We start from the raw sequence: 72,089 nt of genomic DNA, 5'->3' as shown, positions 1-72,089 counted from the left end.
ATTCTCACTGAATTATCCTAACTTGTTCAAAAAGCCATATGACTCTTCTTGATGAAAAAACAAAATGCATTGGTAGCAGCTTCTATTAATATAAAGATTTGATTCCTCCTCTGCCTTTTGTCTTATGACAAATCTGTTTATATCAGCTTAATTTCTGGATTAATTTATTATCCCCATTTTACAGATAAGAAAACTAAATCTGAGGGAGTTTAAGTCACTTGCCCAGGATTATACAGCTAGTATGTCTAAGGCAAGATTGCAATTCATGTCTGCTAACTCCAAATCTAATGCTCTAACTGCTTGACCTGGCTCCTATTAGACATCGTAAAAACTTGGGTTAAAAGAGGAAGAGGTAGTAAAATCCTGGGATCTATGGCATCACAAAATTCATACTTTGCAGTGGATCTCAGAGACTTTGTAATCTAACCTGTCTCTAGAAAGAATCACCTCCAAAATACCTCCTTGACACATACTGCCCACATATACCAAGGAAGGTCCTCTTGACAATATCTAGGAAAAGAGCATCCCAACCACTGCTCCCTACTTCTGTCCTTAGGGATCCAGGAGAACAATGCTCTCTCCTTCACACTACAGAACTAAATACACAACTGCACATAGAGAATCGTGGTATATAAAGCAATGGATGTAATTCTTATGCCCCTCACAAATCATGGAGGAAAATGATGTAACCACTTTGAATGGGTGTTTGGTGATGTTTTGGCATAAGTGGCAAACTTCAGTGCTCATTATGTCACTGAGCTGGCCACTACCAATCAATTTTTGACCAAAAACTTGTAATGCAAATTTAAGGGTGATGTTTTTCTTTTTAAGTCGCATCTACTTTTCCCATTAAAATCCTCAGGAAAACACCTCCCTTAACCAAACTGAGTTGCAATATTTATATATAACTAATAGAAGCTGCCAGCTTAAACAAAAAAATGCACTGAAGTCCAAATTCCTAAAGTTCAAGTTTTTCCATGCTACCAAGTAGATTATATTCACTTTGAGCAGGTGTTCATTTTATGGCCAAATTTGAAGGAGATGTAGCTTTTCTGCAAAAGCTTAATGTCCCACAAAGGGCTTTGGATGAAAAGCAACAAAGTCTTACAGAGTTAGGGGCTCAATTGGGAAGTTTCCATATCCGTTATTTAATTGTAGGAAACACCCAGTGTAGAAACACTCTCAAAATTGTATACAATTTATCTTGGAAATTAGCCTGGAAGGAAGGAAATGGGCTTTTATTGAGTACATGCTACATGCCAAGAACTATTCTAAACACTTTACAAATATCTCATTTGATGCTCACAACAAGGTGCTATAATTATCCTCATTTTAAAATTCAGGAAACTGAGGCAGGCAGCTGTTGAATGATTTGCCAGGACCATATACCTAGTAAGTTACAGATTTGAACTCGTCTTATGTACCACCTCATTATCAGGAGCCCTGAAAGGTTAATGGCTTGTCCATGCTCACACAGTCAGCATGGATCAGACCTTCCTGGCTGCAAGGCTGACCTGTTCATTAAAGCAATCTTTCCATCACTATTCTTTATGTAAATTATTTTCTAATTAAGTCTCCTTTATATTTCTTATAATTTTGAATGCCTTTCTGAAAAAGAAAGGCAGGAGTTGAGAGCCTGGAATTTGAAAGAGCTAATATTTTCTGGATTTCTTTTCTGTTTTTGTTCATTAATTATCCATTTCTGCTGCCTTAAGCTATTTACACACCCTATATATCTACATAAATTATAATAGTTAATGCCTTAATTTATATAATTATCATTGAGGGCATAGAGGGAAATATGAAAAGGGCTAGATGGATTTATTTAAATATGTACCCAAAGCAATACTGAAATATATAACAATGACATATGCTTGCTGAAAGGTAGAACTGAGAAAGATTCCTTAAATGTTCCCCCAAATATTTAGAATCACAAGGAGAATACTTACCAACATTGAATATGAATTCTTTCTTCAATCTGGTCTTTGTTTTCCTTGTGATATTTGCATCTGTTGCATTATTAATCATAATTATTATACAATTCACAAGACTTTTTATTGCATATGTCTATCCACAAGCAAACACACAGACTATGCATGGCTTTTTTATTTTCAGCCTCTTTCTTTCAAAGTCAGTAAAATATTTCTGTTTCCCTTTCCTCCGAATGCACACATCCTGACAAATTGATTTGTGACGATATGAGAGCAGGCAGTTTGCCCATAATTGAAGACACTTTGCCAACAAGTCCCAGACTGCCAAGAGAAGCAGTGACAAGCAGTCTCACTATAATCACATGAGCCCTATGTAAATAGCTGAGGTGTGTGCCCTTTTTGAAGAGATGGTTCAAGACCGCATGACTGGCAGATTCTTTAATTAATCATGGTGCTATATAATCACTATCTCTACAGACAACAGTCTTCTGCTCTGAGCAAATACTCCCTTCTCACCCCATTCTGGGATGTCTGACCCATTTCTTCTTGTCATGACCATACTGAAGAGAACTGGTACCTAAAGGAAATTTGTTTTAAATTACAACCCTTATCTTGTGGTGGGTTCTTTCAATGGGATTGATGTCAACACTGAATTTTTGCATTCTCGCTTGTTATTTATAGCACTCTGAGTGTGAAAACCTGTCTGAATTCTCTCCTTTTCATCTGGAGGTGGCATTAGGGCTTTGGAAAGTTGTGGTCCTTTTATTCCCACCAAATAGAAAATTATTAAAAACATAATTTCTGTGGCTCTGTGGCAGTAATTAAAGTCCCACATAAAGTACTTTAAGTGACAAAGAAACAGCAGATTAATGGAGAATTATTAATATATTGGGCTCGATCCCACTGCAAGGAAGGAAGGAAATTGTCCCTCTTTTGTAAATACATTCACTTCTTTCAGGCCATTAAAGAACCATTTCTTGTGCTAAAGTAGTAATTTGTTAAATGGTTTCCTAGTGGCCTAAAAGAGTTAATGCATCTTCTAAAGGAGGAGCAATTTGTTGCCTTTTCATTAACAATTCTTGCCCATTATAGAAGGTTCATAAAAGGCAGTGGTCCATCCCACAACTCCTGAGAGCCCAAATGCTATGCTCTTTGGTTAGGTTAATTATTAGATCTGGGATTTGTTTTATGACTTAAAAACTACAAGAGAAGGGCTCCAATTCTAATTTCATCACCCTTATGATCATGATTCTTTCCCCATTCCCTGTATCTCCTAGATAACTCCAAGGCTATAGATAAGATTTTCTTTGCTCCCATTGAATTTACCCATCCCTTTCAAAGTATCTTCCATTGGTCAACATAGCACTATATTTCCAATTTCCCACTTTTGTTTCAAGTTATTTTCATGCAATTTTAATTTCTAGAAGATACCTTGAAGACTTAGTCCAAATCTAACTCTGCTTATTTTATAAATGAGAACCAAAGTCACATCACCTAACTTTCTCAGGACCTCACTCAGTCTCTTTTCTGTATTAGAAGAGACAAAAATAGGATTAACTTCTGCCTCTTCTAGACTCTTTCTGTAAGACCACAGTTGTCACATATGAGTCTATAATAGCTGTACAAGCTATTGTATCACCTTCCCTTTTTGTACAGACAAGTACTCCATTGTTCTTTTCTTTGATACCTGCTAAATCAAGTGGTATGCTCTACTGGCAAATGTGCCAAGGGTGGTTTGTTAGATCATATTAAATTGTTTTCACTCTGATAGTCCAGTCAACAGCCAGGAAAGTTACAAAAGAAAAAAAATAATTGTGATTTACTCATCCCAAGAAAGTAGATGGCACTGTTGAAATAGAGGGATCATTTAAAGTGTTGACACTTTGATTTTATTCATTTGAGTCAAGAGTCTCATTCCTCTGCTTTTTCCCACCTATAGTGTGAGTGGGTGACAGCTTTAGGAGATGAATTGGGGGAGAAAATGCCACATTAAAATACACTCTTTTCCTGCCTGGAAAAGGCCCTGGATCTTTCTACAAACAACAAGCTAGGAACAGCCTAAATTGGAAGGAATGAGGCATAGTTATAGAAGGGTGTGAGGTGGGGATGAAGGGACCTTAGGAGCCACAGTTCCACCCAGGGCCACTGGATAATAGGGAAGAATCTATCATTATCATCTGCTTATCTAAACCTAGGGTAGGGCCACAATGAGGCATGGTGTGGTTTGGGACTAGCCTCACTTGAGGAGAGTCTTGGTCAGCCAGATAGGGACATGATAAAACACTACCAGGAAAATGCCAAGATAAGGATAATATCTGGATAGAAGGATAATCTTTTGTATTTATCAACTGTTTACATATATTACCTCTGATCAGAATCTTTCCTCTTTTACTCTGCATTGGATTAAGATGTGAGGCAGAACCGAAGTAATCCATGATTAGAGAATTAATACTTTTGTTGTGGGTCAAGATACTGGTAGAACTGGGGTAACTTGAGTTGATCTCATATATTTCCACCACACTAGCTGGGACTTCTCTGAGCAAAGAGCAGATCTTGGGGATTGAGTTAACTTTTCCTGCGGGTAGATTGATCTGAAAACCTATCTATGAGCCTTTTGGGCAAAGAAGGGTAGAAAGGCAGCTCTAAGACTAATTATGGGCGTATTACTTTTAACCTTCTGGCTGGAAACTTACTTGCTTTAATCATCTGGACCACTTTTACAAGCATGGGGATAGGAAAGGAATTAGAACATGTTTTTAGCAAAAAAGATTCTGTTTGAACCTTCACAATCTGCATGATCCATTATACCAGATATTGAGTATTGACCAGGACAATCTCAAACATACCTCACCCCTCAATATCCAACCAGGTCCCAAGATTCTAATGATTGCTTTCTTGATCATCAAATAGAATGAGAGACTCATCATCTTCCTGTCCCTGAAGTGTGCCTCCCAATCCTTTCTACTTTCTGATCAAGGATAAATAATCAAATCTAAATTAATATTGCTTTGATAAGCATGTTAATCTATTATCCTTTAGTTCTCCTTCAGATCCCTTGGATTCAGAATCTAAGGCTGGAGAAACTAAAGTTCCCTTCCCTAGTCACCACTCCATGCTCTTTCCCACTCATTCACAGAGGATCCATCCCTCCAATATCTGTCTCTCGCTCTACCCAACTTTTCCATTGAGCTCCCTGGACACCATTCCATTCCCATCGTATAATTAACAAACTATTCTTCATAGTAATTTAGTTATATACCCATGCCCTTAGATTGCTTTGTTCATATTTTGTATTTAATTCTCTAAGTAGTTTCTATTTCCTTCCTTTCATGTGTAGACTCATTGGGTCTTCATATCCCCATCTGGCAAATAATAAGCGCTTAATAAATTCTTGATGAATCTCATGCTCCTGTGTTCTCTACCCCACTTCTTCCTTCCCTCTCTTTATCTCTGTATGCCTTTCTTTTCTTTCCTTCCTATTTCTCATCTCTCTCCTTCTCCTTTGTCTCTTTTCTTCCTTTCCATATCTTCCTACTCTCCCTTTCTCTCACATATATCAGTTCCCTTCTCCACACTCACCTTGCCATCATCTTGATTAAAGCTTTTGAAACCTCACACCTGGAATACTTTATGGTCTCCTTACTAGTTTCTAGTTTCACTCCCTCTCCTTTCAGCTTCCCCAGAACTGCCAATTTTATCTTCCTAACTCATAGAATTGATCATACTTAACCTCATGCTAAAATTTTAAAAAATCTTCAATGGGTCCCCACTACCTTTTAGATGAAATACAAACTGCTTTCTCAAGCATTTAAAGCCCTCTACAAGCTGGCTTAAACCTACCTTTCTAGACTTAATTCACTCTTTTTAGAAACCTTATGTCCTAGAAGAAACAACAAGTGGCTGGGTAGATAGAACACTGGACTTTGGAATGGGAAGACCTGAAATCAAATTCAATCTCAGATGCTTACAAGCTGTGTGACCCTGGGCAAATTATTTGATCTGTTTCCTCAACTGTAAAATGAAGACAATAATAGCATCTACCTCACAAGACTGGTGTGAGGATCAAATTAGATTTGTAAAGAACATGAGTCATAGTAGGAGGTATATAAATGCTTATTCACTTCCTCCAGCCAAAGAAGACTATTGGCTATTTTCTGAAATGAGTATTCACTTCCCATCTTCATCTTCCCATTTGCAGAAGCTAATCCCCAAACCTGAAAGTTATTCCTTCCTTCCACATCTTCACATCTAAGAATAATAGCTTTTTTTTTTCAGTCTTAGGTGCTACCTGTCATGTAGTCTTTCAGGAATCCCCAGTTGTTAAAATATTTTTCTCTCTTTAAATGATCTATTTAATTACTTACATATATGTGCACCAAGTGAAATGTAACCAACTTCCTTGAAGGGAATACCTGATTCATTTTTGCCTTTTATTCCTATCTAGCACAAACTAAGTGCCCAAATAAATGTTTAATGAATTGAATTTGAGTTTGATCTCCATCATAATCCTCTGAGATAGGAGGTATACTTACTGATCCTCAAAGAAGTACTCTTCCCAGTGTCACTCAAACTCAAATCTTACAAATCCAGTGCTCTTTTATACTAAATATTTACATTTTTATTCTATCTTAAATGAAATTTCTAACGCATTTTAAAAACCTATTTTATATACAACAGTAATTTAGTTCTGTGGGGAAATTCATATGTTAAAACATGTTACTAATATGCAAACTTTGAGTTAGAGTGAATAACTGATTTGGTTCTATTCTTATTTTGTGACATGTTTAACAAACATGGGGAATAATCTCTTTCATTATTACCTTCATACATTCCCCATTAGAAACCTGATCAGGTCCCAGCTTTCCCAGAGATCCTTCTTATATCCGGTGTATAAAGAAGAAGCTTATATAGTTAACTCATCAAGTCATTAAGAATTGCTTACCAGAAGATTCCCTACCCTGATAAAAACATGATAAATACAAACATCTATCTGTATGAATATTGTAAACTATTAGTGAACATATATCACAGGGTTGTTTTGAGGAAAGTGCTTTGCAAACCTTAAAAAGATATATAGATGTGTTTTTTTATTATCAGGACTTCCTTATGAGCAGTCATATTTCTATATTGGTCTGAATCTTTGCAAAGAAAGAGAGAAAATACTTGATATATAATATATGTGTGTGTGTGTGTGTGTGTGTGTGTGTGTGAGAGAGAGAGAGAGAGAGAGAGAGAGAGAGAGAGAGAGAGAGAGAGAGAGAGAGAGAGAAACAGAGACAAAGACAGACAGAGAGAAGATGGATAGGAGGAAAGGAAGGAAGGAGGGAGGGAGGGAAAGAAGAAGGAAGGAAGGAAGGAAGGAAGGAAGGAAGGAAGGAAGGAAGGAAGGAAGGAAGGAAGGAAGGAAGGAAGGAAGGAAGGAAGGGAAGGAAGGAAGGGAAGGGAAGGTGGGATGGAGGGAGGAAGGGAAGGAAGGAAAGAGGGAGGGAGGGAAGGAGGGATGGAGGGCAGAGGGAAGGAAGGAAGGGAGGAAGGGAGGAAGGGAGGAAGGAAGGAAGGAAGGAAGGAAGGAAGGAAGGAAGGAAGGAAGGAAGGAAGGAAGGAAGGAAGGAAGGAAGGAAGGAAGGAAGGAAGGAAGGAACTAAATTAAAATGTGTGAAACTCAGAGGCATTGAAATTACATTTTCTCTTGTGTAGAAAGTAATCCAAATTTTCACATTGTTTCCATGCTGGGTGTTTAAGTTTTAGTTCACTGAGGCTTAGTGATTAGATCAGATACATCTTGTAGTGTATTTTTCAATATCTAGCTAACTGTGGTATTGAATTTAGCAACAATTCCCTTTGGAGGCCTGATGTGACATCTGGAGGAACATCTGCTCAGTTTCCCATTCAAGAAATATTCACATAATGAAATGCTTGTGTTTAAGATTGGTTATGGATTTTACACACCCTGTTTTTATTTAATGAAAGGGTACATTGCTTTTACAAAGCACTATGTATTTTCATGTTTATTTATATTTTCAATTTGCATAACAAGGTTTCCAAAGCTGCTGATACCACCCAAATCCTAGCATACCCCATGTGCCTGGGAGACTCTATGGTTGACAGCACCTGCAAAGATAACATCTCAGTTCCAGACAACAGTAGACAGAAACTCAGTATGCAAACAGGCTACATACCCAGGTGCTCTCCAAATGAACCCCTCCAATGCTAAGTAACCAAATTCTCATCACTAAGCACCAACGCCCTAACCCTCACCACCATCAACATCCACTGCCCAACCATCATACACAATAGATGTGCACCTTATATGTCCAAGGACAGGATTTCACAGATTTTTCATTAAAGCCATGCATTTGCTGAACTAACATTACAAAGGCAAAAAAAAAAAAATCAATTATTCTGTGTGCTGCATGTTTTTCATTTAAACTGAAGGATTACTTGCAAACCCACCAAATTTACTGCTTTTAAAACAACTTACTCTTTCAAAATCTAGCATATTGATGTTCAGAATAAATTGACCTTTCTCAACTCTGGTTCTACCTTTAAAAATTACAAAATGAAGTTGATCAGAAATATTTAATTGGAGAGATTTTTGATTCATTGTCACCATCATCCAGCTAACACTTAAGAAGTACTTTAAATTTTGCAAAGTGTTCAACATATGTTACTTCAGTTGGTTTTTACATCAACCATGTTATTATTTTCCTCTTTTTATGGATGGGTAAACTGGCTAGGTTGTACAGTGGATAGAGGCAGGGCTGGGACTACAGTTAGGAAGACTCATCTTTGTGAGTTCAAATCTGGCCTCAAACAGTTACTAGCTGTGTAAACTTGGGCAATTCATTTAGTCCTGTTTGTTTCAGTTTCCTCCTCTGTAAAATGAGCTGAAGAAGGAAATAGCAAGTCACTCCAGGATCTTTACCAAGAAAACCCTAAAGGAGTCACAAAGAGTTGGACATGACTAAAACTGACCAAACTACAAATAAACTAAAACTCAAAGAGGTCAAATTACTTCTCCAGGATCCAATAAGTAGCCAAGGTAGGATTCCTTTTTACTATAAGTCCAATGATTCTCTATCTGGTAATGTAAATGTTATAAGATCTTATATCTAGAATTGGGAGGGACTTCAGATGCTGTTCAGTCAATCTACCACCCATTTTGCAGATGAGTAAATTAAGGTCCAGAACAGTTAAACAACTTATTGCAGGTCACAAAGGTAATATTAGAAGTTACATTTGAATCCACTTCATATGATTCCAGAGAGTTCTCTTTGCACATACCTTAAAGCAAAGGAATTGAATCTTTTTTTTTTCTTTTAAGATCAAAAGTTGTACATGTATACTGATCATGCCAGACTCACAGAAACAAAAAAGACATTGGTGCTAACTTCCCCCACCGAAGACTCAATATTATCAATGCTTATCACTGGTGCTCTAATGGGAGAAGTAATACTAACTCCAATAATGGTTAATGTTTGGCTGTTATGTTATTCTGTTTACATTTGAGTAAAACTGACATTCTGGGAGTTTATGGGCAAAGAAGTGAAATCATGAGATGAAGATTCACTGTTTTCCCTGGCTTCTCTTCCTATGCAATAACAAGATGAGGGTTTTTGCTTGTTTGTTTTGTTTTGTTTGTTATCATTAGATACTTGAGAAAAAATGCAGTGGGATTAGGAGTGGGGGAGTTGGACACCCTAAAGATAGTCACTATTGCAAGAAACTCAGAGTACATTGCCTCACAAAGGTTGGGGACAGTAGCACTACAATCACATTGCACAACAAAGATCAGCTGAAGACTGAAATAGCCAGAATACTTTGGAGAAATAGCCTCATCACATTCCTTTAACCTGGATGACCACACCTTAGTTACCATTCAGGGAAGAACTAGAAATTTTCAAAGGAATTAATGGTGAATTTATGGAGGAAATTGGATATGAGTTGGTTTGAGGAGTTATGAAAGTTAGGATAATACTTAAATAAGTGTCATGAATTTATATGGTGCTCATAATTCACAAAATATTTTTTACTCATTTGGGCCTCAAAATAACTGTGAAAATAAGCTAGGCAGATACTTGTATTTCCGTTTGATAAAGAGATTGAGGTTTATGATTTCCCAAAAGTAAAACAGCTCATAAGTGGCAGGGCTAGGACTAGGGGACATTTGCTTCCCTGAAAAAAAAACACTTTAAAATTATATCTTAAAATTGTTTAATATTAATGTAATAAACTAAACTTGCTTAATAACTATAGATACATTTAAACTAATTAATTTCAATATATAATTTATGAGCATTCCTTTTCATTCATTCCCTTTTACATTCCCATAAGGATTCTCTGTTTGGTCCATTCATTCTCATTAACTTTTCCTTTTATATGGTTGCAGTTAGATTGTACTCTGTTCCTCTGCTTTGGCTTTTTTCAGCTTGTATTATTTCATAAAGATCTTTTGAGATTTATTTAAATTTCTCATAACCATCTCTTTTAGATGCCCTATAGCATTTCACTAAATTAATACACCACAATTTATTCAACCATGCCACTAGTCAGTCAATCAAGAAACATTCTTTAAGTTCAAGTACTATTCTAGCTCCTGTAGATACAAATACCTAAGTAAAACAATTCCTATCATCAAAGAGCTTGCATACAATTTTTGGACATTCATTTTTTGCAATTACATAGAATGATGCTTAGAAATTCTTTGAACCTATGGCCCTTTTTATTGTCTTTGATAATATTGTCGGGTTCTGTCTTAAAACTATTCTTCTTAGCCTTTAGTAGATTGAACCCCTTTGACAGTCTGATGTAGCCTATGGACCCCTTCTCAGAATAATTTTTCAAACTATTTTATAGAAAATACTAAGTTTCATTTAGAGGCTAGAAAACCAAGGTTTCTTTTTAACCTTTCCAAGTTCATAGATGCCTAGAAATATATGCCTGACCCCTCTTTAAGGGTTAGTGGACCTCAAATGAATAACGTTTGTTTTATTTTTTTTTTCGAAAATTCATCAGTTCCTATAGATTTAACTTATTTCTATTCAGATGTCTCTTAGATCTATATGTCTTGCCTGAGTTTCTCCCCAGAGCTTCAGTTCTATATCACCAGTTGCTCTTTGGGAATGTATTCTCAAACTCAAATATCCAAAATTAAATTTACTATCGTGCCCCCAATATCTACTTCTCTGTCAAACTACCCCATTTAATTAACCATCCAGTTTCATCATTATCCTTGATTCCTCACTACTCTTCACCCCCTTTATCTAATTTGTTACTAAATACCATTTCTTGCCATTTCTACACCATATCTAAGATCAAATAGCTTTTCTCTATTCACATGATTGCCACCTTAGTTCAAGTCCTCATCACCTCTTGCCTAGATTACTCCAACAGTTTTGTAATTGACCTCATTGCCTTTTTGTGTCCCCTCACTCCAATCCAGCCTATGTACTTCTGCCAAAATAATTTTTCTTAAGTGCAGATCTAACCATGTGACTCCACTCCTCTAAATCAATTCCAATGGCTTCCTATTGCTTCTGGGATAAAATAAAAACATGATTTAGCTTCTGAAACCATCATTATGTGGCCCCAAGCTATCTTTCTAACCTCAATAGACATTACTTTCTCTCCCATACTCTAATCCAGCCACACTAGCTTTCCATTTCTTCCTCTTGCATGCCTTTCCACAGCCCATCTCTATTGCATTACAATGGTTGTCTGCCATGCTTGGAATGTGTCCTCTCCTTCCCTGAGCTCACTAATGCTTACTCTAAGATGGAGCTCAAGTGCCATCTGCTACATGAGCCTTTCTTGGGAACTGCACCTTTCTCCAATGGCTAGGGACCTCCTAAACTATATGAAACTTCACAACTTTATTTATTCTATATTCACGCCTAGTGAACAACTAAGATGTGTTCTCATGTGGTTCAGGCATCAGGGTATAGTATCTTGTCCCTGAATTTAAGGAGTAGGTGGAGTTATCTTCAGATATAGTTTGGGACATGCAATGTCATGTTGTTAGAGTAAAATATTTCTTGTATTTTAAATATCTAACAGCATATGGAAGTATGAGTGGGATAACACAAGAAAGGATGTTGAAACCCAGGGTCATAGGCATGGTATTTGTGGGTAAAAAGGCCCCATGTCTCCTTAGTTTTAGTATGGTTACCCTAAGGGAAGCAAAAGTAACCCAAGGAGCTTTCTATTTAGGGGATAGTTTGTTGACAAGAGTCTAGTAGCATATTTACTACGTATGATTGCAATTATTGATTGAAGGGTATTTTTTTCCTCTCTAGAAAATGCTGTGGCATTTCCTTATCTTGTCTGTATAATGTGTCTGAGAGAGATTCAAAAACAATCTTCAACTTTCTAACCTTGGGGATAGGTGTAGCCAATATTGTGATTAATGGTCAGAACATATCACATTTGCCTCTATTTATATTCCCACCAAGAATAAATTAACAGGCAATCATGGCTCCCTTTTGAATATAGAAATACTTCTCTGGTCCAAGGGTTCCAGATGGAACAACAATCAGCTTCCTCATTGAAAGTGAACTGGTTTTAATAAAAAAAAAAAAAAGTTTGGGTTTTTCTAGCCAAATTATATGAGGCCATGAAGTCCTTCTGAAGCCTGAGAAGAGAAGGCAAGGCAATTCTTTGATTTCAGTCCCTTGTTTAATGATTCCTTCTCCAAATCCACCATTTTAGAGAGGACTTTGGCCACACCTGATCTTCCTCCCTCAGTGTGGATTCACTTCTCCTGGCTTTTCTTCCTCCATTGCTACTTTGAAGCTCCCCTATGTGTTGTCTGCCCTTATTCGATTATAATAGGAGAGGGATTTTCTTGTTTGCCTTTGTATACTTACCATTTAACACAGTGCCTGCTATTTAACCAATGCTGTATCTAGTTTACTAAAGAGAAATTTATTTTAATAATAACTATTTTTGGTCAATGACACGCTATAAAGGTCTCATTTCATCAGTTATGCCTCAGTCTTTACTGTGTCATTCCTTAATTCTATCAGTCTTCTTTTTAACCTTAACACTCAGTATTCCATCTCCTACTACCTTGGTTATCCCAGTACCTACAATGTATCTTTTCCTCACTCATTTTCCTCTAAGAACTTCTAGTTTTCTGCAAGCTCAATCAAAATACTGCATCCTATGTGACATCTTTCCTGATCTCCTCTGCCACTATGTCTCCCTGCCCAAATTCTTATTTTTATTTTATATATCCTTAAAAGAAAACAAGGTATCTCCCATTATAGAATATTAGTTTTTTAAGGGCAAGGAAGATTTCATTTAAGTTTTTGTTCCCCCAGTGTCTAGCATGGCATCTGGCAAGAGATAAATGCTTGAGAAATGATTTTTGATTGTTTATTGAATTTTGCAGTACGCAGTATGGTTCATTTATTACCAGAATGACTGCTGAATTCGAGTCATATTACCATACTAACCAGTTAGCTTTGCTTTTCATTTATTTAATCATTCTTCATCATGTTTTCTCTGAAATAAATTCAGGCACCCTTTAAAAATTTAACAAAGATCTAAAGCAATATATTTAACAACAGAAGTAAAGGATGAAATTTTAGTGATTAAACATATTGCTAATGAAGTAACTTTCCCTAAGACTCAGTAGAAATCTAAAGCTAATCAGGCAAGGTCCAAGAAACAGAAAACTGGGGAAAAAATGATTGCCCTGACAAGCAATAAACTAAATGTGCAATATTTCATTGTGGCTCCTTGAACTGGTTTGCTGTATATAATACTGCATAGTAGGCTCTGTAAATAACTGTATTTCAAAATTCTCTACATAATAAAAAGCTGTCAAAGGCTTAGCTCTGCTCCTAAAATTCCATCCATTTAATAGGTCTATTATTTTGATGGATTGGCCTTTTGTAATAATTTATTTAATGCAAGCATATAGCTTTCATGAGTTTATCCTCTCTCCATTATTGGTTGAGTTTACATTGTATTTCAATATTTTAAAAATACCATAATTTAAATATATGCATAGATATCACGATTTTCCTTTGCTCCAGTTTCAAAAGCACATGCAGACAGACTATTTTCCTTTAAGCTGAAATTTATGTGATTTTGGCTAATCTGTATTTGGAACTTTTAAACATACAGGTACCACTGGATTCCAAAACCACTCTTCTTCCCTCCAGGATGTCCTTTGCTCACTGCTACTCCCAAAAAAGGATGCCAAGATTTTCCAAGTTCAGTTGCTCATCAAATTTATTTGGAAAGAGATTATGGCATAAGATCAGAAGAGAGTCAATGAACCAGATTTTAGGCCAACAAAGATATATTTGATCACTGAGCCCATCTAGCTTCTAGCTCAGAAACAAAATGAAAGGAGATCACACAGGAGTTCAGGAACTTGGGTCCAATACTCCCAGGCAAAGCTTTTAATGATTTTCAAAACTGTGCTTTAGGCAACTGAATCCATCATCTCTTAGAATTAAGTTCTTTTTAATGATAGGTTTAAAAATCACAGCTTGACTCACTTTTTTGATGGATGGGAGAAAAAAGGATTGTACCAGGAAATAATTCATTAAAGGAAATTTTAAACATACATTATGAAATAAAGGACTGCATAATATAAATAAATGGAAGTTACTTGCTAATATGCAATTCATCATGATTACAATTAATTTACTAAATGCATAAACGTTGTTTGATTGCTTTATCCAAGTGTCCACTAAAAAAGGTTAGGACATATATCTATGGAGAATTCAAACATGACTTGCTAAAATTTATGTGACAAAATAGAGAACACTGTGAGAAACTTTCAGAGGTAACAATAAAATGTTGGACTTTGGGATGATGCAACTTATTTCTTGATTTCTCTGTTGAAGAAAAGAAAAACCATCCTAGAGGGGGAAAAAAGTAAATGTCATCAGTTTAGAGTTGTGGATAACACAAGATATATTATTCCTGGTTAAAAAATACGAGAAGCTTGTCACTTAGGAGCACAGATTCCAACAAAGTTTTTTTGTTTGTTTGTTTTTTTACCACAGTGGATCTAAAAATAGTTTCCACGATAGTTTAAGATTTTGGGAAAGAGTGAAATAGCCAATGTAAGGTATAGCTATCTAAGCCTTCCTGAAAAGTTGTGCAGATCTCAAAACAGCTCATTTTAATTGGGTGCTCAGATCAGAGGGCAAACATAAGAGGGAAAAGCAGTTGATCCCCAGGTCCCCTTTCACACTGAGCCAACAGCCTCACTAACCAGGGACAGTTCTCCAACACTGACCAGATGTACTTACAATATTTTAACAATGCAGCTAGGCTACCCTTGGACAAAATTAAAGCAAGCAGAAGTCGCAGTGATCCTGAAATAAAGATATAAAATTCTAAAAGCTGATGTTCAAATCCCTAATTGAAAGTATCCCTGACTCCAGGGAGCTGTCTGAGATACAAAGATATGGCAGAATATCAAACATAACCAATGCAATGTGTGTATCTACAGAGAAAATCCGATCAGAAGCAAGATATTAAAAAACACCAGCACGGACTTGAATGAGCCTAGAAAAAGGTACAAAAATATTACTAGTTTTCAGAACAGTTATAGCTAGAAGTGCCTAGAGCACCTGTCAATTTTCAGAACCTATAATGGAGGGTGAGGAAATGACGCAGGGAAAAACACATGAAGTAAATGCCTCAAGCTTCTCTGGAACATTACATGAAAATGATATTACAGGTTTTCCCCGCTCCTCTCTACCTATTCAGACTTTGTCCATTTTGAAGGGTCACTTCATGTCCCCCCTATTCTTAGATAAATGCAAGCCCCTTTGATCCAAAAATAGATTCAACAAATATCTACCTCTCTTGTGGTAATTGCCTTGAGGGAGATACCAAGTTTAGATCTGACTCAGTTTCCTATCTTCTTTAAAGACCAACAAAGGGACATGGCATATGCACAAATAAGTTTTTTACACTAGAGCACCCCAAAAATTCATGGGAGACTTTCAGGCAAAATGCAGAATGAGGTCCTGGGCAGTGCAAACCATCTCTCCTCCTTTGGTGACTGGCTGTGACTTGTTGGAATCAAGAAGCCAGTTCAATTCTCACTTCTAGTACATAACTGGATATGTGACCATGGGTAAGTTCCTTAGACTCTATGAACCTTAGTTTCCTCATTTGTAAAATGCCAGAAGTACCTCCCACATCTAGTTGTTGTGAGGCTCAAATGAGTTAATGTATGCAGAGTACATTCCAAGCTTTAAAGTACCATCTAAATGCCAACTTGTATTATGACTTGTACCAAACATTTTAGTATTTTTGTTATATTTAGTTCAGCACATTAAAGAAGAAAAAGACTGCAAGGAATTACTTTGTATGCATACATTTTCTTCCAGGATCATGTGCTTGTTTGTTCTGTAGCCACCACCAATATCTAACAAAATGCAGAACATATTATAGGTACCAAGTAAATACAGTTTAAATTAAATTCATTTTTTATAGCCAAAATAAAGGGAATCTTTGGAAAAGACACTTTTCCTTGGAAAGAAAAAGAAGCAATGTGCTATGTGTTTACCTGGATAGTCTAAATGAGATTTAGTGCACATAAATGAGAGTTTAAAAAAATCAACTTCCCAAGCATAAGTTGGGAAGAATAACTAGGAAAGAGTTAGGGAGAAAATAGTCTGCATGTTCACTAAGTCAGGAGTGTGGCAAAGAGTTAATGAGGCTGCACTAAGAAGAGTATAATGTCCAGAACAAGAGCTAATTGTTAAACATTTGTTTACAGCTAATAGTTTGCAAAGTATTCTACAAATATCTCATTTTATCCTCATAGCACTTGAGAAGTATTATTGTACCCATTTCACAGATGAGGAAACTAAAGCTGAGGGAGGTCAAATGACTTGCCCAGGGACACATAGCTAGGAAGTATCTGAGGTCAAATTTGAACTCAGATCATCCTAAATCCAGATCTAGAATTCTATCCACTGGGACACTTATCTGACTATCTAAGTGACAGTTCTGCTGTGTTTTATATACAACAGTTATGATCTAATTTCAGTTAGACCAAATCTGGAGTAACTGTGCTCAGTCTTATGTACCACATTTTAGGCAGGATATTGACAAACTAGAGCATGTCCAAAGATGAAAACAATATGAAAAAGCACTCAAGATTATACCATTCAAGAGTCAGTAGAAAGGAATGGGATTTTTTAGCTGAGGAAATATAGGAAAGATGTAATAGCTATATCCAAGTATTTCAAGAACTGTTTTATGGAAAATATATAACACACATAGTCAGTTTGGTCCTAGAGGGCAAAACTAAAGACATGTGTAGACTTTCCAGAGGAAGATTTAGGCTTAATGTTAGGAATAAACCTCCTAACCCAGCTATCTGAATATAGAATTAGGTCATTTGGGAAAGTGAATTTCCTAAAGACAGGTCTTTGAGAAACTGGTAGATAATGATGACTTTTTGGAGATCAGAAGGATTGCTTATTTCGGCACAGGTTGGACTAGAGTACCTTGGGAGTTTCTTCCAATTCTGAGCTTCTTTGTCTTGATGTACAGGTCAATGAAGGATCTTATATGTATAAAAATATGATTTAAAATGTTGTATGATGCTTAACCTGCCACATGTAAATAAGTGTTGATAGGTAACTTTTCATTAAAACAATGCTGATGATTCTCTTTTATTTCAAGAAATGTAACCACCGATTTTGTTAACTTATCAGTTTAAGAAGGGGCCATAAGAGAAAGTGAAATTGAAGCAGTGTCCATTTAGTGTTTTTCACATATCCTGTAGAAACAGATTATAACTGTGTTTAACGTGAGACTACAAAAGAAAGCAACAATATATACTAAAAACTTAACTTCAAATTAAAAAGATCTAACTGATGTTTTTTAATTAAATATATCCATGATTCTACTCCATGGCATCTAGCATTCCAAAGGGAATGAATAGTAACAAAGCTGCATCTAATCTGCAGACCCCAAAGTGAATTTGGCAAAAGTCAGACATAAGACTTGAAATTCCTGGGAATCAGGGTAAGAAAGAGCCATACTGGAAGGAGTGATAACTAAAGAGAGGATTGGGGGAAAGTGCCAATTAGCAGTGCTGAGGTACATAAGCTGGTGGGTACCATTTTGCCATGATCTTTCAAATATGTATATTATCAGAATCACTAAAAAAGACCTAATCAGATGTCTCCTCTTGGTGTAGAGGTGATACTGTGTTATCAAAAGCTAGTAGAATAACCCTTGCAAAAATTATTTCAAATATGGTCCTGTCTAAACAGTGAGTCTGCTCAAATGACTACCACTTAGTTATGGAAAAGAAGACACACTATAAATTATAAACATTGTGGTTCTTGCAAAAAGTTAAAAGACTTCGGGAAAAGCCTCAAGCATGATAAATGAGTATTTATGAAGGATTTGAGGGTAGATATGGATAAGAATGGCCTCGGATAAGGCAGCATGGATGAGCCACAATCTCTACCAAGGATATACCTACCTAGATAAAATAAGAGATTCTTTGAATACAGAAGTTTATCTTACCCAGACCTGCTTCTGAGGAATTTGAGGCTTTTCACAAATCTTATGCCTCTAAAAGGTATAAAATGTAAAGGCTGTCTCATCTCTTTTACATATGGAAATACTGAAAGGAAGGGAGGTAAAGTAATATATCTAAGTCATTCAGTTGCTCCCTATTACAATCAGAGTTAAAATTGCATCTCCAGTTCACCAGTCCTTTAAATAAAATTTTAAAAAGAGAGAGAGAAAGAAAGAAATCTCACCCAGATCAAATTTTTTATTAATAAGATTTTTAAGTGACTATATTTTAAATGAAGTTGAAATGATATTGATGAAAAAATAACTGACTTTACTAAATGTATCCTGCATGCATACAATTCACAATTTGTATTCATTACTCAACACAGATACAAATGAGATTTCACAGATATCCTGTTATTAGGATTTTATGTATTTTTAGAGAAGATTGGTCAAATAAGCAAGTGTCCTTTAATTACACAAGTGCACTCTGTCCCTCAGAGTAACCATAGGGGGGAAAATCCATTTACAAATTGATCTAGGTTTATGTTTTTAAATTAAAAAATTCTAGGTCAGAATATGGCTTGCTATTAGTCTAGTAGACATCAGTTACATCTTTCAGATGAAGAGTTTAAAAACCTGAAGAAAATGAAATATTTTTAGTAATAATGCAAACCATCCTATACTCCATAGAACATTTCTTCCCTCTGTAATTTTCCAAAATATGCTAATTATCTAATTTACTTTGAAAATGCTATCAAGTCCTATTGAAATGAAAATGTTTAGATTTGAGTCAAGCTATAATCTCTCTGGGTATTGGTTTCCACATTTATAAAAAGAGAGACTTGGACTAGCTCTCTGCAAAGGTCTCTTTCCACTTTAAACCTCATGACTTAGCATATCTCCTGATATAAACATCATATAAGGAAGGTTAAAAAATCACAGAATGATGGAAATAGAAAAATTCTGCTATATCCTATAATTTAAACCTCATACTGCTGAGGAGAAAACAGACACAGAAGATAAATGACTTATTCAAGATGATAAAGTGATAGTTAATAAGAATCCCCTTCCATATTATTAGATCTACGACTAGTGTCATTAATAACATCATACTTTTCTTTTATAGTTACAATGTACCTTATATGCATGACCTCATTTAATCCTCATGAAAATTTTGTGAAGTAGGTAACATGATATCTTTTCCCCATTTTACCAAAGGTAAGATTGAGGCTAAGTGATGGCAGATGACTTATATATGTATACTCATATGACTCACTCAAACTCAGGCTGTATTTTTTTCCCAATAAACACAATACTCTTTCCATGATACCCCACTTCCTTACAAATATTAGGATTTCAAATTGTAATTTATTATGAATCCTTAAGATTCTTAAGATCATTGCAAAAGAATGAAGTTATGAACTGAGATGACACGATTGTGCGACTTTCTCTAGAAATAGTCAGCAGCATGTGACTAGAAGTGAAATGCTAATGGTAACATGGAAATGGTATTTGACTAGTTATGAGATGGGATAATGACAGAGTAGATAGAAAACTATATTCGGAGTCATGAAGACCAGTTCAGTTCCTGCCTCAGATACTAGTGGTATATCTCTGGGCACTTAAGCTGTTTGAAAAGCACTATGTAAATATTAATTATTAGAAAACAATGTATACTGTAAAAATCTTAAAAAGAAAATAACATATAGTTCAATGGTTAACTCTTAGATCAAGGCTTCAAAGGCACAAAAGTAAGGTCAAAGAAGGAATAAAGAACTGGGCAAGTAGAGAGGGGTGAAATGACTTAGAGGCATAGTGAAAATGAAGAATAGTGTTAAAAGAGAGGCAGAGGGGGAAAATTGAAGTATAGAAAAATTCTAGAAAGAGAGAGCTTTCTTATTAGGAAGGGATAATAATTATACATGATTATGATATCCAGGGTATGTCTATTCCTAATTATGGCTGAGAGTTTCAAGGTACCAGTTCAAAAGATTGATGGATTGGGAAAGTAAAGATATTTGAGAAGTTATTACTGTTCATATTGAAGTTACCAAGTATAAAGGTGCTTTATAATTGACTATACCCATTTTCTCCTGTATTTAGCTTGTTTGTACAGTCATTTATAGATTATCTCCCCCATTAAATCTGTCTTTTGCCTTTCTTTTTTTCTTCGGTGGTTAGTATGGATACACAGTAGGAGCTTAATAATTATTTTACTAATAGCATGGGGTGGAGATAAAGATAATAAGCCAAATAGTGAACTTAAGGAAAGAAGGAGAATGGCTGAGGACTTATGGATGAATGTAGACATGATAAGCAGAGGCTGAGAGAGAGAACAATGAATTGAACGTCAAAAGAAGAGAAGTTGCTAAGATAAAGTGCAGAAAGACTAGTAGAGAGTATACTTACTTCTCTTGGATTAGTGTGTAAGAAGTGAGGGTGGAGGTGGAAGGAAGGCATAAAAGACCACCCATTACTGAAGAGTGAAGGGATGCAACATCTGAGCAGAGTAAAGTTTTCAATGAGTCAAAGATAGGAGTGTGAAAAGTAAAAAATTTATAATGGAGCAAAGACTTCACAGGATACAATGAAACTGAACATGAGAATATAGGGCTGAGGTAAATAAGAGTAAAAGAGCAAAGAAATGGAGCAAAGAAAAGGGGACTTTACCTCTTTTACCTTTGACTGACTCATAGAGATCAGAGGAAGAAATGAGTTTACTAGCCACAGAATGGACAAGTACCAATGGTTTGGGAATCCCATATCCAGTTAATGCCTAACAATATGCTTTCTCTCACATCCCAGAGAAGATGGGAGAAAGGAATGGGAATCTGAGTTAACAAATCTCTGGTGATTAGGAGCAAAGGGGCCTGATTAAATTCACATTCCATATGATTTCCCTTGCTTGGTCCCAAGATGGTAGGTTGATGAACAATCTGAAGATTCCAGTATGCCTTGCCTGCAATCAGCTCTTGGCCAGGCCTGGCATCTAAGAGACTTTTCCTGAGTTGTTTCTTAAGGGTAAGGGACTGTTGCATCTATGTTCGTTTTCTCATTCTTCCTGTTAAGTAACCCTCTCAGGTCTTGGTGGGGTGGTAGTGATAAGGGAGGGCAGTGGTACTATTGGTTTGCCCCCAATGTGTCAAATGAGCAACTAAATTGGGTTAAAAATGAAGTTTACACAATCCATTAAGTTACTATACTTAAGCTTTCCACACTATATACCTCAAATAGCTATTCTTTTAAAGGAGAAGAAATTATGAATGTTTGAAGGTTCTCAAGCATCAAATTTATAGAACAAAACTGATTTCATTTAGAGAAAACAATGCAATGCTGCTCATAGCCATAGATGTTGGGTTTTTCATGCCTCTGTACTAAAAGAAATTTTAACCAAATATAGGTTTTAGTAAATAGAATTATTATAGAATATGTCCTAAAGCTTAATGAAAGAAAAAGGAACAATAGGATGTCTAATATTTGGCACAAGCGATATGTCATTTTTCTTGCAAATATTTAAAGCTGCTTTTCATTTTTTTTAAAATAAAGATAAAAAGTTACTAAAAACTCACAACTTTCTGACCCAAATGTCCCAACATTCTTTCTAAAAAAGACGATAAATGAGTCATTTTCTCAGGGTATGAGTCAGAATATACCTAATAAAAATATTTCCCCTCTTAAATGATGTTTAAAAGTTTACTTCCTTCCTTATGGTTCAGTGGAACAACTCTGCAAATAGGTGAGAAAATTAGACCCTGGTTCTCAATGTGAAATTTAACCCATTTATTTCCTTCTTAAGTAAGATTCAAAAGACACTATGGCAAGCTATAGCAACCTCCAAGTCAGTATTATCTTGGTTCAAATTCAACGTTTAAAAATGCTAGCTATGTGACCTCAGGCAAGTCACTACACTTCAGAGAATCCAAGGCAACTTTTTAAAGGTGTTGTTCTGTTTCATTAGAAATTTCTTTATGTGGAACTTCCTATAACACTGAAATCACAGGCCCATACAGAAGCCCCAAAAAAGGGGGAAAAATGAAAGTGTCATTCAGGATAAAGGATAAAGATTCAGTCTTCTATCCCATATCTCTCTCCTTACTATCCATTTTTCATTGTTATTTTCATAGAAATATTTGTCACTATAATTAATCATTGAATATTAAAAACTTGGCAAGGCATTTTAATTTTATTGGTAATGAGAGAAAAAAAGTCAAAGAGAGGGAGCCAATGTATTGGAGTTGGGAGACCAGTCGTCTACCTGTGCAAAATGAAACAAGTCTCAATGTCTTTTCTCTCAGACTGTTTTCTCATCTGTACAATGACAGGCTGGTACTATGTGATCTCTATCATCCCTTCCAGGTCTAAAATCCTCTGCTCCTTGGGCTATGTATTTTCCATTTTAAGAATTTTATGAGGAAGAATATATTTTTAAATTCATGATAGCGATCACAGCACAGTACTGAAAAATGAAAAATCAAGAATCCCTAGATGTTGCATATAGGTTACTAAATTATAAACTTATCTTTTTAAAAAAGAAAATGTTAGAAGGGAAAAAGATATATAAAACAAATTTGGTTTGATCCGCAACACAGTTCTTTTCTGCCATTTAAAAATTTTGGTTAGAGATATTGATCATTTTATTACATTGATGTAACTGCCAGGTACTAGATGCCCCACATTTAATGTCTAAGTGTTTACTTAGGCACATACATTGTAGAGGGATCTAAAAGTTTGTCTGTGCCCTTCTATGTATTACAGAAAAGATTATCCTAGATTTTAACCTTCTTTTCATTTGTGTGTTAGGAAAGATTCTCTACTTGCCTGAACATGATAACATGAACCTTAATTAAATATTGTTTGTAAAACATTACAGTAACAGAAAGGAATTTCTTGCTGAAGACTTTTATTTTTCACCTTTCTAATTATATCCCACTTCAACCCTTTCCCCTGTTTCTCTCAATATCTAGGATATGAAGGCTTTTGCAAGGAAAATCTACTAATGCACCTGATTCTCCTGCCTCTATAAAAAATGTTGCTACTATTCTAACCTCAGCTTGTGTCCTTGGATATGTTCCCTTCTAGAAAGAATTGTTAGGAGACTTCCATTCATCCCACTGGTATATAATCACCATAATGCATCCAGATGAAAATGCCACTCATTAATTTGCACATATGCCTTTCATATCTGGAGTTCAAGTTGTAAGAAAGAAAATAATGATGATGACTCTCCTGTATGTGCAGTAGGAAAATATCTCTTGGCCTGAAAAAAAGGACTGCTGTTTTTAAAATTACATCCCATTCATGTTTCCTATTCATCCTTAAAAGAGAGTTTGCCAGAGAATCTAAGCTCATGAGAAGGTACAGCAGGTTTGGGGGTCTTGGGACAGAAAGGGAAATGGAACCTTTTAGAAACAATGGCTCTGTCTCAGCAGAAGGCAAATACCGTACATTTTCTTTGGCTAAGAAACAAGCTTCAGTGGGATGAGAGATAGCCATTTTATTTTTATGGACTATCCCTTCTGAAGGTCAAAGACTTTGTGTAAACAAATCGATATTTCAACATCTCTAAGTTGGAGTTTTTAAGAGAAACTTTTAAAAGTTGATCTTAAATCTCCTAAATTCAAATTTTTGTAGGGAAAAAGTAGTCTATGATTTAAACTCCTCTCTGGTGGGCTTTTATCCAGACCTGTGATTTTTATCAATATGAAGAATTCTTACTTCCACAGGTACAAATGAGAACTTTCTCTGAATTCTATAGTTTAATTCTGTTTCAGTTTTAAAATTAATTTATTATTATTATTGTACATCATATATTATATTATAATATATTATTATATACAAATAAATATTATTATTAAAATTATTAATTTAATTAATTCTAGTTTAATATCATTCCCTGAGGGTCCTGAGGGGCTAAGTGACCCCCATATGGTGGCATAACTAGTATGAGTCAGAGGCAAGACTTGAATACAAGTTTTCCAAGGATGGTATACTAATCACTATACCATACTGTCTCTCAATCTCTCTTTACAGGCTATGAACATATTGATTTAAGGTAATTCTTGTAGTCCTAGTGCCATATTTTCCACATTTTTTTTGAAATTGTTCCATTTTAAGTTCATCTTCAAGGTCCTATTCCTGTTAGAAAGTAGGAGTAATAATTTAATTTCTCTAATACCCTTCTAATATCCCATCATTTTTATTTCATGCCACAGAAAGAATAACCTTCAAGATGGTTCATATTTCAGAACTTCCTTCTCTTATTTAGCTTCCTTTATTTTAAGCTTAAAAGTTTTTATTTTTTCATGTTGTTTCCACTCTCTTCTTCTTTACTGGTGCATTCATTTAGACAGGTAATTGTATCATTTCAATATTAATTAATTAATATTCAATTTTAATAGTAGTGATGAAAAGATGAATTATGTGTGATAATTAAACTGGATCCTTATACAATTGGTTTATTAAATTCAAAACAAATGAAAACCAGCAAGATTTTATTGCAAGGCATGACCAAGCCTACCCCCATGATGTCTAAGAAGAGAATGAACACTGACCTTTTTGGAAATTAAGTCTTTACATAGTAATAAGCTCTACAGAGGCAAGCAAATGCATGCCTGCCTGTGACCTTAGCACTACCACAGGCATCACACCTGAAAATGAGATTTGAATCAACCCAATTCAACAGACCTTTATTAAACACCAAGAGACACTGTAATAAACACTAGGAACATAAAACTGAAAAACACCATGATCCCTGCCCCTAAAGAGCTTACAGTTTGATGGGGGAAGGAAATATATGGTTACAAATATGTATGATACAAAAGAGAATTTCATAGGACTAAGAAGAGGTCTAGACAAAATTCAGTTAGGAAATTGGAGATGTCAAAAAAGAACTCATTCATAGTTACAATAAATTCTGTTTCTGGTCCAAGTAAATATCAAATTCATCCCTTGGAGGAAAAAACTATCCTCCCAAATGCAAAAATTCTAATTAATTTGTGAAAAAATCATAAAGGATTGAAGACAACACTTATATATGACTTCTCTGAAGGACTAGGTTCAAAATTTTAAAGTATTTAAGTTCATTATATTTCTATTTTAGGAAAAAATAACAACAATGAGTATGATTTCTCCAAGTATCTAATATTCCCTGAAACTAAATTATTTTAAGCAATTAGGTTACAGTAGCAGTAATGAACTCAAAGCTATCCTAGTGGCTTGAAAGATACTGTGCTTTTCTTTATGCTCAACTGATTCCTACGGAGCAAAAGGCACTGTGGAGAATTGGGACAGTTGCATACAGTTCTTTTCCTCTCTCTTTTCTCTGATCTTAAAAGCAAGAGAGGTCAGAGCTAGAAAGAATCTGAGAGGTCTTCTAATCCAACCCATTCCTTGATGCCACAAGTGTGTTCTATCTATTCCTTCTCTTAGTCCCTTCTGTTTTATCCCAGTGCTAATATGAGTTTGTACCTATTATCCATTTCTAAAAAATTCTGAACTGAAGGGTATTGAAGATGAGTATGCAAACTATAGGAGCATCTTTTTCCTAGATTTTGTCACCATCATTTATTAGCATCTTTGGCCTTCTGATGTTCTTGTTCAGTCATTCAATTGTGTATGACTTTTCATGGATCCATGCATGCCAATACTGTCTGTCCATGAAGTCTTTTTGGCAAAGATATTGGAGTGGTTTTCCATTTCCTTCTCCAGTAGATTAAGGCAAACAGAGGTTAAATGACTTGCCCATATTCGCAGAGCTATTAAATTTCTGAGTCCAGAATTGAACTTAAGTCTTCCTGAATCCAGGTCCAATGCTCTATCCTGAACCACCAGTCACATCCAAGGGCCACCCACCATAAAAGCAGGGTGAGTGTTAGCGCAAATAACTGCCACATCAGGAGACTGCAGAAGAAGAGCTAAGGCTCAGGACAAGAGAATTGAACCAGAAGTATGGGTCTTCAATCAGAAGCCAAGGGAAAGGGAGTATGACTTAGGAAGGAGTAGGAGAGAGAGCTCAAATTTCTGGCTTCTACCCCAAAAGGTGAATGGGTAAGTGGGATAGATCAAGCACAGAATAATTAATTCTTGCTCTCCAGTCAGATGAGTACAGTAAGCCTGACCAGTGGATCTCATCTGTCTGAAATGACAGAAGTCGACAGGAAATGTCTCCTCTTACCAAAGCATCTTTAATCTGCTGCTTTCACTACACTATTCACTATACAAGAGTACAACACAAAAAGTGACTACTTAGCATTATAGAATATAAGAATTGCAAGGGATCTTAGTGACCTGAAGAAAGTTACTGAATATTTCTGGGGCTCAATTTCCTCATCTGACAATACTTTATATATAGTACAGGAGCCTTTAGCTATATATGATCTATTGATATTATCTAGCTCAACTTTCTGACTTCAAAAAGGAGAAAATTAGGGCATAGAGAGGGGAAGAGATTTGCCCCCCAAATCCTACTGCCAGTTAGTAATTGAATTTCTTTTACATTTTTTATCATTCAATAATCTGGCCCCTCTATGATGGCCAGAATGAAATTCCTTTCTATTCCCCTGCACATCCACTAAAACTTTTCTTTAGCAGTTTATGTTGTAGAAAGCACTGTACTCAAAACATCCTTATGAAATAGGTAGTGTAAGTATCACTATGCTCATTTTCTAGAGGAAGAAATTAAGGCTCAGAAAGACTTTCTATAGTTACCCACACAGCTAATAAGTCAGCACTGGAACACAAATTCAGGTCTCCAAATGCCAAGGCCAGCAGTCTTGCACTTACACCACAATGTACACAGGTCTTAGTCATTTTCTCCTTTGCACCTTGGATCTGGTTATTCTCCCTTCCTGGAATATGCTTTTATATTGTCCTTTATGGAGGAAAAAAAAGTGTTTTATGCAAAAAGACAAAATAACTAAAGTAGAATCATCTAATTACACTCTAGTACTAAGAACCTATTCTGTTTACTATGATTAATAAGCTATTTTTTTCTAAAACCTTAACTAACATCAATTGAGTCCATTCATTTAACCTATTCCCTTTTATACAGTCAAGAGTTTGCAGAACTGGGTGGCAAAAATTGCCTAAATAAGTACTTAGATGTTTTGTTGTCTTTTTGTTTCTTGCTTTTTAGAAATTAGCACCCAGTTATACAAAGTTGATTAGTCCAGAATTTTTCCAAGAATAAAAGTTTGGCTGATGAGTATTTTTTCCAGGATCATCATCCATTTTTCCCTTTTGAAAGAAAGGCACAATCTGTGCCCTTTTCCAGTCTTCAGGCACCTCACCAGTCCTCCACGAGTTCGAAAAAATGATATCTAGCGGTTCTGTGATGACTTCGGCCAATTCATTAAGTACTCTAGGATGCCAGCCATTGGGACCTGTGGATTTGAACATATCTAGGTTATTTAAGTTATCCTTTCCCAATTTCTCCCCTATTTCAGTTTGGCTTCCCATAGTTTCCTATTTCTGTTTTCAGGTGATAACAAACTTTTTGTAAAACATAGAGGTTTGAAATAAAAAGTTTCTGCTTGGTTTCTACTGTTAGTAATTTTCTCTTCACAGCTAGTAAAAAGGAAAACATATTTCTTTATTATCCCTTAGGGTCTGTTTGTAAAACACAATTTTCAATGCATTTCTTTTAATGTTTCTTAAAAGTGATCAGTTACCCATTAGGAAATAGCAAATAACGATAAAATTGGATTACTTTGCAGTTAAAATTTTGAAAGTCACATCACCACAGAGTACTATCTAGCAGTCCTAATTAGCACCCTATCTATCACCATGATGGGGACAATTCTGAAAGGCTCATACTGTGCTATTTGCACCAGTAACTCCAATGGAAATTAAGCCTACAAATGTCAAGATGAATCTTACACAAGCTAGCTCCTTGTGATCACAATCCCATGAGTACAGTGACAGTCACTTTTCCAAATATCTTTTTAAACATTAATGACATTTTAAAATCTATGTAATGATAAATAAATAATTTAAAAGACATAATATGTTTAAGAGATGTAAGAACCTAGAATGGCATAACAAGATGTTTTTTTTTCCTTAATGCAATCACCATTGAGATTTCTTTTGCTCTATGACCATCACCAAGATGTTCTTAGGCTTTATATTACATTCATTATTCTCCAAGCATTGTTAAATGTCAACAGTTTTAACCTCTTCACTTCTTCTATAATTCCTGTAAAACTAGGGAAAGCCACAGCTGACATTCTGCTGCCTATCAATCATGGCAGAAATGAGTACCGACACTCCCTGGACACTTCAAAAATGGCACAAAGGGAAGACAGAGGAGAAAAATCAAGAGGAGAAAACGAGATTCTTTTACCCAATTCTGGGACTATTAGTAAGATGGACAAATTTGGGTGAGATTAATACTATTAAAGTAAAGGAAACAAAAGATTAATTTTAAATGTCCAAAAAGTAAATTACTAGTATTCTCTTGGTCCCAATTTGGTCTAATGATGATGGCTTCAAATATATTTGCAAAATATCTTCTGTGAACATCAGTTATTAAAACAAATCCTTTTAAAAAAAAAACAACCACCTGCATATTTCTCTAGGGAATTACAGTTTGTTTCTGCAGATGCCATTTACAACCCAGCTCAAATGGCCACCTGCTGATAGCAATATGTTAACTAATATGTAGTTATTAATTAGTTTGGGTAATATGCTCATCATCAGCTCATTACACCTAAACAGATAGATGCTATTACTATACAAGCCCAATATGTTTCCTTCTCCAAAGTATCTGAGTTTTTTCATATTTATTATATTTGACAAATGGTTAACAGTAAACAGTACACAGAAGGGCAGCTTTGGAGCCAAGATGACCTGGGTTCAAGTCCCCCTCAGGACAGAAACTGGCTGGGTGAAAAACAGCAAGTCTCATAACCACAATAAGCCTGTTTCCTCATATGTAAAATGGTGATGATACTAATAGTACTTACCTCACATGTTGTGATATCAAATGAGGTATTTTCAAAACACTTTGCAAATTTTAAATCACCATGTATTTTCAAGCAAATTATCAAGTCAACAAGCATTTGTTAGTTTAAAAATGTGCCAAACACTGTGCTATATGTTGGGCATACAAAGACAGGAAAAAATAGCACCTACTCTAAAGGAGCTCACATTCTGCTGTTATTGTTGCTTTTAAAATTATTAAATATGTTAAATGTGCCATTCCTTAACACTGATAAGTGGATTTGAAAAGCTATCAGGATAATCCTCCGTCCAAACCAATGCTTCTAAAAAAACTATTTCCAATAATAAATTATGAAAAAGGGAGGGGAGATCCTTTCTTCTTTTACTTTAATAAACCTAGCTGTGTGGTCATAGTAGAAGAAAAAAAAAGCAAAAGGAATACTTTCAAAGTAACTAAGAGAAAGTTTTATAATACTATTGTTTAGACATGTTTTCTGTAAATGTATGAACTGAAAGGCACCCCACCAAAGAATCTAATTCATTTTATAAATCAGGACTATTCATTTTCCTGAAGATAGACAAATGGAAATGGCCTGTAACTACATCATGGAGAATTTTAACTAATTAGGAAGGAGGATATTGAAAGGTTATAAGAACAGGTTATAAAGAAAGGATGGAGAATCATGAGAATATTTTTTAGAAACAACAAAGATTTTTTTGAAGCTAGACTGTTGTTATACTCCTGCCAAAAGGATAGAGAATGGAAAAAGTCAGGATTTAGAGCTAGGAGAGACTTTCAGATGTCACCTAATCCAATCCTTTATGAAGAAATTCAGACCCAGAGAGATCAAGGTTCTTGGCCAACATCACACAGCTAATAAGTAGCAAAATAAGGATTTTAATCCAAGACCTCTTTCTCCAAATTCAGAGCTCTTTCCACTATCACGTGCTAAGAGCCTGTCACCTGCAACTCAAAAGCAGAAAAAAAAAATACTTACCATTTTTAAGTGAATTATATACACAATCCAAATTATGTACATATATGTTCAATATCAAATTATTTCATAACCTATACTGCAAAGTAATACTCATGACTGTTTTATATACTATGGCTTAATCAAAATAAATTATACTCATTAAAGGTGGTACAGTGGAGAAAGCATATGACTTGGAATCAGGAAGAATTGATTCAGGATCAGGAAGAATCCTGAATCCAAGAAGAACTAAATATGAATCCAGATGATGTGGTACCCTGGAGAAGTCACTTAACCTCCCTGGACCTCAGTTTCCTTATCTGCAAACTGAAGGCGTTGGCCTTGATAGCCTCTAAAGTTCCTTCCGGTTTTAAATTTGTGATTCTATGAAACAGTCTTACAAAATTATTTAGCATCTTGGGGGGAAGGGTCATACTGAGATGTAATGAATGAGGAGGATGAGATATACACAAAGGTAGGGAGCAATCTTTTTTACCAATATCATTACGTTTGTGAGAGTTTTAAGATATGATTATAGTCTCAAAATCTCAGAGCAATAATTGGCTGATTGTACCTTGCTTCACGATCATGGAAAAATATTTGTGATTAATTCTCCTTTTGTAAATGTTCTGCTCACATTCTAGTGGCAGATACAAAATGGGAAATCCTAAAGCTGTCTTGATAGATTCTGCACTGCCAATGGAATAGGAATGAACCCTTTTGATTCTGACAGCCTTTAGGGGATAACTCCTGAAAATTGCTAAAAGCAGAAAATCATGTGCTGTAGGAATATCCTAATTTCAGAAAGCTGCCTCTCCCCCACCAGAAATTTACATACTTCATTTCACCACCCCCCCCAAATAAAATTACCTACAATTCTCCAACAAAGAAAAAAAAGCTTTTTCTTCACTCAGCCAAGAAAAAATAATAATTTCTTCAGAAGTGTTTATATTCTTCTTCCTCAGCTACATGATTAGGCTGGCTTAAAAGCCATGAAAGTAATTAAGTTAAGTCTGGTCCTTTCTCAAATCCCATGAAATTCAAACTGCTGGAACATTAAATACAGGCTTGGATTTTTATGTTTAAATATTCCTAGAGTTAATAAATAAATATATTCATGCATGCATGCATACACAAATTCCACTGAGTAAGAATTAACGCCAGTAGCTTACAACTATGCTGGGCACAATTCCTATCTCCCTTTGTCCAGGAAAACACTGTTCAGCACTAAGAGTCAATTTATTTTTCTCCTACTGCTTGGTTTTGTTTTTTGTTTTTTTTTTTTGGGGGGGGGGTAGAAAGGGAACTTTGGGAAAACTAAAACTCAACACTAGTATGGAAGAAATAGCATATTTCTCCTTTGCCTGACCTTAGTCACATCAGTAGCTCACAGTGCCCTCCACTGGGATGCTTTGGTGTGGCTGGGCAACATAAAACTGCCATGAATGTCAGCTTGGGCCTGACCCCTATTATTCCACCCAGACTGCACTTTGTTGTGTTCTATAAGCCAAACCAACTTTTGTAAGTTGCCCAGCTATTACTTTATGGTGACTTTGCATGGGTCATAAATGAATCCCATTCTTATGTTACACCAAAGCTTTCCAAGGCTTCATTTTCATAATTAGGTGGGGGGAAAAGGACATTGAGTTCAATATGTGCACAGGCACACACACAGTCAATTATGAGTCTATGCCAACAAATACAACTTGTAGATGAGAAAAAATCATTCAGAATCATCTTATAAAAAAACCTTCACTGGCATATTTTTTACAGGCATGAGAAACACTTTACATTCATGGTGAATACATTCTATCCTTCCCACAAATTTGTGAGGTAGATACTCTAGTGATTTTCCCCATTTTACAGATGATGAAACTGAGGCAAATAGCATTAAGTGACCTACTCAAGGACACATAGCTAGAGTGACCTTGTGGCAGGGAGTTGTCTGTCAGAATTAAGTCACTCATGCTTATTCCCTCTGCTGAATGATAGTTATATATAGTGCTTGTTCTCTCGAAAGACCTCTTCTGATTGGATGGCACAACAGCACTCAAAGTTACACGCTTGTGGGATACTATTTTACTACTTGACTCAGGCTAGATTCTATTTCCTTTACTCACCCAGAGGGCACACAACAAAAAGCTAGCATTTATATAGTTCTTTAAGGTTTGCCAACCTCTTTACAAATATCTCATCTTATCCTCACACCAACCCCAAGAAAGAGGTCTGTTTTTTTTTTTCCCATTTTACAGATGAGGAAACTGAGATCCAAGGATTAGTTAAGTGATCTACCCAGAATCACAGGGCAAGGGAAGTGTCTGAGGCTGGATTTAAGTAGGTCATTCTGAATCCAGGTACAAAGCTCAATCCACTCTGCCATTTAGCTGTCAACCCCAGACTCTGACAAAGAGGTACTAAATGGTCCTTGTTTTTGTAAATGTTAAATATCACAAATATTTACATGGGGACTGCTAGCAAGAAGATTAATTCACTGTCCTGTTAAACTGCAAGCTTTTAGAGTACAGGGTCCTTGCACTTATCTCTCCTTTTGGTCTTCTGTACCTTATATGTAGTAATAATAATGGCTGACATTTGTATAGTGCTTTACACATTATTTCATTTGATTATCACTACAACCCTGCTATTAGTAGTCACTCAGATATATGACTGATTCCTTCTAATTTTAATAATATTTACATAAATATCATCTTTTAAATCTCAATTTAAACTGTAGAATGGGAATAAGACTTTTGACACATACCTCACAGAGCTGGTAGGAGGAAAGTATAGTCTGCAGATCTCTACTGAGAGAGAAGCCATTACACCAATAAGTATTCAATGAATTCTTAACTGAATTCGTGGGTTCTGACAGAATACTTAAAAGGAAGCATTTCTTGAGAACAAATCAAGTGACAGTTCATTTTAAAAAAATTGGGGGCCTGAATAAAATTTTGTCTAAGAAGAAATATTCCATATATATGTTTTATTTTCCTCTGTTTAAAAATAATTTCAAGTGTTGTTAAAAATTTCAACCAGCTCTATTTAAGTACCCCATCTGTCCTCATTTATGGCATGCCCTTAGTAAGTACCAATTTACTATATCTGTCACTGGAACAATTAAAGCCATTGTGATAAATGGCACTGATTTTCAACACCTTGTTTCTCTACCCATGTGGCTTCTAATCTTCACTCATCACTTATCTGTAGTGTTTCCTCTGCTGGAAGATGTACTGGTGATGCTTTAGCTAGGATTATAGAAGGTTCCCACCTGTTCACTAGACATAAGTCTCCTTACAGAGAACAAACACAAATTAAACAATCTTTTCTAATAAGGTCTTAAGGGCTTTGCCAATAAAATGTATCCTAGAAATTCCTTAAATTCTTAAGATACTTAACCTTTTTTTGAAAGCTCTGGATACAGCATGATAATCTTCCCCACATATATTGAATCAAATTCTCCGAGTCACAAGCTTCTCCCTTGACTGTGATTTGAAAGTTATGAGCCCCACTCTAGAGTAATCTTTCCTACTTTTTCTTCCAAACCTTTTTTTAGCATTTAAATTTTATTTGTAAATGATTTATATGAACATGAGACATTGTGAGTCTAAAGTAAATCTCATACAATATGTCTTTATAACTAATCAAAATTAGAGCATGATATAAACATAGAAATATGGCTGAATATAAATAGATATACACAAATATCCTATGCTATACATTCCTATAGATGTATAAGCATAAACATACTGCACAAAGGACAGCAATATTTGTATGAAGCCATTAATCTATTTTTAAAATCCTTTTCCCCGTTCCTTTCTCCCCAGATTGTCTGCAATGCCTACAAAGTCCTTCAAGCAGATATGGTTCCATTTGTCTCCCGAATTCCTGTCCATCCAATAAAGCCCTATTCAAATGCCAACCCTTCCAGGAATTTTTTTTCCTGCTCCTCTCTGCTAGTCAAAACCTTTGTCCCTCACCTGAAGACCTCCAAAGCACTTTGTCTTACAACTCTCAAATGCACTTTTGTTGTAGTAGATTGTATATTATAGTTGCCTGTCTTTTACAAACAAAGAAGTATCTGCTCTGTGAAAACAGAAACCATATCCTGCATGAAGCTTAATGAATGTTTTTAGAATGAATCAACAAAGCCATACTGGGTCTCTGTGCTATGCAATCTACCCCACCCCCACTGGTACAACTACATCTGATGTCAAAGGAATCATGCCCCTTCTTTAAGTTCCTCCAAGGTAAGAATTACATACTGTTTCTCCTTTATACCCTGAATATCTAGTATAGCTCCTTTTCACACAGTAAGTGCTCTTTGTTGTTTTCCAGAACCATATGGTTTTAGAGAATTTTCATTTCTCTCTAGGCTGCTTTCTAGACCCTACAATAACCCAGAAACCTCCCATCCTGAAGGTTTGCTTCAAACCAGGAATTCACACACTGGAAGTGTTCTCTTCTCCTGGAAGCTCTGCCTCTATTAGATGGCTTCTCCTTGAACGGCTATTTAAAGACCTTCTATATTGTCATTCCTCTCAAGGCTCATTCTGGACTTTCTCTACTACACTATTCAATTCCTTGGCATCTTCTTTCCTCACCCCCTTTACAGTTTTGTCCTGTCACCTTCCCCTTGAAGAGTTCTCTTTCTTCTTGCATTTTTACTCCCATTATCTACCTGGCACAAAGTAATGGCTTAATAAAGCCTTCTTAACTGACTTGGCATTGGAGATGGGTCCAAAAATTACACAACTTCTTAGTTGTTGTTACCAAATACAACATATTACTGTTATTTTTTATAAGCAAACTTTTTTTAATTCTATATTGCTACATAACTATCTTCATTTAGCATGCTACAATTCACAAAACACTTTCCTTACAATAATTCTGTGTAGTTGGTATTATTATACAAATATAATCAAAGTGAAATTCAGAATGGCCAAACAGCTACTTAGGGTCCAGATGAGATAAAGATGTGTTGCTCTTGAGGACCACAAAGAGTTCTCCAGTCATGTCTCTGTTTTTTTTTTTTCTTCTACTTTTCTCATAAAGATCAGACTTATACAAGCAATTCTTTTCTTTTCCTTTTCCCCCCTTAAGAATAGGTCTCCATATCTTGCCAGGCTAGAAACATGACAATTCACAGCCCAATTTTAATTTTAGTATTGACAGGCAATGGTTAAATGCTTTAACCTACTGGTTTTTCCAAGTTGAACTTGTTCATCCTTCCTTAAACTGCCTGTCAGCCCTCCACTCTCAGAGGTTCGTCATATTGATGCCAAACTTAGTGGAGACATCCAATTGGCCTTAGCTCTATGGCAGAACTCTCAAATTGGGAGAATCTGAGCATTTTCAGTGCCCCCCAGTTAACAGGGATTGTGGGTACACTATGCCCCTAGTAAGCAGTGCTTAATTATTTTAAGCATAAAAAGATATTTACAAATATAGACACTTTATACATAGGCAGAGGGTTTTATAGGCACCAACTCATCATAATTTCCTGGTTGGTACTGAGAAGTGGGGAGCTCCCTCAGACCTGAGATCTTTAGGTTTACTTTGGCATGTGTGTGTTTCGAAAGGACAACTGACCATTTTTTCACAACCCAATCCTCCATCTTTGAAGGTTGGTTGAATTTTGGCCTAATGTAGGAAGAAGCTGCCCACTCCATGAGATTTCATGGAGATCCAATCCAGCCCAGTCCTAGACATATAAAAAGAATTTTTCCAAATTAACTGCAGTTCTGACACAGTGGCCTAGACTACCAGATGGGTCAAAGATTGAGCCTATACTTCACTTCTGTGATTTGTCGGGGCAGAAATAGAATTGCTTACAGGAATTAACAGGTCTGAAGTTCTAGGATAATAGCTGTTATTTTTGCAGCATTTCTAGCACCTGGCCCACACAAAGGCAAATATTTGCTTTGTTTGGTGCCTCCTGGTACAATCACTATGCAGTACACTCCAACCCACATGCAGACAGATATTTAAGTAGTCTTCAGAACGAGGCTTCAATAATGCTGCTATGACGTACATGAAGTCTGTTCATCAAAGATGTCATTATTTTGAATAAAAGATGAATAATGTGTGCTTTAAGCACTTCATCTCTTCATTAACTCTCTTTTAAAAATTATCTATCATTGTGAAGTATTCCACAAAACATAATTACAAGAAGAATACAAATGTGACAGTTTTTAAAAGCCAAAATCTGATTACCGAGGAAGGCTAAACATGCTGATGCCAACTGGCTCACTGCTCCCTCCCCCACAAATTTTTCCTGGTTGAGAGGTATCGAAAGTTGAGTCAGTCTGAGCTTCAACAGGAATCGCCTCTTCAAATAAGACAACAGAATAGTTGGCAAAAGCTTCATATCAAGTTAGATTGCATGCAGCAAGCCAAGACCAAATAATTATATTTCAAACTGTCAGGGGGATAAGAAGGAGGAGGAGGCAGGATAGAAAACCAATAAATAGCTGGTAATTTATGAACAAAAATACGGCTACCAAAATACTGTCTGCTTTTGATATCTCCTCCCATCTACAAAAATATTACAATGAATCCCAGGATGTGGATGATCTCATGCACATCTCTGTAGAACTACCATCCTAAAGTTAACAAAGATGACATTAATTTTCTGGAATGAATTCTGACCTATGGAAACCCCCTTAGGCATAAACCCAGATGGAAAAGTGGGCTGGGGTTTCTTTTTTTAAGAGATATTCAAAATACTTAGGATAAGAAACTGCTTTTGTACCTCTTAGCTGAATTTTCCCTGTTTCACAATCTCGACAAAGACCAAAGTCTGGCATAAAGAATCACACACCAGAATCACATAATTGTCCCAGCTGGAAGAGACTTCTGAGACCATTTAGTAGAACTTGTACCTAAAAAAGAATTTCATTTACAACAAACACCAGGCAGCTAGATAGTGCAGTGCATACAGTACTGCCCTTGGAGTCAAGAAACCTGAGTTCAAATCCTGCCTCAGGTACTACCTAGCTATGTGACCCTAGGAAAATCATCTCATCTCTCTCAGGCTCAGTTTCCTCAGCTGTAAAATGGCAATAAGGACAGTATCTACATTCCAGGTTTTTTTTGTGAGCATCAATAGAGATCTCATGAAAAATGTTTTGTAAGCCTTAAATAGCTACATAAATGCTCATTATGATTATTAACAATGCTGATAAGTGGTCAGTGAGCTCTAGCTTCAAGACTTGCAGTGAGGCAGATCTCCTATTTTCCCAGTTAGCCCATTTCACTTCTGGATAACTAAACTGATCTCTTTTTGTTACTTTCCATTCCTGACTCTATTTCAGACTTTTGAGACCAAACCAAATAAGAAATATAGTCTATCACTTGAATTGTGTCTAACATTTAAAAGAGACATGTGAATTGGCAGTAATAATATTTAGGGAGAGGAAGCAAAATCTTGATTGTTACCCAATTTCCCCTTAAAGTTGTTCTCATTTCACTTTCAAACAAAAACTGTGAGCTCACTTACACTGCATTAAAATGAAACTGAAAGGGTTGTGTTTGTTGTGTGTCTAGGGAAATGGGAAGAGGCAGGATATTTTTAATCCCAAGACATCAGGTGTAAAACTGGGTTATTTTGAGACTAAACTCCAAGATAAATAAAGACATTCTGCTGATTTCTGACTATTGTCATCTAAGATTAGATATGCTTCCACTTTAACAGGTTTGAAAATACCTTAGTTTAAATTCACACTTCTATAATTGCACGGTATTTCATGAATAACTGAATATGGCCCTAAGTTCCATGGCAATTACTGATTTCAGAATGGAATTGGTAGTCAGGAGTCAGAAGATCTAAGTTGAAATCTTAACTCCCCATTCCATTCAATCCTTTACTCATCTGTCAAACTGAGCTTCCTAAAATGAAAGTCCCCCATTCAATAAATTCCATTGGTTCACTAGAAGAGTCTCTACTTAGGTTTTAAAAAACTTTAATAATCTGACCTTTTTTTTTGCCTTTTCAGTCTTCCTACACCTTACTCCTTTCCATGCCTTTTGAGATCCAATGCCACTAGCCTCCTTGCTATTCCTTGGCATACAACACTTCATCTCTATTAGCATTTTCATTGACTGTTCCCCATGATGGAAACTTTCCATCCTCAGCTCTGCCTCCTGGCCCAATCTTTTTAAAGAAGCTTTTCCCTCATCTCTTTAATCTTAGCACTTACTACTGTATATAACTTGTTTATTATTTGCATGTTGTTTCCCTAAGTAGAGAGGAGTTCCCAATGAGCTTCATGAGAACAGAAATTGTTTTAACCAGATGACATTTTTTAAAATACACAGGATCTCATATTGAGTAGAATTGAATGGGCTCAAGAATCCAGCCCTGCTACACTGGAATTGTGGGAAATTGGGCAAGAAAAGTAGACATTTAAAGTTTGATGGAAATTATTAACAGTGGTATAAACATTTGTGTTCTTTATAAAACATTCATTTCCATTGGTTTTTGTTTAGAGTGGATCCAAAGATGAAGGATTAGAACAAGTTTAGGAACTCCTGTCACTTGAATGAAGATGGATTTTTTTCCTAGGACAGAGTCTGCTTAGGCATTACTTCTCTTTTGAGCCACCCTTCATAATTTTTCTTTCTTGCTTTTTGGTTACCAAACCAATACCTAATCTGAAAAGGAATCATGCCTATTTCAGCAGACAAGACTTTGGTTTGGTCACAATGAATATACTAATTTCTTTCAAAATGTTCTTTAGTGGTTTTTGAAGAACTCCTTTCTTCTTTTTGTTCCCCCATTAAAAAAAACAAAAACAAAAACAAACTAAATGTCATGTTGTCTTGTTTATCTTTTTTTTACTTATTTTGAGGTGATCTCTCCAAAGTAGTAGTTGGAAGGGGGGATTTTTTTTTGTTCAGCTCAGATTATGCTTTCTTTCAGCACTGATTGAGCTACATTCCTCTCACATTCCACTATGTTGCATTTCCTTTTGTTTTCCCAATGAATAGCACAGCGCCTGGTCCATGATAAATGCTTAATAAATGCTAGATGATTTGACAATATAGAGCCATATTTTTTACTAGCTATTCAGGGTGTGATCTAGTATAAAGAAAACTCTAGACTTGGAGCCAATTAGTCAATAAACATTTATTTTTTAAACCCTATCTTCTGGCTTAGAATCAATAGTAAGTATTGGTTCCAAGGTAGTAGACGAGTAGTAAGGACTAGGCAGTTGGGATTAAGGGACTTGTCTAGGGTCACAGCTAGGGAGTATCTAACATGAGATTTGAACCCAGGACCTTCCATTCTTAGGTCTGGTTCTCTATCCACTGAATGACTTAGCTGACCTCCAACAAGCATTTATTAAGCATTTACTTTGATGAATACAGATACTGGCCTAATATGACTGTGCAATGCCAAAATTTAGAGGAGAGCAATGTTCAGACAAGGGAAAAGTAGTTGTTCTCCAATATTCCCTATAAATGCAGTGTGGACTCTCAGGTAGTTGGACTGCTTTTGCAATAGAATGGCTATAGTGATATATCTTCATAGATATAAACCTAGAAGAGATCTTTAAGACTACCTAGTTCAGACCTTTCATTATGCAAATGAAGAAGCTGAGATCCAGAAATTAAGTTAATTATCCAAGGTCACACGGGTAACCCAGTACTCAAACTCAGGTTCAAATCCAACATTGTTTCCATTGCAGCAAGCTGCCTTGTGGATTGCTAAATGACCAAAATCACATTTGAACACTTGGTCACATTTTCCATGATTATACACACACACACACATGCACACACACACACACATACACACACACACGTGTGTGTGTGTGTGTATGTGTGTGTGTGATTGGTATAGGCAGTGGCCCGTCCATTTCAAGGTTCAACTGTGGTGCCACCTCCTACTCACTCTCTATACTGATCTGAAAAAAAAAAACACAATCTATAGATAGATAGATATATGTGTGTGTATGCATGTGCAATTATTAATTTATATCTGTATTGTTACTTTCCTTATTTAGAATATATATTGTTTAAGACAGAGATTCTCTTCATTTCATTTTTCTATCTCCAGTTCTTAGCATTAAGTAGATGCTTGATAAATGTTCTTGTCAAATGAAAAAATAGAAAAAAAAATCAAAGGAATAATCCAAGAATGTGAAGCTGGATCTTCCACAAAGCAATGTACTTCTACTGTCCAATATTCCATAGTTTAAATACTGATACTCATTGTACATTATTTTTTCAATATATGTGAATAAATCAATTTTTAAAATATAATCACAATACATTCATTAAGTGTTACCTTAAAAGGGGATGTATGTTGAATAGCAATATATTCAAGCATAACCTAAAATAACTGATTATGTTTAATAGGAGACTTTGAGACAGTTTAAAATAGCTGAGTTAACCTCCCGCCGATGAGATCAAATTAAATTAAGGATTTTGGCAATTATTACTATGGGCAGACATGAGATATTCTAAGACAGTCCCAGTTAACATCCTGCTGACTAGACATGATCCAATTTATTTTGTGTGTGGAAAACACTGCAAATCTGAAAATAGTTTCAAAGCAAACAATCATTTGTTTTTCTATAATCCATAATGGGCAAACTTTCTAGGACACATTTCTATTAAGGTTGTATGAATTTAGGACATATAAAGAGGAATGGCAAGGGGGGTGGGCTGGGTTAAGAGGAACTGGAAGGAATTCAGTACAAAGTACACCACCACATTAGGACTCAGGAAACCTGAGTGAAATACTATCTTTGTGACTTCAATCCTGTAACAATTCCTTTACCTCCCCAAAACATGGGGTTTAAGATGAATGATCTCTAAAGATTTCTTTTAACTCTGGACAGGAAAAGTCCATCACCATGCCTTCTTCTGCTACAGAATAGAAACTTCTGGTCTTTGACTTAACTTCCCTATACTCAGAGGAAATGCCAATAAAAATATTTTATATTTCATTTGTGTTTTAGAGTTTTCAAGAGTGAAACTTTTCCCAAAATTTTTTTTCACATATTAACTCATTTGATTCTCACAAGAACATTGAAGTGTCTTGCCTAAGATCATAAAGCTAGCTTAAGACAGAATCTAGGTTAAAATCACGATATCCCGATTTCTGGTACTAATGCTTTTCCCATCCCATATCACATTAAAAATTTCAATAACAGTATCCTATATAGGTATAAGATAGTGGATACCATCCCACTAAAGTTTGCTTATGTAAATGTCTCCCTCCATTTCCCTTACTCACGGTATCACAGAAGTACATTTGATGTGATTTGTTGTTTTACTAAATAATATTAAGGTCCTTGTTCTTCACTTTAAAAGTAAATGAGCCTAGCATTTTATAGTATGTCTCAAGTTTTTAATTGATTTTACTTATATGAACAGCACCCATAGTTCAACACAGTTATTATTAACAAGGTACAACTTCAAATGTATAGTATATCCACACACACAAAAAAAGTTTTTCCTCTTCCAGTATTTATGCTCTGCCTCATTTTAATATATAATGCAGTCTAATAGAGCCTGGAATTCAAGTTATATGAGTGCAGCATTAAAGTATTCCATTTTACTATATTCTAATTTTTTTATAAGCCTATACTTGTTGAGTTAATACACTGTACTGTGGAGGATTTAAAAGAGCAATGGCTTTGGAGTCATGACTTAAGTTCCCACCTTAGCATTGACATTTACTAATCATCACACTTTAGACATCAGACTTTTCTCTCATCCTTAGTTTTCTTATATTTTAAAAGGAAGAAGTGACATTCCCTATTATTCACATGATTATTGTGAAGATCAAATGAGATGATTCATTAAGAAGTATTTTCAACTACAAGAGGATATATATATATACATATATATATATGTATATGAAAGCTCCTCTCTCCAATACTTTCTCTCCTCCCATCTTCTTTACCACCTAGAAAAGATGCCCAGATATCCTTTGAAATTGCTGTAAATTCTGTCTACTAGAATAAAAACACTCCTATAATTTGTTTAGGGTAGGGAAGTTCCCACAAAGAGAGACTAAAAAATATTTGCATAAATCTTCCCAAAACTTGAAAAAAAAAACAATCAGAAACTGGGAATCAATGATAAACATGCTGAACTGGTTAATCCAATAAACTTTCTGGGACTTCAAATTTATTTCTAAAGGATCAAAGTGGAGACAAAGGGCTAATATGAATTCTTTAATGTACAAGATTATAATTAACCTAATGTCTGTTTCAAATTTACTATTATCTATTAAAGAATAAATAATTTTACAGCCTTCTAATACGTAGCTCTTAAGCTTTAAATCACTGACCATAACTAATAAGCAGTTTAGTGGTAAGAGTAACCTAAATACAGTCACAGACTGTAATTTCATTGAATGTAAATCATCATCATTTTTAATGCAAAGGCAACAGCAAATCTCTGTAATTACTGGGTGCATTTTGAATCACTTTTATTATTACTGCACTAGCCCCATTAAAAATCCAAAACACTGAACTGCATGGGATATAAAACTGGAATTATGATACAGTACAAGCTCTAATTGAAATCCATAAATTTTCCACTAGTATCCAGAATTATTTTGTTGCCAAGACTTTCAAATATCGAGAATTAACTTTGAAAGCATTTACTTTATCCAGCACAATAAGTCAGAGTATTTTGTCTTGCTAAGTTGTTAAGAGCAAATTCAGGAATAACATCCCATGAACAGTTCATTTTTTGCTTTGCAAATGGCACCTAAAAATTCCATACAATAATTTGAAAATGAGAAACCACTGAAAAAATGTATAGAGCAAGTATCAACTAGACCATGGTTCAAACCACACTTTCTAATATCTAAAGTTTAAAAAAAGCCATAGATAGCCTTGTTAATCTTCAGCGCAACATGAGTCTTGTCTCAAAATAAAGAGATTCTTACTACATTTTGCAAGAAGACTTCAGGGCAGCATTACTGTTGACAGGTATTTAGGTGAGTGGATTAACCAGTTCAGTACCTTTGCTGAACATGGGGATAATCCACTAAGCCTGCTGCAAGGATAACGCCCATTAATATAACTTGCTACTGTACCTTTAGTGGCTAGTGGATTAATAACTGACTTACAAGAATCATGAGACTCCTTTGATGAACACTTCTGAATGTGTAATATAGGTCAAGCTGTCCTGTTATATATCTCCTCCAAGCACACAAATTTAAATCAACTTCAACAGAATCCAGAACTGCTAGGCATATGAAAAGCCAATGCCAATATTTCTCTCAATTTGTCAACAGTATATATTGTAGAAGCAGAGGATCAAAGATGTCCATATGGTTAAGCAATGTCCTTCATCGCTAAATCACTTGCTACTTGTGTCGAGTGGCTCTATCCCTCAGACCATTAAGGTTAATCTTCTGCCAATACATTAGAATAGCAACAGTTAAATTTAAGTTTGGAGATGGCCTAAAATTATTGATTCCTATGATTTCTGGCTCCTGTTCCACTATCCAACCTATGAGCTGAACCCAGAATTTAGTAATTGGAGTTAAAGACATAAATTCACTATAAATATGTGTGTGATTTCAGTTTTATCTCTTACAAATTTCTTATAAGGTTTCAAGTTTCCCAAAATTGAGAATTTGAGAAACCCTGCTTTACTAGCAATATAGTATCATAGAATGAGCTGTGGCTCTAGAGACAGAATCTGAGTTCAAATTCCACCTCTAACCTTTACTAACCTGTGCCATCTTAAGTAAGTCACAACCTCCCTGGGCATTACTTTCAACACTATAAAACAAGGGGTTAGACTGCATGGCCTCTGAGATCACTTTCAGGCTACAGAATTATGATCACTTTGACTATTTAGATGCTAATACCTCGACAGGCATGCCTTTCCCAGAAGAGAAACCTAGTGAATCTCTACAGTACTACATTAAAAAAATTTCCCCATTTTCTCCAAGGTACTATTAAAAGCTCTACCAACTTTCATATAGTAAGTATACCTTTTTCTGTGTCTGTACAAACTGTGAGTCTCATTTGCCATTCAAATTATGTAAATCCTGCACACTCCCATAAAAATACTTTCACTACTAAACTCTAAAACTTCACTGAAACCAAGTTTAGGCAATTGCGCTTGCTATGTAATAGGACCTAATATTTCCACAAACACTAAAGTAATTTTAAAAGAACAAAAAAAAGATTAAAAGCAATAATACTACATTAATTGTATTGTTTTGATATGCAGATGAAGTCAGCACAAAGTACAAAAGACCCCAGAAAACTACAGTAAATGAGTTTGTTTAGAAGTTTCCAAGAAGACGACTACTTTGATAAAAAGAGAACCTCCTATGAAGGTATCTGTTATAAAGTGATAAAGCAACAAATCACTTGGTATATTTGCAGGGTATAAAGAAATCATTTATTTGCAGATATAATCATAAATAAGACAATAAACATTTGTTTATTGTTGCAGTATATGAATTTCTATTTTTAAATGTAAATATTCTATAGGTGTTTGAGATTGGCATCCATTAATTTACTTTACTAAGGGCAAGAAAAAGGACCATTAATATTAAGGAATTGGGAGGATCCCATAAATGTGACTGATTACTTGAGCCTAGCTAAAAAAATCACCCTGAGGAGTCTTTGGGATATTTTGAATGGAAGGGATCATCTGATCCAACCAGTACCTGCACAAGCATCCCTTCTTCAACATAACCAACAAGTCATCCTCCAGTGAGGGGGAACCTACTAAGTCCTGAGGCAAAAACTTCACTTTTGGATACATCCAATTGTTTGGAAGTTTTTCCTTACATGAAACCTAATTCAGCCTCTTTATAAATTCTACCTATTGCCTGTAGTTCTACCTCATAAGGCCAAACAGAAAAAAAGTCTAATTCTTCTTCTATATGGAGCCTTCAAAAGTCTACAGACAACTATCATCTCTAAAAAGTCTTGTCTTCTTTACAATGCTGACAACCTGAAAAAAATTGAATTCATCCATTAACCTCCAATATCACTATGGCATATATTTCTGTCCATATTATTTATAGGCAAAAGTAATTTTGTTATTTAATTACCTCTATCTACAAAGATATGTTTTTCAGCAATTAAAATACCCTAGAATCATAGACTTAGAACTGGAAATTACACTAGAAGCAACGTAAGTTCAACCTCTCCATTTTACACTGAAGAATAAAGTTCAAGAGCTGTTAAATGATTTTCCCAGGGTGGCACAGCCAGTAGGTATCAGAGATAGAATTTGAAGCTTGTCTTTTCCTAATTCCAAGCCCAATATCCCAACCAATATGCACATTGCCTCTCTCCCGTTCATGTGCAGAGTTCTTACCACTATGCAAAGTACTTCCACATATAGATTCTCATCTGATCTTGTAAAATATGTAGGGAGCCATCATTCCTATGTTTCACATAGAGAAATCCTAGAGAATGATTTGCCCAAAGTCATTAGCCAGTAAGTGACAGAACTACAAATAGGACCCAAGGATTCTGATTCCTAAAACATGCAAAACTATGATAGTTTTGCTCTTAAATAATCCCTAAAAAAAATTTTTTTTGGCTTCCTACATTGCCTTTAAATTTTTTTCTCAGTTATGTATAAAAGCCCTTTTTTTCTGGGTCACATGTGTATTGTCATGCAAAACACCTCAATATTGATCATTGTTGTAAGAGTACAATCATACAAAACTAAAACTCTGAAATAAAATCATAAATACACTGATATGAAAAAATAGTGTGTTTTGATCCATATACATCCAATTCAACAGTTCTTTCTCTGGAGATGACTAGCATTCTCCATTATAAATTTTTCGGAATTGCCCCAAATCATTGTGTTGCTAAGAGTAGCCAAGTTTTTGCAATTATTCATTGTACAATATTGCTCTTATTGTGTACAATGTTCTATGGTTCTGCTTATTTTGCTCCATATCAGATCATGTAGATCTTTCTAGCTTTTTCTGAAATCATTTCAAGAATTTTTTAATAAAATTCCTCATCTTTGCTTAAGGATTTTCACTTAAATTCCTTAGCAGTAACTCTATTCAATTTTGTAAACATTCATTTGAAGCCTCTGTCAACTTGGATTCTGGAAACCCCAAGTTTGCCCATTTCCCTTGGGAATTTGCCTTTAAGGGAAGTCCCAAATTGACCTTGTCTTAGACTGAACAAGGGTTCACCAAGTATCCATAAGTGTTCTGAATAGGAGTGATAGAAATGTTCAAATCTTCAATCATCCTATTTGACTTGGAAGTTTCCCCCATCATATCAGAGATCCATTCCCAAGAAGATGAATACCTATGCAGGAACCATCCTTTTTGTATCCACTGCAGTAGACCACTCCCAGATACCCCAACCTCCTGCTTGCAAACTGTCAGTGTGTATTTGTTGTACTTTATTCCTCAAAAGTGTAATATTTATTGGGAAAGGAAATAGGATTGGGAAAAATGGGGATAAATGGGGAATAATGGGAGGTTTGTATAGGGGTAAGGAGGAGTTAAGGGGAGAGAGGGAACACTGTTTAGTGAAGCAGGGGAGGGAGATGCCCCCTGCTGAGAAGAAACAGCAGGGGTCTGATAAGGACTATTTGTCCTGGAATGATTGAGCTGAAGTTCAGTTCCCTCTATGACCAGAAATGATAGTCCACTTATCTGACTGTGAATTCAAATAACATAAAGTTTAATAACTAGTTGGGATTGGAGTTTTTTCTCAGTTTCAGACCTGAGGCTAGGCCCCAGAGGCTGGCGGAGAGTTTGCCCCACTCCCCTCTACTCTCGTTGTTCTGATTCAGAATCTTAGCAGTACACAGAAAGCAACAAGGTCTGACCCTCAGAGATGAATGGGCCTGAATCTTCGGGCTGAACCAAGAAGAGGCGGCACACCACCCCAGACTGGGCTGAACAAGCTCCTTCCTCCTCCAACACCTGGAAGCAAGTCCCACCTGGCCGGAAGGAAGTGCTGGTCACAAGACCCCACTGCCACTCCCCGCAGGAAGGAAGTGCTAGTCACAAGACCCAACTGCCACTCCCAGTTGGGCCCTTCCCCCACAAACTGTCAGTCATGTTTCCTTTCCACAAAAGGTATATAAAATCACCATATTCTATTGTTCTTTGGAGAATCACCTTTGGTGGTGATTCTCTCAGAGACACCCAGATTTTTGTCTCGTTGTGATATTTAGTGCTTGGCTCTGTGTAGTGGCTAATTATTAAGGATTTGTCTCTTTTCCTGATTAAAGATTTGGTTTTATAAATATTTAGTGGTTTTGTGTTTTTCCAAGTTGATACCTGCTTTATATAAAGTACTGAACTGGGTGCTACTAAATATGAAGCTTGTTCAGTAATTATCAGTCACATCTGACTTTTTTGTGACCTCATTTGGGGTTTTCTTGGTGTTTGACAGGAATCATCCTTTTTGTATCCATTCTAAGTTAGGTGACTCTAGCTACAGTCTCTTTCCCAAGCCTGCTTGTAATCAGACAGTGTATGCTCGCTATACTATGTTCCCCAAAACGTATATAAATCCCCAAGTTCTAATATTCTTTGGAAAACCATCTTTGTGATTCTCTCAGAGATATTTTCCCCAGACCCCCAGAGTTTTGACTCTGTGCGATATTTAGCTCTTGGCTCTATGTGGTGGCTGAATATTAAGGACTTGTCTCTTTTCCTGATTAAAGATTTGGTTTTTATGACTTATGTTAGTCGTTCTGTGTTTTTCCAAATTGACAAAGGCAAAGATACTGCAGTGGTTTGCCATTTCCTTCTCTGGTTCATTTTACAGATGTGGAAACTGAGATAAAACTGAGTCATATAACTAGTAAATATCTCAGGCTAGATTGAACTCAAAGAAAAACTTCCTGACTCCAGGTCTGGAGTTCTGTGCACTATGGCACCTTCTAGCTGCCCAGAATATGAAACTAAGTCATAGTAATAATAAGGCTATAGGCTTTACAAAAGGGTCAGCAGCATGGCCTAATGGATGAGGCCAGGAAGAACTAGATTCAAGTTCCATCTCCAACATATATTTATTTTGTGATCTTGGAGGAAGTTTTCTATTTATTTCTATTTATTGCAGAAATGGTGTGAATTTGCATCAGTAGTGGGAGTTTTCTTATCTAGGAGTTACAGAAACTGATCACTGGACTAGTCTTAACTTTATCTTTAATGTTTATAGTCTTTCCCTACAAAAACCCAATGATGTACCTACTGCAAGTATTATCTATGTAGGATCCTAGCCTTGGAACTAGAAAGGACTCCTGAAGTTATCTAGTCCTACCCACTTGTTCCTCATATAGATAAGGAAACTAAAGTCCAGGGAAGTTGTAACTTGCCCAAGATTACACAGGCAATCATCATCAGAGGTGAGATTTGAGTACTTTACAAATGAAAAAACAAGCTCAGAGAGGTTAAGGGGATTGCCACACAGCTAAAACAGTCTTGGCACAATTGATCCCTATCCCCATGGTTTCAAACTTGTATCCAGCTACTGCATCTGGCTGTAAGCTAAACAAGCACTTTGAAAAATAACCAATTCCACTGGAAAAAAATCTGGTCTTTCACATTTCAAAAATATAGAGACTATCTTACTAATGGAAAATCCAAGACCGTGTGTATTTCAATCTCCAACAATACTCCAGTTTGGGATCTTGGGTAATTGTTGAATAGTTTTTCATATTTCCACCTCAAATTTTATATCTTTGAATTATTTCCAGATTATAGAGATCAGAAAATACATCCGAATTAAAATTAAAAGGAGGAAGAAAGAGAAAAGATGGTAGCTCAGATTGGTCCAGGGAAGATATGATACCAAGCCCTTCTTTGATTTCACCAAATGACTATTTAAAACATTGTAAATCATGTATATTTGTGTGCATCCCAGTCTGGAAAACTGCATATTTGATGGGGTATTTTTAATCATATGTTAAGAGAAGCAGTTCCAAGTCCTTATCAATATCCAGATTATTATCTTAAATGCCCTGCCAATTTTCAAAGCCCCAATGTCACAGACAAGAACACTGCTGCTCATTGAAAGAAGCTCCAGGACATCCATCCCTGGCAGCCATATAAAGGTTTAAACTTGGAAAAATAAGAGCAAGTTAGTAGACCTACAGACTCATAGAGAGAAAGACAGAGGCAATAAATAGGGGTTATAAATGGAAGGGGAGTACTAAGGTGATTTGAAGACAGTTACTGGATGCTTTCCCCTAAATCTGTTCCTCCTCATTCTAAAAACCTTCAGGTTCCCCTCATATGATGTCAGCAAGGAATGGTTTCAAAGTCTCTTGCCATTCTGGTTGGATTCCAATTGGATTTTTTCAGTTAATTAATAGGCTTCCAAAAGCATAGCACCAAAAACCAACACAATATTCCTGGTGTTGCTCTATCATGGCAGAATACAATGTCAAGATCACCTTCTTTGTTTTGGACACTGCATTATGTTGCCCAAATGGGTCTATGTTCTTTTCTGTTTGTTTGTGTTGGACAATGATGTAGATTACAAATCATCCATACCCGTTTATCTTGAATCTTTTGTCTATATCCAACTATAAGTTTGAAATAAGGGTTCTACCTAATATATTAGAAACCTACCTTACTTTCTCTTGCTATCTCAAGGACACAAATGAAGCACTTTGGCTGCCCGTGTCACACTTCATTCTTGCTATGTGACCAACTATTCCATATTCTCTTCCTATCATATATTTCCTTGAGGTACCTTTTAGGGTTAGGGTTAGTCCTCCACTTTTTCAAACTTCTTCCCTGGTTATATGTTGCCTACCATATCATACCTTGCCAATACCTTCTGCGTGATATTTTCAATTCTTTGATACTGCTATATGTAAGAATTTAAATTTAGGTTTTATGCTAAATATGAGAATTCTAAGGTAATATTATGGTCACTGATTTAAAAATATTACAGCTTAAGTGAAAATGACTTTTAGCAGCTTTTTTCACAAAGAGATGGAAAAAATGAAAGTGGAAAAATGTAGATAAAGTGAAATAAAATACTGCCTAGCTACAAAATGCCCTAAATTTAATCCTAATGTCTCCAGACACAAAGGCAAATCTGAAAGCAAATCTCACCAGAATCCAAAATCCTAATTAGGAAGCCAAAATCTGAAAAGCCAGGAGACACTGAAGAATCTGCCAAGAACCTTCAGTGCACAGACCCCCAAGAATCTCACCAGAACTCACACTGAAGGGAGTGTACCAACAAAGCACCAAGGAGCAGAGAGGGTCTCCTCACTGAAGAACCAAGGAAGGAATCACTCCAGTCACCACCAAAAGTCAAAGCAGGATCCAGAGAAAGAGTCTCCTTCTCCAATCTGGCTCACCAATGCAGACAGAAATGACTGAATCTCCAAGCTGGTCTTTTTAAAGCAGTTTTTCATGTGACGTCCTGTTGTTACCCCACTTTATGGGAGCCAATCACAGTCTTTCCATTTGCCAAGAACTGCCAGGGGATAGGCAGAGACCTCTGGAGTTGTCACCCACTCTAGCAAGTGACTTGTGAACTATTATATTTAGTGAGGTACTAAGTGGAGGTATTTGAGTTTTGGATTAACTTTTAAATTAATCCAAATGCTGATTGATAGACAGAGTTTGATTCACTCTTCACAATCCCCCTGTGATTCTTTGGGAGACTAGTTTCCCCAATGAATCATTTAACATAACCAGCTTATACTTCTAAAGATCTTCTAGTTAAAGGTGCATACAATATTGCACTTTCTAAGAGGAAACCACAATGGTTAGAGATAAGAGGGAAATAAAAGAGAGAGAGCAAAACCAATGTTTGCTAGACCCATTGATAAAAAGCCAATTAGGGGGTAGTTCCATTTGGCATAAGAGTTTACATTAAGAATAAATGTGTTCAACGCCCTTCAGTATAATCAATTACATCCCAAAGTTCAGTCTGGATCTTCTGACAAAGTGTAGGTTTCTTTATAGCACTTTCTCCAAATAGTTCATTTTCTTGATTAGAAGAGTAAGTGAGCTTCTTTTCTTGAAATTTTTCTCAAAAAAATTTAAGCTTTGGATTTTATGAAATTATACAAATATGCCATGTCTTATCACAATATGATCATACCAGTTGTTGGTTCTCTAGAGAAATTTTGGGTTATCAAAGGAGCTTTGTCATTTCTCAAAAGCCACCCAATCTTCTTTCTTCTTCCTGTTTAACTGTGGATCCAACTTGTCCAACTACATTGTCTGTGCCAGACATACATACTGATGTTCAAGCTCAAATTTACATCACCAGGACAACAGATATACTTCATCCACTTGGTCTTGCCTGTATAGATTATTATTTCCTATTATATTATTTCACATACATTCATTCACCTTTTTACCTGGTGCCTTCATACAATGAAGGATATAAAAATATTTGATGTATACTACAGGCACTAATTATAATTTAAAATAAATCATCAAAAATTTTTAATTTAATCTTGAGGTCAATTGTTGTCAGACAAGTTTGTGACTCAACTTCAGCCCCACCTAGCCTCACCTTCACTTCCCATTTCCCTTTCTGTGGTCAGAAAAACATGTCATAGCCTCTAATAGGAATCATATGACCCATAAGTGGACTCCCTCTACTCAATTCATTAAGTGTTGAGAAAAGATATGCTATGTCAAGGGCATAGTCAATTACTATATTGAAACATGGTTTTCTATTTTGAAAAAAAGGTGGGGGAGGTTCCCCACCTGCAGAGAACTTCCTTATCCTTATAAAGGTTTTGAAGAGGCTATTAGCAACAGGGAACTTATTAAGATCTTAAAGGGTATGTGGGGAAATTGAGGCTAAAAGCAAGTTTTCTACAGTCTCATCCACAGACAGGAAATGAGAAGCAGTCTATAAAGGAAGATTATTGGTACATAAAGGCATTACTAATACTCTTTTATAACTATTAATAGCTGGCTAAATAAAAAGTTATACCCCAAAAGGCTTTCATAATGTTTGTTCATGTTCAAGGACCTCTCATCCTCATTTCAAAAACAGTAATTCCTCTTCTTTCCCCCTATAGAATATTAAACATTTGTGCATCCCCCAAACACTAGCACTGAATGGAGCTAAAGGTATACTCTACTTCTAGCCCAAGAGAAATTTTGATATAGCTCATTTATTCTTACATGTTCACCATCCTGCCATGCTGTTTATCAAGATAAGCATGACAATATATAGTATTTATAGCACAGAACATGTACCACCACAAATTACTGGGCTAAAATGTGTAAGATATTTAATGCAAAAGATAAACAGAAATAATAAAACTCAAGAGTTATTAGCTTCACTCAGAACTACTTCATTTCATGATATATGAATATTTATATCAATTTTAAAGGAACAAATTATTTTTTGTTTGAATTGATTATAGATAGAAATCAAGATGGGTTTTTGATGTGACAAGGACAGATAAATAACAGACAGCCAATGAGTTCAATGCTATCCACATAATATCAAGAGAATGAGAGGAAGGTCCTTGATTAATTAGTGATAACTTATTAAACCCCTACTCTGTGCCAAGCAACTGGTGAGTCCTGCACAGAATTTATAGTAAGACATGAAAACAGAACAGTGAAAGAGAATGAGTCAGTTGCTGTCTGTGTCATTGGAGTCACATCTAATGAGATCATAAATTGTTGAAAGCATCAATGTTTAATCTCGAACCTCCACCCTAAATTTGGAACATATTCCTTCCTCCTCACCACCATTATGTATGTGTGAAATCAGTCGTATGCCTAATGCAATGGAATCTCTAATTTGAATCAAGATGCAGCTGAAAGACCATTTTCTCCATATGATGCTTTTCTTGATTCCCCCAAACTAGTAATGCTCTCCCCAACAACCTCAAATTTATTCTGCAAATTGTTATATATGTACACATTATCTTGAGGTTATTTGATTTTTTTTTTGCCTTTCTATCGCCATTATCTAGTACAGTGCTCCTTGATTTACTGATGACAAATGCCCTGTATAAAGCTTGGGGGGAGGGGAGAAAGTACCAACCACCCAAACTGAGGCAAGTTGGGGAGAAGAGCTACAGATAATGCAGATTAGAACTGACCCCATTATTTCTTCAGATTCCTCTTGGCCTTGAATGTATTTAACATTACTAGGCAAAATTAGTTTCTCCTCTGAGGTTGTATATTTCATATCTGTCAGATCTTTCTTAACCTGAACCTGATTAAAGTAAAAGATACTATATCATGCAGAAGTCAAAAAACATCTTGAGTGGCTCCTTATGCAAATAAATGCATTTTCACTTCATAAATATTGTCTATGGCTACACCATTTTATGGTCCTGAAAATCCTGTTACTACTTTAATGCACTAGAACTTCTATCAATGAATGGCTTTCCCAGAGGGACTATTTGATAATGCAGATCTTTACTATTCTTTGTGGCTATGTAGTTATCCTAAAATAGGTATGCTTGCCAAGTCTGGCTCAAAATGCCAGTTATGAAGATAGCATATACATTTCTACTACAAAGACTGATTTCTCCACTACTCAACTTACTTTTTTCTATTTTTGACTCCTTTTCCTAGTTTCAATTTCTTTTCAAAATCCATTGTTTGTTATCTCTAAGAGAATACTTAAAGCCAAATAAAAATTCTTCCAACATCTATACTAACATTTTTACATTTTACTTTTGTTACATATATGCTTTGGTATTTTTTGGAAAACCAGAGATAGATTCAAATTATGATAACCACAATGAAAAATAATTCTCAGTAAACAATTAAAAATCATACAATTATTGCTTATTAACTCTTTCACATTAAATTGGTCTTGTTTTGTTGTAAAGCTAGTAATAGTTTTTAATCTTACAAATGAGAAATGTGGGAGTCTTCCTATTTCTAAGATATACTGCCCCAAAAGTGTTTTTATAAATCTCATTTTGTCCATATTTCTAACTCCTTGTAATCTACGTGAATAAGTCACTAAAAGCAGACCAGGTCACTTCATTCTTTTAGAAACAGTAGAAGAATCCTTTTAAATTCTTATTTGTCATTTAATTTGTGTATGTGTGAAATCAGTCATATGCCAAATGCTTTTTTGTGATGATTCACTCCAGATTGTTTTCATGCTGTCATTTTTAAAGAGAAATTTTCCCTGCCAAACTAACATTCAGTGATTAACATAAAAGTGGGATTTTCTCCCCCCCAAATTTAGGAAATTAGTGAAAAGATACACAAATTTGGTGGGTAGTTAGAATCTTTTTTTAATATGACACACAATTCACACTTTCTTAATAGTTAATGTGGGAGGAGAAAGAAAGAGAGCAAGAGAGCTTCAACAGGAGGGGGGAAGGCATAAAAAGACAAAAAGACAGTTATTCTTCTTTCAAACACCTAGGCTCCAAACTTCAAAATGATCTCTAATTCTTTGATTCTTCCCTCTAATTCACTACCCTGCTGCTCCCAATCCAATCAGTTGACAACTGTTGTTGATTGTACTACTGCAACAGTTCCAAACCTTCTTCTTTCCTTTGCTACATTCACACCACCCTAGGTGAAGTCTTCACAAGGGATATATTAATTCAGCCTGTCAGTATTAATAGACTCTTACCTTGTCTCCCTGCCTCTAGTCTCTCCCTTCTCTAATTGGACCTTCATTCACCTCTTAAAACCATCCCTGTTCAAAATTCTTGTTACTTCTAAAATAAAAATAGTCTTTAGCTGAATTTTACGGCCTTCAATAATTTGGTCCCAACAAACCTTCCCAATCTTGTTATTTCATATTCTTATTTTTTTAGAATACTCATCTTTAGTTCCTCTATTGTTCCACAATTGGGACAACTAACTAGTTCTGAATTCCATTCTGTACAGTCTCATCTGTATGCTTTTATACATCTTATGTCTGAAACTCTCACTCCTCATCTCTCCATTGGGATGCTCTTCTTCCAAGGTCCAGCTGAGATGCCATGTTCTCCATAACATCTTTAATTATTTGTCCCTCCCTGAGTCACAGATTTGATTTTGTTCAAATATCTCCTTTTCCAGTTTCCCATTCTCTCATGTTCTCTTCATTTGTGAGGAAAGTCCTTGTAAAGTTTGAAATAGCCCAGGTAGATGAGAATGATGATGTTATGCCATATTGATCCATTATATTCTAAATAAAGTCTTTGATGGCTGAGCTGTTTAGTTTTTTTCATTTTTACATCTTCAGTGCTTACACAAAATATAGCCAGTCTGAACTTGATAGCCAAAAGTTATAAAGATTCTAAATGTCCTTCTCCTCAATCATGATGAATGAACTATGATACATTTGTGTATGTGGAGAAATAGCCCCTATTATGGTAACATGCTGGGGAAAATTATTTCTAAAATCATTTTATATGTCTCTAATTCTGAATGCCTTTGATTTGAATAATAAATTGTTTCAACTTCAAAGAAATGATTTTTTATTCCTTTCTTTAGTCTTTATGCTGAGTATTCTTTTTCTATTCCATATGGTGAGCATTATATAGCTTCAGAACAAGCTATATCAAGGAGAAAAAAGGATGAAGATAGAGGAGACACAGATTGATCCAGGAATAGGTTCAACTAGACGCAATAAGATCACTACAGAAATAAAAGATACTTTTAAGAAGAGCTACAGAGAGTTAAAGGGAAGTGGGAACATACTCTATTAAATAACTCTTCAAAGAAATAAGGGAGAGTAAAATAGTTTTGAGATAATATCCTTGAATTAATAAGTGATAAACAGAAAGCAGGCTGTCAGGACAGTAGAAGATTATTTTTTTAAATGGTTTATATCTACCAAATTTGGCCATGAATACCAATTAATGACTCAGCACTTTATTGGCCCTACCCTTATTCTCCTTCCTACTCTCCCCAATAAAGAAATAGAGAGGAAAGAAACTTGATCCTACTTTTTTTGGAGAAGAGAAGATTTTATTCTTTTTATATGTTGTTCATTTTTGTGAGTAATCTTATAAAACCAGAACCTCAAATATAAAGCAAAATAAACAAGTGAAAAATCATATGCTTTCATCAGAATTCTGACTCCAATAGTTCTTTCTCTGGAGGTGGATTGCACTTTGTTAAAAGTCCCTCAGAATTGTCCTGGATCATTGTATTGCTAATAGTAGCTAAGTTTATCACAGTTGATCATTCCACAATTTTTGTTTTACTGTTTACAATGTTTACCTGGTACTGCTTATTTCAATCTGCATCAGTTTGTGTAGGTCTTTCCAGCTTTTTCTGAAATTATTCTGTTCATCATTCCTTTTAGCACAATAGTATTCCATCAGCATCATCTACCACAATTTGTTTAGCCATTCACCAACTTATGGACATTCCTTTATATCCAATCCTTTGCCACCACAAAAAGAGCAGGTATAAATAATTTTGGACAAGTAGGTCCTCCCCCCACATTTTTTGAGTCTCTCTGGGATACAGACCTAATAGTGCTGTTACTAGATCAAAGAGTGGGCATTGTTCCAAATTGCCTGCCAGAATGGTTGGATCAGTTCACACCCCCACCAGCATCACATTAGTGTACCATTTTTGCCACATCCTTTCCAATATTTATCATTTTCCTTTATTGTCATATTGACCAATCTGATAACTGTGATAACTAATAACCAAGGTGGTACCTCAGAGTTGTTTTAATCCTACTTCTTCATACCCTTCTAAGGAGGTATTAAAGTGTCCTTAAAGGTAAATAGCAGAAGCATTTTTATACCTATTTTAAAGGTAAACTCACAAAAGCCCAAAAAGTAGATTCCCTCAGGTCCTCTGACTCCAGATAGAGTAATTTTATCCCTTTCTACAGAACACCAACTTCCCACAAATCATTGAAAGTTTTCCTTTGCTATCTTCAAACAGAAAGACAGAACACAGTAAGAATAACAGGCCAGGATAATATTGTTACTGAAGGAGAGAGAGAAGAAAAGAGGGGATAAAATTACATTAAAGGAAGATTATATGTGTGTGTGTGTCTGTGTATGAATGGTATCTGTCTTCAAGTCTTTCCAAAGGCATATACTAGATTTGCTGACTTGAAATTTCCACTTAACACAACTACCTTGAATCATCAGAACAACAATGTCTTTTACCCTCTCCCTGGAAAGGATGTGATAAGAATGAAAAAACTTTTGAAATAATAGAACAGTGTGTGAATAGAAGGTATAAGTCCTACTTACCTTAATATGGTAAGAAAAGTTAAAAAATGGGGTTTTCCCCCTCCCTCTCTGAACTTCCTATACTGCCTCTAACCATCTAATCTCCCACCCTTTTGGATACAAAATGCTTGTTGCCTAATGGCTTAACCTGACATCAAAGTCCCCCCACCTCACCCAAACCTAATAACAGTGAAATTCCTCATCCAGAATGTTCATTCTTGACTTGATTACTTAGAAGCTTGTGTGAAAAAAAAATCACTCTTAAGAAGTGAATGACCATACAGCCTCCTAAAGATCACTTGAATTGTAAAAGAGTTTCTGAACCACAATTTCTCTCTTGTTGATAGCCTATAAGGGTTGGAGGTAGGTGGGAAGAAATGCTTGAGAGTTGGGTAGATTTGAGGCTTCAGGTATCTCTTCCCCACTCTAGGCTACTCTCTCCTCCTTATCTAGTCTCACAAGAAATTCAATATTTCTACACACAACCTTACACTCAAGCCAATGAACATCTCTCTCTCTCTCTCTCTCTCTCTCTCTCTCTCTCTCTCTCTCTCTCTCTCTCTCTCTCTCTCTCACACACACACACACACACACACACACACACACACAGACACACACACACAACCATTTAAGTCATTCTATGTTATATTAAGGTCAATAAAACAAAACAAACAAAAACTTGTGGAACAGAGACAGTATATGGGATAAATGTTCTTAATTGCAAATCATATCACAAAGAATGAACTGACTTAGGGACAGAATAATTTGAAGTATTTATATAGTTGCCTGTCATTTAAATATAGATGCATATGCTTTTATATGTGCATGTATAGAATGCCACAGAGACTTATTTAGGAAACCTTAAAGATTTGCGATTTTCTTAAGAGGACATTGTTTGGCTTCAACTTCTAGACTCCTGGTAAGTGACCAAGTCATTCAATTAGATTCAAATGAAAAAGTATTTAGCAAGTGCCTACTATGAATAATAGGCAATCTGTATATAAAGCCCCAAAAGGAAACCTCTTACTTTCCAGGGACATACTTATGGAAATGTATGGAAGAGGGGCAGTATAACAGGTACACGAGTAAATACAAAACACTTTAAAGAGCACGGAATGGCAAGAATACATTATCACAAACTCAAAAGTCTAGTCAAATTGTGCTTGTTGATTTTCCTTATATAAAACTCCTTTCTTGAAGCATTTGCCTTGTTTGTTCCCCGTCCCTGTAATATATTCACCTCTGTTCTTTCCTTAAAAATTCATCTCATGTCTTTCTTGTGTTTTCCCTATCCAATCTTTCTGTATTTATTCCATATATATTTCATTTCATATTTCATATATAACTATGTATGGTCCTCCAAAAACCTTGGTGGAATTTCAAGCTATTAAATGAAATTGCACTAAGACTTTTGGTCCACCTTGATTACACACATGCCATTTCTCCCAATTGAATGTAAACTCCTTGAGAACAAGGACATTTTTTTTGTCTGTGTACAGCACCTAGCACAATTGAATAGCACTTGGTAAGTGCTTAATGACTTCTTATTAATTGGTGATAAAGAGAAGGAGAAAGAAGAGATAAGAAAAGTTATCCCATTGTAGGCATCATCTGAGCTGTACTTTGAAGAAGCAAAGGATTTCATGATGGAAGGTCCTGTAGGGAATGTCATCCAGTCTTGGAGAAACCATTTGTCCAAGGGACTGGAGGTAGGAGATGAAATATTGGGCATGGTAGGACAGCTAGTATGCCATGCTGACTGAAATGGAAATGCATGGAGGAAAGTACTAGAAAGGTATATAGAAGTCAGATTGTAGAGGGTTTTAAACTTGAAAGTGAGACACTGAAGATTTAGGCATGAAGGGTGACACGGTCAGATTTCTAATACAGTAATATTGACTTTCTGGTTTTGTGAAAAACAGGTGAGTGAGATGAGGGAACCAGGCAGGGAGATCACTTAGAAAGTTATTGTGAAAACTGACCAGGTAAAAGGTAAAGATCACCTGCATCTTATAGAATCCATACATGAGTAGAAAGATGCCAATTAGGAAGTTCCTCTCATCACAATAACAAGTTTTACTTTTCTCTCAGATAATTCTACCCAGCTACTTTTCTCTCTGAAGAACTCAACTTTCCTGTCTTAATATTCCTAATTTAATCCATTTTGAAGACTGATCTAATATTCCTATGAAGTGCCAAATCACAAAGATCATGGATGCTAATGTCTATAAATGAGAAGCTGAATTATAATGATCAGAATTCCAAATAGCACATAATGACTAATTCACATTCAGATCCAAGTCAGATACAGGCCCAAGGATTCTGCAGAAACAATATGATCTAAATTGTGGCTTAAACGAAAACTGAGTAGAATTCTTTAAAATATATATATAATAGAAAACCCTCCCTCCCACCCATAGCCAAAGGATTTAGTGCAGCATTCATGATTCTACTAATATATACTCATCATCTTGCTTATTCTCTTTGATTATATTCACATATGTTATTTATATGAACTTGTAATATTGATCTTCCAAAAATGAGGCCTGGAGGTCTATAATTTTTTCCCTCCTCATCTGAGGCACCAATGCAATGGTAAATGATTAAGCAAGTTTCCAAAAACAATCTATGGGCCCCTTTAGCTGGAGGAAAAGTAAACAAACTAGAGAAGAGAGGCTCATCATTAATGCTTTCTTCTAGTCCCACATTACCAAATTTATGTTCTATACACTTATAGCAAAGTTGTGTCAAATAATGTTTCATATAGAAAGTAAATACAAATACAGGATAATGGGAAGGTCCTGATTAACACTCACTATGATGTATTTTTTTATTCAATTCCTAGAAGTATAAGGCCACCACTCAATAATTTGCTTTGAAATCATCCTTTTGGAAAGCCAAGTTACTTATTTTGACATTTCAGATCTGCTATTTTATCCCCTTCATTGGTCCCTTTCTTAACTCACTCCTCAGTTACCTCCTCTGCTCTCAGGCCTACATTCTCTTTTTTCTGAGTAACTTAGGAAAAACTAGGGCATCTTCCATTATGAAGGACTTTCTGGCTCCTACCTGAGTCCATCACAACATGCTGAAGAACTTTGATTCACTCTGTCAGACTCTTATCCACCTCCTCAGCAATAAATGACTATTCAACTGACTGATTCCAACCTCCTTTCAACTGTTCTCATAGGGAATGAGTCAATTACACTAACGGTTGAGTTCCTGTACCCTGACCAGTTACTATTCTTAATTGAAAAATGAATATCTATTCTGTTATATAGTATAATTATCAAAATATAGTCTTCTATCTTGAATGCAGGTAATAAAGGATAATGTATCTTAAATGTAAAGCAGACTTCCCAATTTCTCAGGAACAAGTTTATGCCCTAGAGTAGGTTATTGAAATATTTAACCTTGTTTTAAAGTGCTTTATAAAATAATGTTAAACTATCTAATCTGCTTTTAATCCAGTTCCATCTTTCTTAATTCATTCATTTGATACTGTTTCTAAAAGAACTACAACCTACTAAGAATCTCCATTTATTCTTTTCATTAATTTACATTTATATTCCTCCTTGCCTTTCTAAAAGTGGTCAATCTTACAGCACTCTTATTTTCTGTGAATTCACCTTTTTCTTCCTCTTCATAACTAAGCTGAGAAAAATAGTTTTGAAAAAAATATTTCTTGATATCTTCTAAAGATATCATTTCCCTTTGATATAGCAGTATTCTCCATTCCAAAAGTGTCAAGCAACCAGTTATACAATTTATTTTGAGAGATGAAGTATGGCATTTTCACATTTAAATTTTTTGTTAATATCACATCTTCTACCTGTACATTGGTCCTGTCCCTTCTAGAAGTAGTTAACACTTTTACTGAACTGTGAAAATTTCCAAGTCATTTCCCAAAAGCTTCATAAAAGGTTCCTCATTATTTGTGGCCTAGTTTTGCATTTGCCTATGACTGTTATCTCTTCTTTATTCAGACTGAACAATTTCATCAGCTCTTTAGCTCTTATTTCTCCAGTCTTCTAAATGTGGAGCTGTCTGCAATCCAAAGTTTTACTTAATGAATCAACCCCTCATTGACTTCTTCCTGGGTTAATAAACCCATCAAACAGATGACATCATACTGACCTCAAGCATTTGTCTAGTCAATCTTTTGTACTCAGTTTATTTTGCTGCTTTATAAGTTCTGTATTTGGAAAACTTAAGGCATTGCCTTAAGGTATTTCCAGCACTCTGGTCTATGTTTTATTCACTTTTTTCTCACATAGGATAGAAAGGTGACATTACTTTCCAGTTTTACAGCAGTCCTGGAATCCCCTCTCCCCATTTTGTGATTATCAAAGTGATGATATTATTCTCTAGGCAACAACTTCAAAAGACAACTTCAACAACTTCAAACTCTACAGCATTGTTTGATTCATCTATAGAAACGAAATGGTAAAGCATTTGCTGAATTCCACAGGCAACATTGAAAAAAGGGGAGGATTAGAAGAGGAGAAAAGAAAGGTATAGAATAACGATATATCTTCCGCTCCTCAGAAACATTTCAGACTGTATGGTAAGGACAGAGGACCTTCATGATTCTCCTATAATCCAATAGGAGAAACAATATCCAACTAGCAAGAATCAGTGACTCTGAAAGGAGCTTCTTGGGTAAGACAGGAAGACCCTTGCCCATCCAAGTTCGGTACAACAGAAATTAGTTGATCATCTCCTTCTCAGGAAAAAGAAAATGAAATCAAAACATCAATGTCATTCTTACCTCCCTGTTTTTTGAGATTGTCTACTAGGGATGACAAGCCTAAATTGGCACAGCCACCTTCATCAACACGAGCACACTAGCTGGGATGGGATGGCTTGGGAGAGTATGGAAAGGTTAGTTCTTACCTTATTGGAGTACGGGGGTTTGCTTAAGTTGATTCCATCCCGAACGAGTTTATCCCTGATCATGATTTTCAGTTTGAGTTTGGGGTAAGTCACCAGTTCCTTGCTGCGGGATCCGGCTTTCTGGTTCCTTGAGGAGGCCCCCTTGGTTCCTTGGGTCTGGCCAGGCTGAGACTCCCTCCAAGCCTGACCCTCATATTGCTCCACCAGGTGGCTGGTGTAGATTTCAGGCGAAGGGGGACCAGGCTGCTGCTGCTGAGGCTGCAGCTGTTGAGGCTCCAGGGTGAAGTAGAGGCCGGCGGCGTTGGCGTCCTGCTCCCGCAGCCTCCTTACCGCATCGTGGATCCGGCGCCGGTGCTGGGGCGCCAAGACCCCGATGGCGTCCAGGTCAGGGTCCCCGATCTGTTTGCAGACCTCCAGGTCATCATAGCCATTATCTACGAAGGACTCCGCGTACTGAGAGAGCTGCAGGGCTTTCAGCCATTCGTAAACTATGTTGGTGCACATAGTACTCACTACTTTTACAACACACAGCAAGAAGAAAGGGGAGAGTATAATCTACAAACCCAACGATAAGAATACTTAGAAGTTTTGATCCTTTTCTTTCCCCAGTGGAAGGGGGTGGGGAGAAGAGAAATCAACAATCTGCGAAGCTAAAGACCGAATAGCACGGAGCTGGAATCGGGAAAAATAGCAGACACCTTTAAAAAAACAAACAAACAAAAAAACTATTAGAAATTTTTTAAAGCAAGAAAATTCAACCCCCGCAAACGACAGTCGTAGTTCAGAGACTGTGATCTATTGGTATTGCTGCTGGTTCCTTCCGAGCAGGCGAGCTTCTGACACTGGCTTGAGGATGAGTGACTGAGAAAGGGTTTAATCACAGCCCCTCTTTGCTACAAGCGATTCTGGGGCTCTCTTTGGAAGCCACGAGGTTAGTTAGTCCTCCCTTTCCTTCAGTTTCTCTTCTGCTTGATTCAGTCCCGTTCGTCCTCTTTCTTCTGTGGCTTCGTGCATCTCTATTTACTATTTTCTCCTTGTTTGCTTGTTAACACGTAGTACCATGTTGAGAAGGAGGATCCTTCAGCCAGACAGATGCACAGTCTCCCTGATGTGTCTGTGTTATACACCTCCTCTTTCAGCACCCTCCCGGTCCCTGTCCCGTGGTTTCTCAACTGCTGGCTGGAGGGCGGGGTGAACCTCAGCAGCAGCCTTCCCTCCCCCAAACCCCACTCAAACTAGGCTTCTCTTGAATGCAGAAGCTCTCTGGTCCGCTCCTTCTAGTTCCTCCCTCTAAACAGGACTTCTCACATACAGAAGCACCACATCCTCTTCTTTTCGTTCCTCCCACTCTATCTGCAAGGATGGTGCTAGTATGGATTCCCAGGCTGGGATCCACAGACAGGGCGACGTTAGAAATTCTAGTTTTGCGTCTCTCCTTTTCCTCGCCAAGTTGCCCCCTTTCTCCTGCCCTAGGCAGAGAGGTCCAGCCGAGGTGCAAAGCTCGTCCCTCGCCCTTCAACTTATAGAGCTGCGCATCTATTTCGTAGACTCCCTGCTGCGCGGATGGAGCTGACTCCCAAGTTGGGGCTGAGAGGTTTGATTGTTAGCCTAACCCCAGGCAGCTGAGGCGGCTAAGGGGTAAAACGATGGGTAATCTAGGGCTTCAGCACACCCACGCCCCGCTATGAGTGCATACATAGTATACCAAGCTCAGCCTGTGGTGCGTTAAGTCAAGGCTTCTATGCGCTGGGAGATAACTAGCTGGCAGTCAGCTTCCAAGGACCTCCTGCTTCTTTCCTCCTCCGTCTCAGTTATTTTCAAAAGTTGGGGCGGAAGAACTTCTTCCATAGCCTGGCTCAGCTCCTCAACCCTCTTTCTGTGATCACAGTCTTCCACTCAACTACAGCCTTTCTCCGCCCTTTCTGCGCTGTGGCTCTGGCTCTCCGGGAGAAGGAAAAGGGCGCCCTCCCTTGAAGGTCAGAGTTCCTAACCTGACTTCCCTGGGGAAGAAATCTCAGTGGTCAGAATAAACCTCGATCCCCAAATGTCCTCTGGACTTTCAATTCCAGAAGCAGAGAGGGGACTTGAAAGTCAAGAAACTGGCTTAACTGCGCGGAGAAGAGGGTCGAAAGAGACAGTCAAAAAAAAATTACTTTATTATTATCATTATTATTATTTTTACAAAAAAGAAGACCTATCCCAGCTCTATTGGCTCTAAAAAACAAAACCTTGGGAATGAGCCTGAGTCCAGTCCTCCCAAGTCCGAAACATCCATTCACTACCCCAGCTTTGAAGACAGAATGACTCCGCGAAGTGGGGAAAGCGCCTCGTGGAGGTGATGTTGCCTCAACCTTCTATAAACTCAGGCTATAATGATGATGACCTTCGCAGGTGATTCCACAGTGCACCTGAGCTTTGATTCCTTTATCCCTAAGTCTCTCCTCCTCTTCCCGATGTGGTGGCTACTTTCTGTCTTCAGGAATCTCTTGGCTGTTGTCTACACAGTCTTTGGGACGTTTGTTCTCACCCACCCACCCTCTCCGAACTCCGCCCCTCCTGCAAAGTCAGGTTAATCACTGGGCTTTCCCGCCACTCTCCATAAGACTTGGAGAAACTGGCTATGGGAGAGTCCAGCTAGTCCTAAACTACAGGAGGGATGGACTTGTGGACCCTACTGTCCACAAACCGGGGGTCACCCGCCTAGGTTCCTTTGGAGTTTAGCAGCCTCTCCTATAGAGCTTGCCTTGCAAACTGGAGGGGATTCGGGCGCGCCTCTCCCTGCCTAAAACCAGACTTGTAGTGCCCCTTCGCGGCCATTGGCTGTAAAGCTTCAGATTTATTTAGAACAGGGGACTGCCTCTGAGATCCTCTCATTCCAACCTCCCCTTCCCCCCCCCCTTTTTTTTTCTAAACAAACAAGACTAAGGTTTAGACTGTGGAAGTGACTGGAGAAAGATTATACAAATAATAGATATTTTTCTCTGCCCCAGAATAACCAGCTTGCTGTCTATTGAGACTCCTCTTTAATTCAACTGTTCATTTCCATCAGCTTTCCTTCTTCCTTTTATTAAAGGGAAAAATATACTCAACCCTAGTTTTTTTCCTCTTCCAGAGACCTCTGACATTATCAACACGCATTTTCTACTAAACAACTATTTATTGCACTTCTATTTGTTAGGCCCTGAGGATGTAAAGACCAAAAAGGGGGTGGGGGTGGGGACACATTAAAAGTTCTACCCTGAAAGATTCTAATTGTGCTGGAATCGCATGGCTTTGTTAGATAAGCATATCCATGTATGGTTTGGGGGACCATCTACTAAAATTTTATAGCCATTTCTGGCAACGAGGTCACCCTGATATACAATGGCTGAGTTAAAAGGTAGACCCTCTGGATGGTCCTGACAAGAGCTGAAGTTGGAAAGGCAGGACTAACAGTGGCATATTGCTTGAGTTAATAAAGGGATTCTCTCTCTCTCTCTCTCTCTCTCTCTCTCTCTCTCTCTCTCTCTCTCTCTCTCTCTCTCTCTCTCTCTCTCTCTCTCTCTCTCTCTCTCTCTCTCTCTCTCTCTCTCTCTCTCTCTCTTCTTCTCCACCCTTCACCAAGAAAATGACAGACCCTTATGTTGGCTTATTTAGCTACATTATTTAGGAAATAATATCACAGAATTTCCCTTCTGAATCCCATGAGCAAAAGAAATATTTACTATAAGTCACCTGACAAGTAGTTACTCAACTTCTGCCTAAAGAACTCCAAAGATGGGAAACCCACTACTTCTTGAGGAAGTCCATTCCCTTATATTAGGGCTATAGCTGTTAGAAAGTTTTTCCTTGCTGAAACCAAAATTTCCCTCTTTGCAACTCCATCCATTTACTTACCTTATAGAGCCCAAAAGAACAATCTTAATTCTTCTTTCACATGACAACCCTTCAAATGCCAGAAAATGAAGATGGTTATTGCATCTTTTACTTTCTTCCTTCTTCCAGTCTTCTATAAGCTAAACATTCTCAGTTCCTTTAATCAAACCTCATGAGATGATTTCAAGACCCTACACCATCAAGGTTAGCCTCTTTTGGACTTTCTTTAATTAGTTAATGCCCTTCTTTAGCCATGGCACTCAGAACTAAGCACAATATTCCAGATTAAGTTTGTTGAGGGCAGAAGGCAGTGGGACGATCACCTCACAATTCTCAAACTTATGCCTCTTAATTATAGCCCTAGGTTTCATTAATTTGGCTTCTACGTCAGTGGTTAACTCATTCTGAGCTTGCAATACACTAAAAACCCTTTGATCTTTATCCAGAACTGCTATCTAACCATACTTCCCCCATTTCGATCTTCTTAAAATTGATCTTTTGAAAAATATGACTTTTACATTTTTAACCTAGAAAGCTCCTAGGATTGTTGAGGATAAACAAGAAACAAATTCCATTTAGTGTGTTAAGGAATAAAAAATCTTTTTTCTCAGAGTAATGGTGTCAAGATGCCTTATTCAATGAGCAACAGCTCTCTCCTTACTAGAAGAGCGTAACTTCTTATATATGGCAGAGCTACAACGCATTGAGAGATTGTAAGGTCATGAGGATTTGTTGTGTGAGTGATTTATGACTACTCTGGGGATTGTACACATTTTCTCCCTTGCTTAGCTTGCAGAAAAATAAATAAATAAATGAAGTGAGGTAGTGGAAGTAATAACCTCTCTAGTACTGTACAATTATGGATTTCAATCTATTTCACTGTGCTTTTATAATTTCTATCAGATTAAAAAATCATCAAATTATTTTCCATCTCACAGGACATTTCTATTTAATGCTTGATTTAAATCATGCTAGAACTACTGGCAGGGGAAGTACTATGCTAGTATCACAACTCCCGGAAGTCATTGAGTCCAAACCCATTTTTACTTATGGGGAAGGTAAGGTTCAAGAACATTTGAATGACTTGTGCAAGGTCAAGTAGGGAGTAGTTGGCAGAACTGACAATGAACCCCCCCCCTGTCTCCAGATCCAGCAGGCTTTCGACTATATGCTTTCCTCTGAGCTAGAATTCGACACCCTCAAAATCAAGAATCACTTAACTATTTAAATTATGTTGACATAATAGTTTATATGCACCATTTACCCAAATCATGTGGATAAACAAATGAAATATTACACATAAAATCTTTAATGAAAATTAACTCTGATATTAGCTCTGCCCAAATTACAAAGAAAAATGGAGTTTCCTTTTAACTTAACCTTCCATTTTACATAGTAATTGTCTAGGCATAGAATAGATGCTGCAATCCTCTAACATCAAGGTTAAAAATAATCTATGATAGTAGCAGTATCGTACCAAAATCACAAGCCTAGATTTTTAAAAAAATAACATTTTTTAAGATCCTCTTTTCCAGGAGTTACATTTCATTTTATCTCATTAAACTTTAAGATAGTCAGTAAGGATTTTTATGTCTATTTTATAATTAGGGAAACTAGGCTTGAGAATAATTGACTTGCCCAAGGTCATACAGTAAATCAGTGATACAGACAAGAAATAGACTCATGATTTCAATACTCTATTCAACAGACAGCACCACTTTTCCCTAATTTATGTGCAGACATGCAATCTAATTAGGAAATAAAGGCATTCTGATATATATTTCCATGGAAGGGAAATTGTTTATAAATTAATCATTTGTTAATCAGTAATAAATAAAACTGTCACTTTGGTCTCTTGGGGGAAATTTTTTTCCATTCAGGATTTGACTAACATATGATCTATGTTGGTATTTCCTTTAGGTTTCTCTACCCTATCTTGTATATTGCTGCTAACCTGTTTCCCTCCTCTTTGCAAAGAGAAACCCGCCACAAAGGAGGACCTCAGAAGCCCATGGATTTATTTAGAGTATAACTTCAGCAAATTAAAGTGTATTCACTAATTGGATAAAGTCCAAATTGACAAAGAAAGGCTAAACCATAACTGATAACAAGTTAATGGTCAATTTTCACACTCCAGATTATAGAATTTATAATTAGAAGGAACATTAGAGATCATCTAGTCTAACCCCTCAGTTAGTTGAGACCTGAGGAGATCAAACAAACTCTTTTTGTCACACAACTGAGATTAGAACTCAAGTCTTCTGATTCCCAGTACTTTCTACTATAGCATGCAGCTTCATTTAGGTTCAATTAAATCTATTCTCTCATCCATTACCAATGTAATTTTCCTCATCCTATTGCCCTGCCTGCTCCATTTGACCCTGCCTCTTGATCTGCATTTGTGGGGATACTTCTCATGCTTGGTTCTCCTTTTAAATGACTAACCACTCCTGTACCAGATTATAAAGCATATCCCATGAATGACTCTGCCCTAGGCTCCTTACACTCTCTTTCTTGGTGATTTCATTAGTTCATATGTATTTAATTATCATCTCTATGCAAATGACTCAGAGCTGTATTGAGCCCTAGCCTCACTCTGAGCTTTGGTCCCTCCTTACCAATTGCTTCCTGGTCATTTCAAACTCCACGTGTCAAAAAACAAAAAAATTACCTTTTCCCAATGCCAATTTCTTTTCCAAATTTCCCTATTGATGGGGAAGGATCTTCCATTCTTCCAATTTCTCACAGAGCCTTTAAATCATCCTGACTCCATATTTTCTTTTGCCCCAATGAGTCCTGTTGGCAGCTGCTTGTTGCCATACTTGCGATTTCTACCACCATCTCTCTTCTATCAGACCCCTTCCAACTCCTACAGTCACCAGAGTAGTTCAGACCCTCATTCCCTCTCGCCTAGATTTTGACAGGTCTCATAATTGATCTTCCTAACTCAAATCCATCTTTACTCTAGTCTATCCTTCATTCAGCCATTAAAGTGATTTTCCTTAAGAACAGATCAGACCATGTCATTTCTTCCATGAATCAACTCCAAGGGCTCCCAATTGGCACCAAGATACAATGCCTACTTCTTTGTTTAACTTTTAAAACCCTTCACAGCCTGGCCCTGGCTCATCTCACCAGGCTCATCTCCTCATGCTCTCTGATTCTGCCAAACTGGCCCTCTTTCTATAGCTAGCACTCCAACTCTCCTATCTATGATTTTTCATCGTTAGATAATTTAAAAATGTGTTTTAAAGGTCCTGGGTTCAAATCTGACCTCAGACACATCCTAGCTATGTGACCCTGGGCAAACTCACTTAACCCCCATTGCCTAGCCCATACTGCTTTTCTGCCTTGGAACCAATACACATTATTGATTATAAGGTTTTTTTAAAGTGTTTTAAAGAATATTTGCTATAACCTTAAGTACATTTTATTGTATCTCAGAGCTATAATATTTTTCTAGACAAATAAACATCTCTAGAATCATGAGAAATATAAATAAGAACATAGAATTTTTGAAGATTATGGGCAAAGTTTTATGAATGCACTAGGGTATTATAATTATGTCTGTATGTTCGTCACTCATTGCAACTAATTTATCATGAGCACATTCATATTTGATATTCTGAACAGCATTTCTATTTTGCTGCAGTGTTCAGAATCTACAAAAAAGTGTGAATTTCATATAAAGTGAATATCAATTTATTTTGATTTTTCCATGCTATATAGAGAATGCTTTGTACCATTTCATTTACAAATACGTTTTTCACAAGTTAAAGTTCCTCCATAAAATTTTTGAACATCTACTCTCTAAGTTTCCCAACTCTGTCAAAATCAAGATCTGTGATATAATCCTTAAAATACAAAAGATATCAGTGTAGTATCTTTGTATATGTTACTTCTTTGTAAGCTAAAAATCTACAAGAAAAAAATTATAGTAAGCAACCAATAGAATTAAGTGCTTTAACAAGCAATCTAGTCTAGCCTGGCTTTCAATGAGACACTAGGTTGGCAATTTAATTGGGGCAGAAGATTTGCTGGTGTCCATTAACAGGCCTAAACTATATACATTATACATGTATGTGAAAATATTCATAAAAGGAGGCAAGAGCAAGAGCAGCAGGATGTTATTAGAATATTTCTTGTTCTTATTCTTTCCCCTTTGAAAGAAGATTAGAACAAAAGAGTTATGTTCAAAAGTCTATGAACCTGGATGGCTACCTCCATAGAAGGTACAGAGTCCAAATACAAATGGAAACATCCTTCTTTATTTCCTCAATGAACTTTTCTTTAGTGTAGTTAATGTGTATCTTCTTTCATATGACAAACATACAACATATGTTGCATGATAATTTATGTACAACCAATACATATTATCTGCCTCCTTTGGGAGGAAGAGAGAGAGCATGAATTGCAAAACGTCAGAAGGCAAATATTAATGTGACATGTATTGACATGTAATTGTCATGTAATCTGGGGAGGGGAGATGATTATAAAAAAAGACTATGATCTCATCCAAATATTAAAGTACAAAGGTCTCTTCATAGATGAAAAGGAAACCTCTCAGAAAAATCTGATACAATCATCTCTATTATCTCAAAGTTGTTCAAGTATCAAAAATTACTTTTTAAGTATTAAAAAAAAGAAAGAAAAGATAAAAAACTGTAAAAGTCTCCAAAAATGGTGGGGAGTACAGGCTCTTAATTTGGGGTCCACAAAGACTAGAAGGAGCCCATGGACAAATTTCAGGGGTCTGTAAACTAACCCTGCCTCTTCCCATTTACAGATTAACTACTGAGTCTCAAGGATGTGAAACATCTTGACCTAAAACATACAGGTGCCAGAAACCTGGCACTCTTCCCAATCTACCTAATATCCCCAGTTCTTAATTCCTCCCCCTCTCCCATCCAAAACAACTTGCACCTATTTTGTATTTTCTTATATGGGTACATGTTATTACTGCATGTGGTCTCCAATGACCAGACTCCTACCTCAGTCCAACTATAAACAGCCCACTCCAGTGGGTAGTTTGGTTGAGGCAGCTTCATCTTGGCCTGATCCAAAGGCAAGGATACACTTTGTGTATCCCCTTCATTTCATGGACTACTCTAGACACCTTAATAAATGCTTGGTGGTTGAATAATTGATACTATGCTCTTTCTTCAAAAGGGATTTTATAAGCAGAAGGACAACCTTTGTGCTCCATTATTATCTGTGAAATATCCTAAAATCTAGATGGCCTCAAACACATTGATTGGACTTTCGGTTCAGGATTTATAGGAAGACCCAGGATGAAAAGATGTGAACTATAGATGGAATATTCACATCAATGAGATCTCAGATCTACTGGAGTATCCAAGTTAGGTTATCAGGAAACACTGAAGACTTTTTTGAATGGGGGTATGACGTGATCAGATGTTGACAAAGAAGATTATCTTAGGCAACTACATGAAAAGTGGATTGAGAAGCAGAGAGACTAGATTCAAGGAGAGCAAGGAAGGGGATATTAGAATATTCCAAAACTGGATTATTAAATTAAGGTAGGAACCCAAATAACAGATGCTGTGGAAGTGGAATAAATAGTTTGTCTAATTGACTAAACAATGAATTAATTTCCCTTGACCAGTTGACTATAGCAAATTAAAATGGTGAATTCTATTATAGAAAATCTTCTGTACTTCTTTGTCTGATTACTCTCTCCTTGTCTCCCTGTTTCTGCTGATTGACAGGTTGGCAGTTATCTCTTTGGAAGTCACCTCTGGCAAAACCACTTTATATCTGTTTAAAAGCTCTGTCAACTGTCATATCTCCTCACCTCCTTCTGTGAGCCTTCTTTCCATTTGGCTTAGACATGGTTTTGAAGCAC

General features: G+C 36.3%; 1 protein-coding gene across 1 annotated transcript; it reads right to left on the bottom strand.

Annotated features, from left to right (window-relative positions):
- Positions 1-25,125: 25,125 nt before the first annotated feature.
- SAMD5 (sterile alpha motif domain containing 5) lies at positions 25,126-64,492 on the bottom strand. Its single transcript, XM_001370742.4, has 2 exons — positions 62,369-64,492; positions 25,126-27,835 (listed from the first exon to the last, which is right to left on the bottom strand). Exons 1-2 carry the CDS (start codon positions 62,870-62,872, stop codon positions 27,773-27,775), a joined length of 567 nt encoding a protein of 188 aa, XP_001370779.2. The 5' UTR covers positions 62,873-64,492; the 3' UTR covers positions 25,126-27,772.
- Between the last annotated feature and the right edge of the window lie 7,597 nt (positions 64,493-72,089).

This window comes from Monodelphis domestica, chromosome 2, assembly GCF_027887165.1.
Source record: "Monodelphis domestica isolate mMonDom1 chromosome 2, mMonDom1.pri, whole genome shotgun sequence".
NCBI lineage: Eukaryota > Metazoa > Chordata > Mammalia > Didelphimorphia > Didelphidae > Monodelphis > Monodelphis domestica.
This window is presented reverse-complemented; position numbering and strand designations above follow the sequence as displayed.

Bases quoted from the DNA above. Each gene is read 5' to 3' on its own strand.
- SAMD5 (XM_001370742.4), bottom strand. From the start codon at position 62,872: ATGTGCACCAACATAGTTTACGAATGGCTGAAAGCCCTGCAGCTCTCT. The intron at 27,836-62,368 runs GTAAGAACTAAC...TCAAATCCACAG, and splicing joins AACCCCCGTACTCCAATAAG to GTCCCAATGGCTGGCATCCT.